This window comes from Oratosquilla oratoria, chromosome 30 (genome assembly GCF_046742065.1).
Source record: "Oratosquilla oratoria isolate Oo_2021 chromosome 30, ASM4674206v1, whole genome shotgun sequence".
Taxonomy (NCBI): domain Eukaryota; kingdom Metazoa; phylum Arthropoda; class Malacostraca; order Stomatopoda; family Squillidae; genus Oratosquilla; species Oratosquilla oratoria.
Genome location: NC_134806.1, coordinates 40,492,491 through 40,564,579, shown reverse-complemented (window position 1 = coordinate 40,564,579; position 72,089 = coordinate 40,492,491). Strand labels below are relative to the sequence as shown.

At 39.7% G+C, this 72,089-nt stretch overlaps 5 protein-coding genes across 9 annotated transcripts; all 5 read left to right on the top strand.

Moving 5' to 3' along the window:
- Positions 1–2,208: 2,208 nt before the first annotated feature.
- LOC143041345 ((3R)-3-hydroxyacyl-CoA dehydrogenase-like) lies at positions 2,209–19,171 on the top strand. The gene is made up of 6 exons (XM_076213167.1): positions 2,209–2,637; positions 9,880–9,996; positions 10,384–10,577; positions 12,395–12,576; positions 13,469–13,599; positions 18,561–19,171. The coding sequence occupies exons 1-6, from the start codon at positions 2,601–2,603 to the stop codon at positions 18,650–18,652; spliced, it is 753 nt and encodes a 250-aa protein (XP_076069282.1). The 5' UTR covers positions 2,209–2,600; the 3' UTR covers positions 18,653–19,171.
- Positions 19,172–27,755: 8,584 nt separating this feature from the next.
- LOC143041096 (uncharacterized) lies at positions 27,756–32,526 on the top strand. Of its 3 annotated transcripts, none has more exons than XM_076212799.1 (2): positions 27,756–27,819; positions 30,580–32,526. In XM_076212799.1, the coding sequence occupies exon 2, from the start codon at positions 30,950–30,952 to the stop codon at positions 32,396–32,398; it is 1,449 nt and encodes a 482-aa protein (XP_076068914.1). In that variant the 5' UTR covers positions 27,756–27,819; positions 30,580–30,949; the 3' UTR covers positions 32,399–32,526. The 3 variants fall into 3 exon arrangements, with proteins under 3 accessions (XP_076068914.1, XP_076068913.1, XP_076068915.1); XM_076212798.1 differs by having other exon boundaries at positions 27,781–27,838; XM_076212800.1 differs by having other exon boundaries at positions 27,795–27,860.
- Positions 32,527–39,638: 7,112 nt separating this feature from the next.
- LOC143041095 (uncharacterized) lies at positions 39,639–48,913 on the top strand. 3 transcript variants are annotated; one of them, XR_012967791.1, is made up of 2 exons: positions 39,639–39,958; positions 41,671–42,604. XR_012967791.1 is itself a non-coding variant. In XM_076212796.1 (2 exons), exon 2 carries the CDS (start codon positions 46,065–46,067, stop codon positions 47,262–47,264), a length of 1,200 nt encoding a protein of 399 aa, XP_076068911.1. In that variant the 5' UTR covers positions 39,639–39,958; positions 45,717–46,064; the 3' UTR covers positions 47,265–48,913. The 3 variants fall into 3 exon arrangements, 2 of the variants coding, with proteins under 2 accessions (XP_076068911.1, XP_076068912.1); XM_076212796.1 differs by lacking the exon at positions 41,671–42,604 and adding an exon at positions 45,717–48,913; XM_076212797.1 differs by lacking the exons at positions 39,639–39,958; positions 41,671–42,604 and adding exons at positions 43,490–44,213; positions 45,717–48,913.
- A 2,160-nt stretch (positions 48,914–51,073) lies between these two features.
- LOC143041284 (uncharacterized) lies at positions 51,074–51,496 on the top strand. The gene has a single exon (XM_076213112.1). It carries the CDS (start codon positions 51,074–51,076, stop codon positions 51,494–51,496), a length of 423 nt encoding a protein of 140 aa, XP_076069227.1.
- Positions 51,497–56,507: 5,011 nt separating this feature from the next.
- On the top strand, positions 56,508–66,350 carry LOC143041094 (uncharacterized). The gene is made up of 2 exons (XM_076212795.1): positions 56,508–56,600; positions 64,472–66,350. The coding sequence occupies exon 2, from the start codon at positions 64,739–64,741 to the stop codon at positions 66,119–66,121; it is 1,383 nt and encodes a 460-aa protein (XP_076068910.1). The 5' UTR covers positions 56,508–56,600; positions 64,472–64,738; the 3' UTR covers positions 66,122–66,350.
- Positions 66,351–72,089: the final 5,739 nt, after the last annotated feature.

Genomic DNA, 72,089 nt, shown 5'->3' with positions numbered 1-72,089 from the left:
TGTCATATCTGTAGCTCAAAAATTGACCGCTAGGGAGTGCTAAATGTCCCAACGACATAACCTTACATGTTCCAACTTGTTCCAACAAATATTTTAGACTTAGTAAAGATTATGATTGTTTCAACTTCTATAAACTTTAGAGGCGTATTTGATGCTCCAAAAAATGTTCCACCTATGGTGTTTGAGGGCTTTTTATAATATTGAGAGCGTTTTGAAACTTTAAAATGCCTCTCCTGAAAAATTCGATATTTTGAGTTATGACGACGTTTTCGCAAACAAGCGATATGACTTGACAAATGTAACCATTACTAACCCCATAACCATATGTAACCAACCATACGATTTGTCACACACATGGCACGTGATCCACAGACCTCCAACAAGATGTCGACAGCCAATGGCCCTTTCAACTCACAGTCAGCCTAAACAATACCGCCAATTCTTGTTGACCTGTATATTCCCCAATCACACAAACAACGTGAGTAAGCGTGACGCCACGATCGCGCAATCTTACCAATATGCCCAAGTTTCTCGCTAAACACGTCATTAACTATTATTATATATCTACCCAATTACGTGATCATAACTATAAACCATACAACACTTCAAGACACATTCACTAATACTGTTCAGATCCATTGTACTACAATTAACTCACAAATTTTATTGTAGAAAGAGATAGTGTAAACATCAATAGGCAGCCTTACGCAGAAATAAAGATAATACATTTTCTGCGTATAAATATCGGCGACTGCGTCGCCATATTAGGACTCTCCTCATAGGGGATTACATCCTAGATTAAGGACTTCTGACCCTGCCGAGGATTCTTACCGACAGGACTCCAATTCTCCGGGTCTGTACATTTTCTTCGTGTAAATACAACCACCACAACCTACCACTGGTTTACCTCGAGTCGCCCCAACCTTTATGTATCACCAACCGTATACACAATGAATGACACGAATCATCATGATATGTTTCACATATAATTTTATTTACGCAAGGGCGTGAGTCTTCGTTTGTCGAACCTAATTTAATTTATGACACCGGCCTGAATTATTCTTTTTTTTTATTTTCTTCTACCAACCTATGCCTCTTCAAACAGTTCTCGTGATGTTCATTCATCTTGTACTAGTAGATCTTCTCTGCCTATGCCGACCCTTACGATGAACTCTTTCTCTTCCGTATTCCAATATGGACAATCCCATAATGGCTAATTTCTCCTCGCATGTCTCCTCAGACAAGTTAAGGATCACTGTAGTTAGTATCTCAATTTTTCTTATGTGGCGAACATACAAACACCCTCGCATTTGTTTAGTTGTGGGCTCGAATTTCCCATTTCTCTCCGATTCCCACACCACCACCGCTATACACTCCAACCTAGGTCAGATCACGTATTCATTTACTTTTTTCATTGCATCCTTATTTGTATAACCAAATGCTACTCTTATGTCAATAATAGTGTATATGTTTCTCCCGTCATACTATTTATGTGTATTTACTTTTTCATGAGTTACAACGACCAGAGTTTTGCTGGTAGCAAAATTTGACGTTTGGGTGCTTTTGCACCCACAAAAAGTTTATAATTTGGTTCCATTGTGATGATGGTTAAACGTGCTGGACAGCAACAGCAGTAGGAACACACACACCACCACAATCACCACTACCACCATCTCCACCACCATCACTAACACCATCTTCACCACCACCAGCACCGCCTTCATCACCAACACCACCACTCCAACAACAACGTCAACAACAATAACGCCCAAATATCGCTTAGGGGAAAGACGATGACGTCACATGAAGTGGGAAGAGGAGGAGTAGGAGGAAAAGATCTGAAGTCGGGGATAGGAAGGGACCTGTTGGGAGAAAAATCCATTTCTGTTTTGCCCAGTAAACTTTGTTAAGTCTAATTGTTGGTTTAAACAAAAGAGATTTTTTTTTACGTCGGTCAAAGAAAAAGTTAAACAAATATATAAAGACATATATAAATAGATGAATAAATAAACAAATGAATAAATAGATAAATAAAAAAATAGATACACAAATAGATAAATCAAAGAACACGTAAACATTTGCTAGGTCCATATACAAACGTAATGTATGATAATTTTTTTCCGATGTACAACAGTTTTCCTGCTTGATACGATGACCCACCGACAGCGTGGCAACAACTGATCTTGTATGCAACTGATAGAAGGAAGGCCAGTCGTTGCTTGACAGGCCACTGCAAAGGACATTCTTTCCTAATTCTTATACTAATCACCCTAGTCTTTACGTAGAATATCACCCTAACTGATACAATCACATCCTAATAATTACGAACTTGACTTAAGGTGTTCAAAATCACCCTAAGCTATAGAAAAGGGAAGAGGAAGAAGCATCAGCAACAAAAGAAGAACTTCCTTAGAAGGAGAGGTAGAAGCAGAATAACTTCCGAAGAAGAAGAAGAAGAAGAAGAAGAAGAAGAAGAAGAAGAAGAAAAAGAAGAGTAAGAATAGGAAGAAGAAGAACTAAAAGGACTCTTTCCCCCGTCGTCGGTGGTCAATTGTCCTCTTAAGTATCACTCGAAGGGATTTGGAGAGAACAGAGTCGCCATGGAGGGCATTGAGGGCAAGCTGGCACTTGTCACAGGTAAGTGAACAAACACGATTTGAACGAGTAAGCAGACTCACAGAACCTCAGGCTAGGGGAGGAAGTGTCTACCAACACAGATAAGGAACACTGGGCTGATATCCGTGTCCGGTTGGTGTGAGGCTGTTTCTGTCAAGGGATTGTAGTAGTAGTAGTATCATTACTATTATTTTTATTATCAATATTATCATTATTACTAGTAGTAGTAGCAGTAGTAGTGGTAATAGGAGGAGCAGGAACAGGAGGAGAAGGAGGAGGAGAAAGAGAACGAAGATGAGAAGAGCAGTCGCTGCATGTCATTGCTCGTTGTATAAAAAGGTCGAAGAAATACAGGTGAAGCTGATAGAGAGATGAATCTATCTATATACTCAAAGGACTCTACCCCCTTGCATGGGATGTAGCTAGCCGAGGCATGCACCCACTCCCGCACTCATCCAACACACACACACTTGTTTTTATTTTTTATTTTTTTTTTAGTCCATGTGTATCAAGGGTCATGCCTGTTTCTCGGCACACAGCTCAGGCCAGACACAATGCAGTATGGCACTGCACCTCCACAGCAAGGCCACCAGTCAGCCTTTCTCTGGCTTATCACCGTTTATCAAGGACAAGGATAACAAAAAATCCTCTAGTTGTGAAAAATATGTTTGACAACTGTTTGCAAGAAGAGAATACGAGGAGTATGCTACGCCAGGAGGCGCTGAGTATCTGTGGCCGAAGCCGTCACTTTTGCCCTACGATGTACTTGAGGGATTGTGGGATGGAGGGCTGGTAACAAACAGTCACTACAACTGGGAATCGGAGAGGAGTGCGGGATTCGAATCCACATCACACTTCCGATGACGCTACCAGCGCACACAATAATTTAGCCTTGAGCTATGATGTTGGCAACTTGAAACGGTGTCGAGCTAAAGCGTGAAGCCAACCCGTGACTCATTGGGCCGCGCGGTAACCTAGTGGATTCCGTCTTGAACTTATGAGCAGATGGTCGTGAGTTCGAGTCCTGGGACCCGTTGCGGGCTCGCCACACTAGTTCCAGACAGCCCTGGCAAACTAAGGAGGTGACACAAAGTAAAAAAAAAAAAAAAAAGGGCTTGCTGATAAAAAAAAAAAAAAAAAAAAAAAAAAATGACGCAGCCCGAAGGGATTTCTCCCCGTCTTCTTCTTTTCTGCATGGGGGGAGGGAGAGGGGGGTCGCCGAATTTATGAAGCGGCCTTGCTGTGGATGTGCTGTGTCTTGCGACACTGCTTCTGACCCAGGGCAGTGGATAGGATGACCTATCATCCAGGAGGTGCCAAGATAAGAGGGAGGAGGGTGGAGGGGAGTGGAATATATAGGAAATGGAATGGGTGGGAGTGGTTTCTATGCCTATTTCTTTTTGGCTACCGCCCGTGTAGGGGGAAAAAATCCTTTGGTATATGTATGTATGCATGCTACTAACAGGGCTTTACCATACAAGGAATTTATCTCTTCCCACTTCCTGAGAGTGGGTTAATCATGGTGATGCTGGACTGCGACCCAACGTTGGCCTAAAAAGAGGGTGGCTTCTCGCAGCTGGCATGGTTTTGCCCTACCGTGGGTTTTTCACTTCCTACTGCGTGGGAATGTGGTGGTGATTTTTTTTTCATGAAATGGTGATTACATCTGGACAGTGATCTTAATCAGCGACAATTAACGAGAGGAGATAAGATAAGAGAGATGAAATCCACGATTACAAGGAAAAAGTAAGTGGTTGAGTGCTTGTGATAAGGATTAGTACACTTCCCGGATACAAGAACATAAGAAAATAAGCATGGAGGAGACTGCAAGAGACCATAGGGCCTACACTAGGTAGTTCCATGTCCGTTACCACCAATCATCCCCATCTTTTTAATCTTCTAAAACAATCAATTGTATCAGCGCTCACTACATTTTTATTAAACCTATTCCATTCGTTAACCACTCTGTTGGTAAACCAGTTCTTGCCTATTTCATTCTTAAGCTTAAGTTTGTCCAATCTAAACCCATTACTACGAGTCCTACTCTGCTGTCTTAGCATGATGACCTTGCCTGCGTCACCTTTGTTAAAGCCTTTGACCCATTTGAATACCTCTATTAGATCATCCCGCATTCTATATCTTTCCAGAGAGAGCTTAATGCTAGGGTAGGAAATGGTCCAATTGATGGAGTGGTTAGGAAATGTGGAGTTCCAGGAAAGAATCGTAGTGGAGAGTTGATGGTGGAAATGTGTCTAGAAAGAGAGTTGATGATAGCAAATACAGTGTTTCGGAAGAAAGTCAAGCATAAGTACATATGGGAGAGGGTGGTGGATGGAAGGGTGGTAGATAGAGCGTTGATGGATTATGTAGTGGTAAATAGGATTATGATAGGAAGAGTTAAGGATGTACATGTGCTAAGGGGAGAGGGTGGGGGAATATCAGATCATTTTTTGGTGGAAGGTAAGTTGAGAGTAGAGGATAGATGGAGAAAGAGGAAAGGGACAAAAGGTAGGGAGGTGCTTAGAGTGAACTCTTTAAATGAAAAGGAAAAGGAGAAGGAGTACAAGAAGAAGCTGAAGGAGGAGTGGGAGGGAGTGAAGGATAGAGTGGAGCTAGGTGTGGAGGAGGAATGGGGATGGTTCAAGGAGGGAGTCACAAAGTGTGCAAGGATGGTGTGTGGAACAAGAAGGACAGGAGGAAATAGAAGGAAGGGTAGTGAATGGTGGGATGAGGAAACAAAGAAGGTTGTAGAAGAGAAGAAGCGAGCTTTCACAGATTGGTTACAAAATAGGACGAGGGAGTCATATGAGAGGTACAAAGAAAAGAAAAGAGAAGTAAAGCAAAAGGTAAAGGAGGGCAAAGAGGAGAGCATATGTGAAGTGGGGTAAGAATATGACAGAAAAATTTGAAAATAATAAAAAGATGTTTTGGAAAGAAATTAAGAGAGGAAGAGGAGGCGAATCAAGTAGAGAAGAAAAGGTAAAAGGTGCAGATGGAGAGATGATAATGGAAGAGAAGGCAGTAAGGGGAAGATGGGCAGAATATTTTAGGGAGTTGCTTAATGTGAAGGAGGGTAAGGAGGGAAAGATAGTTGCAGTGGGAAATGCTAAGAAAATGACCGTGATGGGTGAGGAAAATGGAGTAGAAATAAGGAAAGATGAAGTGAAGGCAGTTGTTAAGATGATGAAAGCAGGTAAGGCACCTGGTCTGGATGGATGCCGTGCAGAATGTGTGGAAAAAGGAGGTACAGTGATGGTGGACTGGCTGGTGAGGTTATTTAATGTTTGCTGGAGAGAGGGTAGAGTGCCGGAGGACTGGAGGAGTGCCTGTATAGTTCCACTTTACAAGGGAAAAGGGGACAAGTGTGAATGTAGTAGTTTCAGAGGGATTAGCTTGTTGAGTGTAGTTGGGAAGGCTTATGGGAGGATCTTGATTGAGAGGATTAGGAGAGGAAGAGAGGGAGTAATTGGTGAGGAACAGTGTGGATTTAGGACGGGTAGAGGTTGTGTAGATCAGATCTTTGTGGTAAGACAAATATGTGAGAAAGCTATAGGAAAGGGGAAGGATGTTTTTTGGGCTTTTATGGATCTGGAAAAGGCTTACGATAGGGTAGATAGAAAGGCACTGTGGGAGGTTATGCAGATATATGGGATAGGAGGAAAGCTTCTAGGAGCTGTCAAGAGTTTTTATGAGAGTAATAGAGCTTGTGTCAGGATTAGAAATGGAGAGAGTGAATGGTTCGAGGTAAAGGTGGGACTTCGTCAAGGATGCGTTATGTCGCCCTGGCTGTTCAACTTATACATGGATGGGGTAGTGCGAGAGGTAAATGCAAAGGTAGTGGGTCAGGGATTGGAGATGGTTAAAGAAAATGGAGAAAAGTGGTAGGTGAGCCAGCTGTTGTTTGCGGACGACACTGCGCTTGTGGCAGGATCGGAGGAGGGATTGAGGAAGTTGGTGACAGAGTTTGGGAGAGTATGTGATAGAAGAAAGCTAAAGATAAATGTGGGTAAAAGTAAGGTGATGAGATGTACAAGGGGTGAAAGTGGCAGTAGACTGGAAATGAGCATTAAGGGAGAGCGACTGGAGGAAGTGGATAGTTTTAGATACTTGGGTGCAAATGTGGCAGGAAAAGGTGGAGGTAGAATGTAGATTGAGAGAAGTGAGTAAATGCCTTGGTGGATTGAAGAGTGTAATGATGAATAGACATTTGGGAATGGATGCTAAGAGGAGACTGTATGAAGGAGTGATTGTGCCAACAGAACTGTATGGTGCAGAAACATGGAACATAAGAGAGGAAGAGAGAAGGAGTTTGAATGTGTTTGAGATGAGGTGTCTGAGAAGTATGATGGGGGTTACTAGGCTAGATAGAGTGAGAAATGAGGAGGAGAGGAGGAGAACAGGGGTGGAAAGGGAGTTGGGAGATAGGGTTGATGAAAGAATATTAGGATGGTTTGGATACATGGAAAGGATGAGTGAAGAAAGACTAGTAAAAGAGGTATGGAAGGCAGATGTGGAGGAAGTGAACATGAGGGGACGTCCTAGGATGAGGTGGATGGATGGGGTGAAGGGGGCTTTGGGGAAGAGGAGAATGTCTGTTGAGGAAGGACGGGGGAGGACAGAAGACAGGGGTGAATGGAGAATGGTTGTATATGGATGATGATGTGATGCATGAGGTGGAATGGGCAGGGGGATGGGGGGTGAGGTAGCATGTGTGAGCAAAATTTGACGCAGCCCGAAGGGATTTCTCCCCATCTTCTCCTTTTATGCATGGGGGAACGGAGAGGGGGGGTCGCCGATTTAATGAAGCGGCCTTGCTGTGGATGTGCTGTGTCTTGCGACACTGCTTCTGACCCAGGGCAGTGGACAAGGTGCAGGGATGACCCGTCATTCAGGAGGTGCTAAGATAAGAGGGAGGGTGGAGGGGTGTGGAGTGTATTCAGGGATGGTATGGGTGGGAATGATTTTATGTCTTTCCTTTTTGGCTACCTCCCTTGTAAGGGTGAAAAAGCCTTGGTATATGTAGTTAAGATGCCTAAGCCTGTTTTCGTAAGGTAAATTTCTAAGCCCATGTATAATTTTGGTCTGTTTTTGGTGCCCAACCCCCATTCATCTGTACATCCTTCCCTGGCGTTGGCTAGAACGATTTGGCTTTATATTACAAGTGATTCGGCTTTACGTCACAAGTGATTCGTTTTTACGTCACAATTGATTCGGCTTTACGTCACAAGGGATTCGGTTTTACGTCACAAGGGATTCGGTTTTACGTCAAATGTGATTCGGTTTTACGTCACAAGTGATTCGGTTTTACGTCACAAGTGATTCGGTTTTACGTCACATGTGATTCGGTTTTACGCCACAAGTGTTTTGGTTTTGCGTCAAATCGTTTCGGTTTTACGTCACATGTGATTCGCTTTTGCGTCAAATGTGTTTCGGTTTTGCGTCACATGTGTTTCGGTTTTGCGTCACAATTGTTTCGGTTTTACGTCACATGTGATTCGGTTTTGCGCCACAATTGTTTCGGTTTTACGTCGCAAGTGATTCGGTTTTACGTCTCAAGGTTCTTTGCTAAATAACATTTATTCTCAGATGTCGGAGGACCGAACGTTTTCGACTGTCGAGTCATCTTCAGACTTGGGTGTGGGTAAGGGACGGGGAAGGGGGAGGTTAAAGGTGAAGCAGGCAAGCAAGTAACACCCTCAAGAATGTGTGTATGTGTGTGTATTTGTTTGTATGTATGTATGTATGTATGTATGTATGTATGTATGTATGTATGTATGTATGTGTGTGTGTGTGTGTGTGTGTGTGTGTGTGTGTGTGTCCCCAAAAGCTCCCGAGGTCCTCTTCAAGGTGGACAGAAATGTTGTCGGCCATCAAACGTTCTGAACGTTATTTCCTCCGACTATTCTCCATTTGCGAAGTGTGTGTACACCATCTGAAGGTATGGCCTCTTTCACACGGGTGTCAGATTTCTGTACACGCGTTTCACTGATAGACCAGCAGGCTCCTGTCGCTGCCGCCCTGCATTCCCGTCCGAATCTTCCTTCCAGCCATCTACCATCTCCTCCAGATGAAGAACACACGGAAGAAAGCTGTGTGCAAGCTCCCATCATCACTATTAAAGGCCCCGCCACTCTACGCGTCAAATCGTGGGGAGCTGACTCCGGCGGTCCCCGCAACACACTCAAATTGAGACGCGCGGGGTCGTGCCACTGTTCTCCTAGCAGTGGTGGATTTATGAAGCGCAACAGAAGACCCACCAAACCGCCTCACTCATCATATCACAGAAGTTGCAGCTCTATTGGTGTCGCGAGGACGTTATTCAACTGATAGAACTGTACAAGTGTAACATATGCCTGTGGCAATTGCAACATCACTTGTACAAAAACAGAAATGCCAGGGATGAACTGAGTAGCGTGCGTCATTCAGCCATGGCAATGAGTCGCCATTTCAACACAGGACGGTTAAAATGCGCGCACCTTTCACCCCCGCGCCAGTGTAGTGTGGCGTGGGATTAACTAGCAAAGACGCGCGGGTTCTTGATGGCTTGGGCGTTTGCGCCGCGTTCTACGCGCGTGCAACGCGTCGTGCGAAATGTCCTATTGAACTCCATTGAATGTTAAAAACGCCGTGCACCTGAATGCTCGTGTGGAAAAGCCCTATTTCTTTCTTAATTCTGAATTAGACAATTTCATTTTTAAGAAGGAGACAGGCAAGAACTGGTTTTAAGAGAAGGTTAGATAACTTGATGGATGGTGATGATAGGCGATAATGAACCTGGAACTACCTTATGTAAGCCTTATGGTCTCTTGCAGTCTCCTCCATTCTTATGCTCTTAATTTCAGTAAGGAAATAGGCAAGAACTGGTTTAGCGGCAGAGCAGTTAACGAATGGAATAGACTTAGTAACCATGTAGTAAGAGCCGAAACAATGGGTTGTTTTCAGATAAGGTTAGATAACTCTATGGATAGGGATGATAGGTGGTAATGGACATGGAACTGCCTAGTGTAGACCTCATGTTCTCTTGCACTCTCCTCCTTTCCTTTGTTCTTATGTTCTTATGGTCTTATCTTCTTATGTTCTCTCATATCTCTGTGTCGTTCACAGGTGGCGCCAGCGGAATAGGACAGGGATGATAGGTGGTAATGGACATGGAACTGCCAAGTGTAGACCTCATGTTCTCTTGCACTCTCATCCTTTCCTTTGTTCTTATGTTCTCATGGTCTTATCCTCTTATGTTTTCTCATCTCTCTGTGTCGTTTACAGGTGGCGCCAGCGGAATAGGCAGAGCCGTCTGCCTGCAGTTGGCGCGAGAAGGAGCTCGAGTTGCCGTTGCCGACATCAACGTGGCTGGCGCCGAGGAAACGATCGCCATGCTCAAGAGTAAGTGCTCTCTTCTGTAAGGGGGAGAATGTCGATCACGAACCAAGCACGCGGTCCAGGGTTATCACGGGGCCAGCACTTGGCTCAAGACTGTAGAGAATCACTCAAGGCTTCTAGTCAGTCAGTCAGTCAGTATAATACAATGAAATGCAATACTATACAACACAATACTATGCAGTACAATACAATACAATACAATACAATGCAATACAATACAATACAGTGCAATGCAATACAGTACAATACAATACAATACAATACGTTTGCACTCCATCGCCCTCTCTCTCTCTCTCTCTCTTTCTCTCTCTCTCCCTCCCTCTCTCTCTCTTTCTCTCTCTCTCTCTCTCTCTCTCTCTCATCCGAGGACGCCACTCCCTCTCCCCGCAGACCCGGGGAAGCACCTGGCGGTGCAGATGGACGTCACCATCAAGGACTCGGTCATGAGCGGCCTCGACTCCGCCAGGAAGGTCTTCGGTGGTCCTCCGACTCTTCTCGCCCACTGCGCCGGCATCATCCAGTTCTGCCCCACCATCGACGTCACCGAGGAGGACTTCGATAAGATGGTCAACGTCAACCTCAAGGTGAAGTGTGGAGGGTGAGGTGGGGATGGTGTGGGTTCGAGGGTGACACTTATCCTTCTTCTTCTGTTCCCGAGGAGGATTTCGGTAGGATCGTCATCGTCAACTTCTACTAAGATCATTCGATTTTCGATGTTTCGAGGCTACGATGGGTTTTGGCAGGTAAAAATTCCCCTAGATTTTAATTTCCCATGGTGGTGCACAAAGGTATACAATGTTGTCTGTTCATGATTTTGCCAAATATGTGTGCTTAAGAAAGATGAGGTTCATTTGTGATGATTGCTTGTTGTATTCGCCTCTCCCATCTGTGGCATCCCCACCGCCCCGTCTGTGCCGCCGCCAGCACCCATTTTCGACTTACGATGGGTCTCTCGGAACAGAACCTCATCCTTGTAGTGGGTTTGGTGGGTGGGAAGGGGTGGCGGGGGGGGGGTGATTTTCCTGTTTTTCTTTTCCTTCAAAGGGGTATTTGTTGTTGTTTGTTATTTGTTTGATGTTTGTTTGTTATTGTTTTTGTTGTAGGGTTGATCCTACTCTGAAGGGAAGGGTACTTGCTGTTGTTATTGGTTGTCGTTTTTGTGTGATTTATTTTCTTCTGTAGGAGAGTGCTTTCGTTTGTTGTTGTTGTTGTTGTTGTGAGGTTTATTCTACTTGTTGTTTGTTGTTGTAGGATTGATTCTCCTCTGTAGAGGAAAGCTGTTATTATTATTTTGAGTTTGTACCTATTCCTAAGGGGAGCGGGTGTTTGTTGGTCGTTGTTTGTTGTTTATTGTTTGTTTTTGCCATTGATGCTGTAGCGTTTATTTTCCTCTGTACGAGAAGGTCCACGTTGTTGTTGTTTCTTGTTATTATTGGTTGTTATGTGCTTTTTGTTGCTTTTGTTTATTTTTGTTTGTTGTTTGTTGTTGTAAGATTTATCCTCCTTTGTAAGGGAAGGTACTTGTTTTTGGTTATAATTGTTGGACGGTTGATCCTACTCGTTAGTGGATGAAGCAAGATAAAAGAGGAAGAAGCAGAATCAAATTCTATATTGTGGGTGGGGTGGGGAGGTTGTGGTAGAAAACCCTACGTCATCCAGAAAAAAAAAAGAAGAAAATCATTTTCTCTTTCGAATCGTTTCGTCATTTGAATGATTTTGTTTTAGCTCTATCCTAACCTAACCTAGCCCTACACTAGCCCTAACTTAGTCATAACTCAGACCTCACAGCTCAACCAACCAAACCTACCCTAATCCAGGTTCATTGAGTTTTGAAGAAAATGGCCAGGTCGCCTATTTGGCCCAAACTTGGCCTAGAGGAAGAGATTCGTGTACAGGGCACTGCGAAGTATATGACAGGACCCTGGACCCAAGGGATGTGTGTGTGTGGGGGGGGGGGCAAAGTTGAGGGCCTGCAAGGATTTTAGCCTATCCTCTCCTGGCACTTTTACCTTTGGCCTCAGAGGCGTCCAAGTGAAGTCCGCTGGAGGCATCGTGACCCTGGCCTTGTGGGTGAGATGGTGGTCCAATCGTAACAAGTGGCAAAAAAAAAAAAAAAAAAAAAAAGAGGACCTTGGGATTTAGACTGAACCTAAGCAAACCTAACTAACCTAACCCTACCTAACTAAACCTATCCTAACCTAAACTAGCCTGGCCCTAGTCTAACCCTAACCTAATCCTAGCTTACCCCTAACCTAACCCTAACTTATCCTCACCCAACCTAACCCAATCTAAGCCAACTCTAATCCTAACCAAAACCACGATAATGTTACCAAAATTGTATTAATTTCTTTGATTTTTTTCCCTCTCGCTTTCCTCATGTCTCCATCCATGTCCCCTACAGGGTACGTTCCTGGTGACCCAGGCAGTGGGTAAAGCCCTAAGAGAGGCTCAGATCAAAGAGGGGTCCCTGGTTTGCATTTCCAGTCTTGTGGTGTACGAAACCGGGAGCTACTATGGCCACTACGCCGCCGCGAAGGCCGGTGTCATCTCCCTGACGAAGTCATTTGCGATGGAATTGGCCGGGTAAGTGAGGATCTAGTTCTTTCTACTACAGAAGGGCACGAGGATCTAGGACAGTAGTTCTCAGCCTTGGGGGCCATTGGGGCCCTCAAGGGAGTCACAACAAAAATTTAAGGGGGCCATAGCTTGCGGTTACAAATTATACATATTCATATAAGGTAAGGAATGTGAAAAAATCTATCACTGTCCTTGCAGAAATCAACTTTATAATAAAGCAAAGGTTTTTTCTTCATAAAATGATTATTATTATTATTATCATTATTATTATCATTATTATTATCATTATCATCATCATCATCATCATCATCATCATCATCATCATCATTATCATCATCATCATCATTATCATCATCATCATCATTATCATCATCATCATCGTTATTATCATTTACATTTTTTGCGGGGTGGGATTTGGGAGAAAATGAAGGGGAGCCACACAAATGTTGAGAATTCATGAAGGGGAGAATGGAATGAAACAAGTTGAAAACCATTGACCTAGAACAAGGTGGGCATCCTCTGGAAAAGCCTGTGCCAGTTTCTTTGATGTGTAAAACCCTGCGTGCCAACAGTGTTTTTTAGTCCGCAAGCTAATGTAAACTCATATGCACTGTTACTGTGGAAATGCCAGTGAATGTTAAATCCTGGACGATTTGATTTTAGTTTGAACTCTTGTAGTCACATTTTGTTTATTTGAAGAAGCGGTGTTATTTTGTGATGCTGTAAGAAGCTATCAAAAACCAACTGGCGTGGTAGGGTCAACCCTGTTTTGGCACGCGTGCCATAGGTTGCCCACCTACCCCACTACAGAAGGACAAAAGGTGTCTCTCTACGTACTTGCGTTATTGTCATTGTAACTGTTATTGTTATTGTGCTTTATTGTTATTGTTATTTACAGGGACGGCGTTCGGGTCAACGCCATCCTTCCGGGCATCACAGACACTTCCCTCTTCTCGAAGGAGGCCTTGAAGGCGCTGATGGAGAAGTACGGGTCAATGATTGCTCTAGGGAGGATTGCACGCCCCGAGGGTAAGGAGGGGGAGGAGGAGGAAGAGCAGGACGACGAGGAGGACGAAGAGGAGGAGGAGCAGGAGGACGAGGAGGACGAAGAGGAGGAGCAGGAGGACGAGGAGAACGAAGAAGAGGAGGAGGAGGGAGAGGAAGAGGAAATTACTTTTTCTTTTCATCCACCATGAAGAAGTGGTTCTATTTTGTTTATTTGTTTATTTCTTTATTTACTTATTAATTAATTTATCAATTCATATATTCACTTCTTTATCTTACTCTATTATCTATTCATCAATTTAATCTATCATTTGTTTATTCATTAATTATCTCATTTATTTATGTAAATAAATATATCCCCTGTGGTGGGGGGAAAGAATACTGCCACCAAGTCTTCCCACTTGAATCGTAAGAGGCGACAAAAACGGGACGGGGATTAGGACTAGGCATCCTTCTCCCTGTAGCCCCACAGGGGACATTCCTAAAAAAAGTAAAGGCATAAGAGGGTCTAGGAGTTTTCCAACCAGTACCCTAAGGTTTGGGTCTTAATGTGCGTGGGGGAGGAGACACTGGGGAAGGAGATGTGGGTTTTTGTAAGTGCATATGGGCCTGGTAGTGAGAAGAATGTAGAGGAAAGGTAGGTATTTTGGTTAGATTTAAATGAGTGCATAGAGGGATTAGGGAGAAACGTCAATGTAGTTGTATTGGGAGACCTTAATTCTAGGGTAGGAAATGAACCAATAGACAGAGTGATGGGGAAGTGTGGAGTTCCAGGAAAAAATCGTAGTAGAGAGTTGTTGGTGGAGATGTGTCTCGAAAGAGTTGATGATAGCAAATACAGTGTTTAGGAAGAAAGTAAAGTATAAGTACACATGGGAGAGGGTGGTGGATGGAATGGTGGTAGATAAAGTGTTAATGGACTATATAATGGTAAATAGGAATATAGTAGGAAGAGTTAAGGATGTACATGTTCTATGGGGAGAGAGTGGGGGAATATCAGATCATTTTCTGGTGGACGGTAAGTTGAGAATGGAAGATAGATGGAGAAAGAAGAAAAGGACAAAAGGTAGAGAGGTGCTTAGAGTGAACTGCTTAAATGAGAAAGAAAAGAAGAAGGAGTACAAGAAGAAGCTGAGAGGTGAGTGGAAGGGAGTGAAGGATAGAGTAGAACTAGGAGTGGAGGAGGAATAGGGATGGTTCAAGGAGGGAGTCGTAAGGTGCGCAAAGATGGTGTGTGGGACAAGGAGGACGGGAGGAAATAGAAGGAAGGGTAGTGAGTGGTGGGATGAGGAAGCAAAGAAGGGTGTAGAAGAGAAGAAGCCAGCTTTCACAAATTGGTTACAAAATAGGACGAGAGAATCATATGAGAGGTACAAAGAAAAGAGAAAAGAAGTAAAGCATAAGATAAAAGAGGCAAAGAGGAGAGCAGATGTGAAATGGGGTAAGAATACGACAGAAAATTTTGTGAGTGGTGGAATGAGGAAGCAAAGAAGGGTGTAGAAGAGAAGCCAGCTTTCACTGATTGGTTACAAAATAGGACGAGAAAATCATATGAGAGGTACAAAGAAAAGAGAAAAGAAGTAAAGCATAAGATAAAGGAGGCAAAGAGGAGAGCAGATGTGAAATGGGGTAAGAGTATGACAGAATTTTTTGAAAATAATAAAAAGATGTTTTGGAAAGAAATTAAGAGAGGAAGAGGAGGCGAATCAAGTAGAGAAGAAAAGGTAAAAGGTGCAGATGGAGAGATGATAATGGAAGAGAAGACAGTAAGAGGAAGATGGGCAGAGTATTTTAGGGAGTTGTTAAATGTGAAGGAGGATAGGGAGGGAAAGGTAGTTGCAGTGGGAAGCGCTAAGAAAATGACCGTGATGAGTGAGGAAAATGGAGGAGAAATAAGGAAAGATGAGGTGAAGGCAGTTGTTAAGATGATGAGAGCAGGTAAGGCACCTGGGTTGGATGGATGTCATGCAGAATGTCTGAAAAAAGGAGGTATAGTGATGGTGGACTGGTTGGTGAGGTTATCAAAGTTTGTTTAAGAGAGGGTAGAGTGCCGGAGGACTGGAGGAGTGCCTATATAGTTCCACTCTACAAGGGAAAAGGGGACAAGTGTGAGTGTGGTAGTTTCAGAGGGATTAGCTTGTTAAGTGTAGTTGGGAAGGCTTATGGTAGGGTTTTGATTAAGAGGACTAGGAGAGGAAGAGAGGGAGTAATTGGTGAGGAACAGTGTGGGTTTATGACAGGTAGAATTGTGTATATCAGATTTTTGTGGTAAGACAGATATGTGAGAAAGGTATGGGAAAAGGTAAGGATGTTTTTTGGGTTTTTATGGATTTGGAAAAGGCTTATGGCAGGGTAGACAGGAAGGCACTGTGTGAGGTATTGCAGATATATGGGATAGGAGGAAAGCTTTTAGGAGCAGTCAAGAGTTTATTGAGAATAGTAGAGCGTATGTCAGGATTAGAAATGGAGAGAGTGAGTGTTTTGAGGTGAAGGTGGGACTTCGTCAGGGATGTGTTATGTCGCCCTGGGTGTTCAATTTGTACATGGATGGGGTGGTGCGAGAAGTAAATGCAAGGGAAGGTGTGCGAAAGAAGAAAGTTGAAGATAGGTGTGGGTAAAAGTAAGGTGATGAGATGGGGAGAGAGTGGCAGCAGACTGGAAGTGAGTATTAAGGGAGAGAGACTGGAGGAAGTGGATAGTTTTAGGTATTTGGGTGCGAATGTAGCAGGAAAGGGAGGAGTGGAGGTGGAGGTAGAATGTAGATTGAGAGAAGCCTTGGTGGATTAAAAAGTATAATGAGAAATAGACATTTGGGAATGGATACTAAGAGGAGATTGTATGGCGTAGTGATTGTACTGACAGCACTGTACGGGGCAGAAACATAGAACATAAGAGAGGAAGAGAGGAGTTTGAATGTGTTTGAGATGAGGCGCCTGAGAAGTATGATGGGGGTTACTAGGCTGGATAGAGTACTGATGTAGAAGTCGGTGAATCTGTTGCAAATAGCGATCACAACTTAGTTAGATTCAAACTCCTAAAGAATTTTACAATAGATACTTGTGTTTCTAAAATACCCGATTTCAGTAAATCTCAGTTCATAGGACTACGTCAAGAGCTTCAGCTTACAGATTGGGAGCCAAAATTAAACGAAAGACCTGTAGATCAGATGTGGGAAATATTTCAAAATACGCTCACTAAGATGATTCAAACTTACATTCCTTTTAAGGACAGACTTCCCCCAAATCAGGCTCGCCCAAAGTGGCTCGACAAAGAAACTGAAAAAAGTATTGCTAAAAAGAGACAGGCTTATAAGAAATATAAGTGCTCGGGTGCATCTAATGACTATGAAAGTTATGTATCAATACAGAGAGATTTAAAAAAGACAATAAGAAAAAGAAAACGACAATACGAAATGAACATCGCTGATAAATCCAAAGAGAATCCCAAAGAATTCTATAGTTACATTAGAGATAAAAAGGTTGTTAGGAATCACATTGGTCCACTATTATCTGCTGACGGTCAACTTGAATATTCAAATGAAGGAATGTGTAATATCTTAAACAATTATTTTAGCTCGGTATTCGTAAACGAAACACCTCAAAGTGAATTCCAAACTGAAACCTGTGAAAAGTCTGGGGTAAACTTACTCACTACGGTAAATATAACAAAAGAAAAAATTAAAAGGTGTATAGACAAACTCAAAGTTAATAAAACACCAGGGCCTGACGGTTGGCATCCACAAACAAAAACTAAATGCATATTATACCTATTTTATACTTGTAAAATATAAGCTTTTTATTATATATGATTTAAGGATTATTCATGATGTTTTATGCATTATATCATAGAGAAAATATGAAAGTGTGAATAGAATAGAATAAAATGAAAAAGTATTTACTCAAGAAAAATATAGAAAAATTTATCAAGAAAATGTTATTGCAAAAAAACAAAGACGACGTCGACCTGGATTAATCTCAAATCGCTTCAAATTTTCAGCAGTCTGATTGTGATTATCTGATTTATTTGGCGGGGGTTAATCCGATTCGATTATCCGATTCGAAAATGTGAATCCGATTAATCTGATAATCAGACTTCCGAATCGGATAATCAAACTTCCGAATCGGATAATCGGACTTCTGAATCGGATAATCGAACTTCCAAATCGGATAATCGGACTTCTAAATAGGATAATCGAACTTCCGAATCGGATAATCGGATTTCCGAATAGGACCGCCCACCTCTGATACCATGTAAGGAATGTTTACGAATTTACATTGGTGAATAGTCACGTGACATATACAAGCGTAATTACGAACACAGGAATGACATCCAACATCATAGAACGTACAACTTTTAGATAAATACGGACACCTCCTAGACTAGTATAACACGGAAATAATTAATAAGATGATAGAAAATCAGGGCAACAATAGAAGCAGCGACCATCATTTCTGAAGACACCAACGAACATAGGGAAGGATTCATCAACCTAGCCAAAACAACCGGGAAAGTTATAGTGGAAGAATAAAAATTAACAAAGAGAAGGAGACCGGCAAACGGGGGTTACGGTGTAGGCTTTCCGAGACAACCAGCGAGACAAAAATCCTCAGAGTAATTGAGTATATATGACGAGATGGAGGTCTTTCTGTCACTCTCTCTGAAGAAGGCGTGTAGCCAAAACGTAAGAGATTAAAGGACCTCTACCAACATTTTCATTCGTCCTTCGCCAAATACACTCAAGTGATCAACTTTACTTGCAACACAAACACATACATAGAGAGGAAAAAAGAGAGAGGCAAACAGAATAATTAATTCAAGCCAACATTTCCCATCGAAATTCCCACTTTCCGTTGAAATTGCCATTTTTGTCTTATTTCTTCCCGTTTTCCATGAAAAATCCCCTTTCCATCGAAATTCCCTTTTCAGTTGAAATTCCCATTTTCCGTCTCGTAGTTCTTATTCCCATTTTCTTTTTTCCGCCGCAGAGATAGCCAACTTGATTCTCTTCCTTCTGTCGGATCGAAGCAGCTACATCACAGGCGCTGAGATCAGGATTGGAGGAGGCGCCGCCATGTAAACAGACAACAAAAATACAGTGTAAACAAAAACAATAACAACAACAATAGCAACAACAACAACGACAACTACAAAACAAGAACAATAACAACAACAACAGCAGCAGCAACAACAGCAACGAAAACAACAAACCAATGCAAACAACGTAAAAAAGCAACAACAACAAAACAATGTAAAGTAACAAGAACAACAATACAAAGTAAAAAAATAATGTAAACTACGAACAACAATAACAACAACAAAACAATATAAAAACAAGAACAACAGAAAGAACAAAAATATTAAGACAAGAACAACGAAAATAAACAAAAAACAACAAACCAATTGTTATGGTTTCGATTTATTTGCAATAAAATACACGGGTATAGAAACATAAAAAGGAAAGAGAAATATGTGTACAAGTCTAATCTATTTGGGATCTTTTAACTCTTATTTACTAAATCTACTGCTTCATAATGATCAAAGCAATTATAATTCTCTCATAGATAAATAACTAAACCAACCACGGTTTCATAATAACCGAAGATAATTTCTCTCACAAATAAATAAATAGATAAATACATAGGTAAATAAAGATAATCCTACTGCAGTCTTGTTAAACACTTATTGGCAAATAAGCAATTGGATATATATGTAATTCACGAAGCTATTGGAATTGTGTGATAATGTATTTGGCAAAATGTTCATTTATCAAACTTAATCAAATAAATCTATTGTAAATTTAATTTGCGAGTCGATTACCTTAGGTGGCTAACCCCTTGTAAGGGGGGAATATTTTTGGTGTATGCATAAGTGAAATATGGGATCCACAGTTGGCAAAACGGATAAGTGAGACAGCTCCATTGACATTATGATGTTTAAATGGAATTTCTATAATTATTTTCAGTTCGGTATTATATTGCTAACGTAACTGAATACTAAACAGTCACAAATATTCTGATGTTCTTCAATACAAAATCACAACTCTTATCACAGAAATCAATAATGAAACAGCAAATAAAGTTGATCATTTTTCAAAACATACAACTACGGAACTCAAATATTATTGTTACCCATTAAATACTTTATCTTTCCTTGGTTGATGCGATAGAAAACGCTTACATTCGGATGTGGGAAGCATTGACTAAGATCAGAATATATTTACTGCATAATATAAACTACTCAATTAAGGAGAGAGAAGGGAAGACAAGTAGGAAGAGAGAGAGAGAGAGAGAGAGAGAGAGAGAGAGAGAGAGAGAGAGAGAGAGAGAGAGAGAGAGAGAGAGAGAGAGAGAGCGACAAACCTAGCACAGTAGGTAATTTCTATATATACATAGTATGCGTCACGTGCAGGTCACATTACCACGTACAGTGAAGCTGTACGGCAATAATAAGAACATAAGAAAGAAGGAGACTGCAAGAGACCATAAGGCTCACACTAGGCAGTTCCATTACATCCTGGAAGGGGAAATATATTGGTAATCAGGGTGAGGTGACTCTCGTGCCGTTCACACCCTCCGCTCAGCGCTCCCTACGAGAAAGTACGGTAATACAACATGGCACATACCAGAAACAGCAACAGCTCCAAGAAACTTGAAGATATGGTGGAGAGTCTCGTGAAAGCAAGAGAAGAGGACAAACAGTTCCTGTTGCAGGCGAGAAAAGAAGACCAGCAGTTCCTAAGCGAGCTAAAAGCGATAGTCAAACAACAAAGGCAGGAGATACAAGATCTCAAATCGACTGTAGTTAATCTCCAAGCTAGAGTGGAAGACCTAGAGCAGTACACGAGGAGAGAAGATATCATCATCAGTTGTTTAAAGATTGTGAAAACGTATTCGGAAGCCGTGAAAGGTGATTCCGACTATAGTGTGGATAACAGTGGACAGAACATTGTAGAAACTCAAGTGATCCATTCTCTAAGTAACAAGGGAATACAGATCAGAGACACAGAGATATCAGCTTGCCATACACTGGGAAAAAGAAAACAGGATAGTACCCAAAATGTAATCGTGAGATTTGCATCAAGAAAGTCGAAGGTGAACATGCTGAATAACGCCAAGAAATTGAAGGGGACGGGCATCTACGTGAATGAGCACCTGACGAAATGAACTGGAGAGATTGCCAAAACAGCACACGACATGAGGAAACAAGGGAAGATCATCTCAACATGGACAAGAGACTGCAAGGATGAAAAAGTACATCAAGTACATCTTGAACAATTAGTTGAATTTCAATAGTTCACATTCCTTAATCTTCTAACACAAACATAACCATGAACACTACAACTAACACAAAAACTAAAACAAACATAACAAAAAACTGTTCTTCATGCCATACCCTTGTCCCTACCAATCACCTCAAATGTACATTATTCAAACATTTACATCATTTCATGTGTGCAAATATACCAGTAAATACTGCCAAAAATAACCCCAATATTTTAAAAAACTGGTTCTGCAGACTGCTCAAAAACATTTCCTATTATGCCATCTCAAACACAGAAATTCATTTTTTGTTTTCCGCGCCAAATCTCGCATAAAAAACCCAGATGTATAAACCGCCATTAAGAAGTATAAAGAAATAGACAAAATATCAGAAAAGGAATTTTCGATATTTAATCACAATAATACCCAAATTGACCCCGAATTAAATTTCTACTCAAAACTAACAAAAGCCAGCGATTACTATAGTGATACACAATTTGACACAGTATTTCATGATATTGATGGTTTCACACTAATTCACATTAATGCAAGGAGCCTAAACGCTAATTATCAGAAAATTGACTGTTATCTCAAGTTACTCAATAAAAGCTTTGACGTTATAGTGATAAGCGAAACATGGATTGACCCAGGATGTCTAGTAAACTTCCTACAAGACTATACTCCCTACAGTGTTAATAGACAGATCCAAAAAGGCGGCAGAGTCTCTATCTTCATAAAAATCTATTTCATGCAAACTAATAAATCAATCCACTAATTCACATGAAAACCTATTTGACTGCGTAGCTGTTGAGATTTTCAGTATAAAAAAAAATACCGTCATAACAAGTATTTACAGAAAGCCAGGCACAAACATCAGAGTTCACAAATATGCTTTAAGAAATCATAACTCCATTTAGAAATAAAAACCTATATCTCTGTGGTGACTTCAACATAGATTTACTTAAGTATGAGACTCACGAACAAACAAGACACTTTACAGATATGATTTTCTCTTTAGGTATATATCCTTTGATAAATAAACCAACCCGAATAACAAATACAAGTGAAACAATGATAGATAACATTTTCACCAATATTGTAAACTCCGAGATTCATAGTGGTATCTTAATAAGTGACATAAGTGACCATCTACCGGTATTCACTATCAATCCAAAATAAATGCAATGCATAACAAAACCCAGAATTGCACTAAAACGTAAAATAGACGAAAAAAGTAGGAGACCAAATCCGCGCGACAGGCATGGAAGGGCAATTAAAGGCTCTGAAGCCAGACAGGGCATGCCTGAAATACCGACCTCCAGCCCCGTGGACATCCCCAACAACTACTTTCAACCACACACAACTACCACACGCAAAGAATCACTGCTCACCAGGGGAACTGAGAGACGCTGCACGAACAGCGATCCAGGCAACGGAGGCCCAGGATGGTTTTGTCTGCTACACTGACGGCACTGTCGACCCGGAGAACGGCATAACAGGTGCAGGAGTATACTCCGCAACATACACTGCCGCCTGGCGCATATCAGACCACTGTTCGACCCTACAGACTGAGCTGGTGGCAATGCAAAAAGCCCTGGAGTACTCAAGCCAACTACAAGGGCCGGTGGTCATACACACAGACTCTCTTGCGGTGACACAAGTACTCCAGAAGAAGGACATACCCACCAACATAAACATTATCACAACAATACTCTACCTCCTGCAGCTACACAACAGACAAAATCGCCCAGTCATCATCAACTGGATACCCAGCCACATAGGGGTACACGGAAACGAACGAGCAGATGAGCTGGCCAAGACAACACGCTACCATCCTCACATTGAAATCCAAGTCCAACCATCAACCACATTAATCAAAAGCTGGGCCAGAGACCACCTACAACGAACAAAGGTAGCCAACCACAGAAAATCGATAAACTCAGCATCAGCAAGTGCAAAGTGGTACGAGAGGGCCACCAAACTGTGCCCTCATCCCGCCACCAAGATCGCCGACAGAGGACTCTCCGTGATCATCCACAAGCTCAGGCTGGGGTACAAATGCTGCTGGGAAATCATTGAACGACAGGAAAGGGAATGCGACCACTGCGGGGTGAACACCTCAGAACCTCTCCTTCACTACCTACTAGAGTGCGCTCACACCATCGCCCTGAGAAGAGATAGACAGTTCAACCCCATGGCCCCCGAAGCTTGGAAGACTGGAGCCGACATAGTTTACAACATCACCGAAAACATAGAACGGCTTGCCCACATCCTGGTCGGATACCCTCCGCCTAGATAACTACAAAAACGCCGGAGTAGCTGAACATAGAGCGGCTCAACACATACGGGCCTCCGAATGGAGAAAGGCCCGTGTGTAGATTACAAAGGATTACAAAGGCGGAGCATGCCGACAGGAGACCTTTTGATCCATATCTAGGTCGGATGCGAAAAAAAAAATCATATTAATAATAAAACAATAAATAAAATCTATAATAATGTAAATAACAAATAAAATACATAAATAAATGCATAGGTATAGTTAAATAATAAACAAACAGGTAAATAGTAAATAATAATAAATTGACATATAACTAATAATAAATGAAAATCAGACAGTCAAATGATGACCATACAAAATCAAATAATATAAGATAAATTATAATCATTACAGCATCTTACTTAGGTATTTATCTAACTGATTCTTAAAGCTTCGAACTGAACTACATTGCACTACCTGTGCAGAAAGTTTATTCCATTCATTTACTACACGGTTGGCAAAGTTGTTTCTACCTACTTCCAAATTGAATCTATTTCCGGATAGTTTGAGACCATTGTTTCTTGTCTGATTCTCATTCAATGTGAAAATTTGGTCACTTTTGATGTTGTCAATTCCCTTTAAAATCTTAAAGACCTGTATCAAGTCACCTCTGAGTCTACGCTTTTTTAGGGAAAACAGATTCATGTGTTTTAGTCGATTTTCGTATGATTTATTTTTGATATTTGGAATCAGTTTTGTGGCTCGCCGTTGTACTTTTTCCAGTCTGTCAATGTCTTTAATGAGATTCGGTGACCATACAGAAACAGCATATTCCAAATGTGGACGAACTAACGATTTATATAGCTTGTTAATGAGTGATGGACTTTGAAATCAAAAGATCGCGCAATCAGTCCCAGAATCTTATTTGCTTTCTCAGAGGCTGAAATACACTGCTTGGATGATTTGAGGTCGTTACTGATAATTACGCCGAGATCTTTTTCACTATTCACTTTTGTTAACGAATTACCAAATAACTTGTAATCGTACTTACTGTTATTTTTACCTATGTGCATTACCTTGCATTTACTTGTGTTAAATTTCATTAGCCACTTTTCAGACCATTGCTGTAATTGATCTAAATCTTGTTGAATATCTAATTGGTTTGAGTGATCATTTGCCACTCCGCACAGTTTTGATCATCAGCAAATTTGGAAACAGTAGATTTTAGTCCATGGTCTATATACTATGAATAGAAGTGGCCCAAGAACGGAACCCTGAGGAACTCAACTTGCAACACTTTTCCATCCAGAAGTTTTTCCATTTAAAACAACTCTCTGTTTTTTACCATTCAACCAATTACTAGTCCAACCTAATAGGCTACCACTTATTCCATGCAAAGCTAATTTAGTAAGTAGTCTTTCGTGTGGGACGGTATCAAAAGCTTTTGCAAAGTCTAGATATATTAAATCTATATTGTTTCTTTTGTCATAATTCGAGATAACTGTGTTGTAGAATTCGAGTTAGTCACGCAAGAACGTTTTCTTCTGAAACCATGCTGGCTATCATTTATCAAACGGTTACTTTCTAAATGATGTTCGATAGCATCTCTGATGATAGTTTCCATTATTTTTCCTACGATTGAAGTCAAACTTATAGGCCTATAGTTATTTGGTTTCTTTTTGTCACCTTTTTTGAATATGGGAGTAACGTTAGCTAGCTTCCATTCTCTTGGGACATCTCCGGATATGATGGATTTCTTGAAAATATATTCTAATGGAACAACAATCTCATTTTTCATTTCCTTTAAGATTCTTGGATGCCAACCGTCAGGCCCTGGTGTTTTATTAACTTTGAGTTTGTCTATACACCTTTTAATTTTTTCTTTTGTTATATTTGCCGTAGTGAGTAAGTTTACCCCAGACTTTTCACAGGTTTCAGTTTGGAATTCACTTTGAGGTGTTTCGTTTACGAATACCGAGCTAAAATAATTGTTTAAGATATTACACATTCCTTCATTTGAATATTCAAGTTGATCGTCAGCAGATAATAGTGGACCAATGTGATTCCTAACAACCTTTTTATCTCTAATGTAACTATAGAATTCTTTGGGATTCTCTTTGGATTTATCAGCGATTTTCATTTCGTATTGTCGTTTTCTTTTTCTTATTGTCTTTTTTAAATCTCTCTGTATTGATACATAATTTTCATAGTCATTAGATGCACCCGAGCACTTATATTTCTTATAAGCCTGTCTCTTTTTAGCAATACTTTTTTCAGTTTCTTTGTCGAGCCACTTTGGGCGAGCCTGATTTGGGGGACGTCTGTCCTTAAAAGGAATGTAAGTTTGAATCATCTTAGTGAGCGTATTTTGAAATATTTCCCACATCTGATCTACAGGTCTTTCGTTTAATTTTGCCTCCCAATCTGTAAGCTGAAGCTCCTGACGTAGTCCTATGAACTGAGCTTTACTGAAATCGGGTATTTTAGAAACACAAGTATCTATTCTAAAATTGTTTAGGAGTTTGAATCTAAGTTGTGATCGCTATTTGCAACAGATTCACCGACTTCTACATCAGTTACCATGCTTTCACGGCTAGTGATAAAAAGATCGAGTAAGTTTCCATAAACATTATCTACAAAAAAAAAAAAAAAAGCCATATGTCTGTACTTGAAAAAAGCTGTAACAAGCGAAACGTCGTACCAATAAAGGTTTCGATCTCACACGGTGTTGATTCTCACAGTCTTGTCGGCTTTTGCCTTTGTGTTTCAACTAAGGTGAAGGAGGCTCTGTAGGTCGGAGGCAGAGGTGGAGTGTACACAGATATCGTCAGCGTAGCAGGTGAGTAAGGTGACAGTTGTGGCGGGAATGTTGGGGAGAAAGGATAGCAGGTACTGCACGTTCCCTGGAATAGTACACGTGAAGTCCTGTTTGAGAGATAGCCAAGGATCTACCTCAGGGGGTTGCCTTGGACGCCGAATTCTACGAACTGGTCGAGAATAATCTCCCTGTTGGCTACATCGAAAGCATTCTTGAAATCAAAAAGCGCTACCACACTAGTGGGGGAGAAGCGGGCATGTAGGTCCATCAGGCAGTGGTGTGTGCTCCTCTGTGGTAAGAAAACCATACAGTTGCGGTGATAGCTTCTCCTATAGGCGAAACATAAGTCAAGTGAGAAATATACGTTAGAAGACTTTACGGAAACAGGTGAGTGAGATAGGCCTTTATTTGTCTGTGGCAGGTTTGGGGATGGGCACAATGATACTAAATGTCCAGGCACGAGGTACATATCCCTTGCTAAAGCAGAGGTTGTAGCAATAACGTGCACAGATATTGCAGGGGGCAGGTGCTTTGGGCTGGATATTGGGCACTTCACTCTTTTGTATTATTCGTGTGTGTGTGTAAACTCTGTGCAACGACATTTTCCTCATTATAATTTCTGAATGGTAAGAAAATGGAAAAAGCCTGTGAGAAATAATTTTTCATTCATTTTTATGTATTTTTGTGAAGGGCACTTTTGGGGCACAGGGCAAAGGGGCAGGTGCTCGGGCACCCCATCCCCACCCCCCTCTGCACGGGCCTGGGTTGTAGAGTTGCAGCAAAGGATTGTCAGGGACATTAAGGAGCAAGCGGAGGACTTGACGGGTGATACCATTATCCCCAGGTGTTGTTGGTTTGCTTGTGACAAGAACACGACGCAGTTTGTCCTCAGTGATGGCCACGTTGTCATTTTCACCCGTCCGTTATAATGCAGCCATTAGACGCAGGGTGCAGATATTCATGTGGGTGGAGAGTGCCTCTTGAAGGGGGGAGGGTCCAACCTAGTCTAGCAACCAGGAACCAGTACGAGTCACCCAGATCCAGTGCCACTCATCGTTGAGACTACATAGGTTACTCCTGCCACTCAAAACTCCCAGACAATACTGCTTGAACCTGTTACCACTGGCTCGCTCCCCTCTGAAGACGAGTTCCAACTGTCAACAATTATTAACAATACACCTGTCATCGCCGACATAGCCCTCATCCAGCGAGCAATACAGAGCACGGTGGCTCTACCCATTTTCACAAGCCGCCTTAACAAAGGTAGCAAGGGCTGCGTCTACTAAGTCTTCGTCGACTGCGGGGCTCAGCACACATTCATACACCCTTCCGTATTACTTTAAAAGCTTATGTCATACTCCTCCAATTTTACATTTGCTCACATTTTTGCCTACTTAATCTTGTTTTGCTTCTCTTTTTTCTTCGTACGTCATGTTTCTCTCGTTCTATTTTGCAATAATTTATGCTAATTAATCAATTTGATGGAAATTCTGTTAAATTTAACACATTTAGGCTAAACTTCGTCATCTTGACAACAACTGACTTCTGCCCAACTTTTCATTATCCGTAGAAATAGAAAATAAACAATCCTCCGTCCTTTTGCAATGTTTGTTTACATATGACGTCATAGCCCAAATCGCACATTCAAGATTCTCCAAATGTTTTGAATTTGAAAAGCTTAAAAACGACTTCGTTTACAGTATTCTAGACTTTCCTAAGGACAGTTCAACAATGTGTCTAATATTCGTATAGCTTTAATTTCTTTTTATTCATCATTCAGCTGCTCAATATATGACGCAAAGGTGATTTGATATTTGGAGATTCGAAAAATAAAAAATTGCAGCCTAAGACTAAGTCTCTTAAACTCAAACGATCTCATTTGTGACGGGGCCTTAAAAATATAACTTCAGGTCTTTTGGAAGGTCTATTGTAATTTTCGTGGTTGTGTTTTGTACGCGTGTGCCTTCTACTTGAATTTGGGAGTGTTTAGTGTGGTTTATTTTTCAGTATATAATAATTTTGCAAGTAATTTAATCCAATACAAATAGAAATGAAATAATTAATTAACAAATCACAAATGTAAAAAATATAGACTAAGTCACATGTAATAGACTAAATAATAGTATCATAATATACAAGTGATAAATAAAAAAAGCCAGATGAGGGTAATCAAATAGTAGTAAGTTGGAGTAAATGGGTGGATATTTTCAAAGATGTTTGCCAGTCTTGCTCCAGTTCTTACCTTATGTATCACTGACTAGCTCTTAGTATTCTGGGTAGATTTCTAGAACCATGCAAAGGGATGTTTAACATAATGCGTTACTCAATAGGTCTTAATCTAACCTGGTAATTGTGATATTTTTTTCTCACCTGCTTGCTCAGCAATTTGTATACTTATTGTGTATATATTATGACAAATCCAACAAATTTTCTTAGTAAAGTTTCCTGAAGAAATTAATATAATAAAGTATTGGTGAAAAAATAACTCACAACCTTCATGCTGCATGCCAGTCCATCTCACCGACTCGCACAGCAATTTGTATATTTTTTGCATCTATGCAATGACAACAGCTTTCTTAGTAATGATTTTCCCTCAAATTAATATTAAGGGATGATAAAAAAAAATCCCACAACCTTCGTGCTACCTGCATGCCAAAGCGATGTCATGGCTGTCCTAAGTGCAAGATGGTCTGACCCTGCACACATTTCTAGGTTAAGTTAGGTTAGTTTAGAATAGGGAGAAAAACATATGTTTAATGGAAAAATAGTGGGTGATGCCCCAGCAAAAATGGCACTTCATTGGCATGTAGTTGGAAGGTTGCAATTTTTTTTTCATCATCCCTTAAAATCAATTTAATAAAAAAATGTTACTGAGAAAAGTTGTTTGAATTGTCATATATATGCAAAAATATACAAACTGCTCTGCAGGCAGATGAGGTGAAATTTCACAAATTCCTCTAACCTAACTTAACCTAACCATTCCATAGTAAATAGATATTTCAAATGAAAAAAAAATATAAAAGTGAAAAATGTGCTTGTGTGATACTGGAATAGAATCTCATTTTGAGTATTTTGAGCTTCATAAATAAGTACTACAAATTAATATTAACATAGTGATTTAGAAATTTTTTTTTGTCAGGTAAACATCTTTATATATATACCAACAAATGTATCCTATTTGCTTACATTCTAATTAGGAAATGGTACTCCATCTTGTGGGAATGTCATACTTTTAGCCTTTGCAGCACTATTGGTACAACTGCTCCACATGACAAATAACCTTATCTGGAACATGCTTTGTCTCAGTCTAGTTCTACATCTTGGTTTAAAAATCTTCCTGTTGTTGCAATGTGTTGGGTCCTTCTACAATTGAATTTAGATGTTGACTGAAGGCTCACACCATTGATTCAAGATCTTTTATACTTCTACCATGTCTCCTTGCCATCTGTAATATGTAATACGGTAGTTATTAGAACCATGCTCTTTGTCATATCGCTGAGCTTGTTAAATTCCAATAACAAACTCACTCGAACAAGAGTTGTGAGTTCCTCTGAATTTTATCACTTGGTATAACACAATGACCGATCAAAGCAATTAAGTTTTCTATCATAACCAAATATGGTAAACGATTGTAGTTTCCTAATCGGTCAGTATCAGTCAGGATTGCCACTGGATATTTTATATCCAAATCTAGAGATTTTCATAGCATCTAGAATTCTAGATATAGATTTTGGTAATTTGATTTTAGATGTAAATCTGATGGATTTTAAAATAAATTTAGATATTGCTAGTTATTTTTTCAAATGTTTTGCCAATGTTTATTATTATTGTATTAGATTAGTATCTACTGTGTTTTGAATGTATATATATCAGTTACAAATACCTCATACTAAAAATACTAGATTAATAACACATTTTCTAATGATTTTAGTAAACCATGAAGCAGACTTACTCTAAGCACCTCTCTGGTCCTTTTTCTCTCCATCTATCCTCCACTCTCAACTTACCTTTCACCAAAAATTGATTTGATATTCCCCCACTCTCTCCCATAAGAACATGCACATCCAAAACACTTCATGCTCTTCCCCTGGATACCATTACAATTTTTTCGTGGCACTCCACACTTCTCAATTACTCCATCTATTAGTTCATCTTCTACTCTAGTATTCAGATCCCCAATACCACTGACATTTCTCCCTAAACCCTCTATGCACTCATTTTTAATCCAATCTATGACCAAAAAAAAAAAGATAGTACCTCTACAATTTCTTAGAAAACTTTCATTTATCATGTTTGCCCATAAATTAAATAATAACAAAGGTGTACCACTTACCAGTATATGTTAAACAATGTTACTTCCATCACTTATTTGGGTTAGATGAGTTATATGAATAAGCCTTCCTAATAGGTCATTATGGTTGTGGTGGCATGAGTATGTAGCTATTGGATGATTTTTATCACATTTCTGATGAAAAAAGTAATATACAATATGTCATGGCACCATACATGTTAGTTTTTTCAACAATTTTATGTAAGATGGCATGTAGAAAGGGTCTGTTTAGGTTCAAAGGGACTTGAGTATGAATTGGTTTGTGTATGACACATTCATAATTCTATTATTACATGACTTCAAAGAGTTAGATGTTAATCTTACAATTAATTTTTTTCAGGAGGGTAACTATCCATATTTTTTGGATGAGCTATCTGTAGATTCAATATATTTGGCATACAGTGAAGAGGATCTGGTGTGACATGTGACACAGCTATCTCATGAGTCATCTTAAATATCACATAATAATCCACTCAGGAGAAAAGCATTTCCAATGTGACCTGGACAATAAAGCTTTCTCACAAAAGACTAATCTCAAATATCACATGACAACCCACATAGGAGAAAAGCCTTTCCAGTTTGACCTGTGCAATTCTGCTTTTTCATGAAAGAGTCTCAGATATCACATGATGACCCACATAGGAGAGAAGCCTTTATAGTGTGACCTGTGCAATTCTGCTTTCTCATGAAAGAGTCTCAGCTATCACATAATGACCCACATAGAAGAGAAGCCTTTCCAGTGTGAACTGTGCAATTCTGCTTTCTCACGTAAGGATAATCTCAGATGTCACATGATGACCCACACAGGAGAGAAGCCTTTCCAATGTGACCTTTGTGATTCTGCCTTTTCACATAAGAGTAACCTCAGAAATCATGTGAGGACCCACACAGGAGAGAAGCCTTTCCAATGTGACCTGTGTGATTCTGGTTTTTCACAAAAGAGTCACCTGAAACATCACATGGTGACCCACACAGGAAAGAAGCCTTTCCAGTGTGAACTGTGCAATTCTGCTTTCTCACGTAAGGATAATCTCAGATGTCACATAATGACCCACACAGGAGAGAAGCCTTTCCAGTGTGACCTTTGCGATTCTGCCTTTTCACATAAGAGTAACCTCATAAATCATGTGAGGACCCACACAGGAGAGAAGCCTTTCCAATGTGACCTGTGCGATTCTGGTTTTTCACAAAAGAGTCACCTGAAACATCACATGGTGACCCACACAGGAAAGAAGCCTTTCCAGTGTGACTTGTGTGATTCTGCTTTTTCACAAAAAGGTTTCCTCAAATATCACAGGATGACTCACACTGGAAAGAAGCCTTTTCAATGTGACCTGTGCAATAAAGGTTTCATACAAAAGATTAGATTCAAACATCACATGATGACCCACACAGGAGAGAAGCCTTTCCAGTGTAACCTGTGTGATGCAGCTTTCTCAACTAAAGGTAGTCTCAAATATCATGTGATGACCCATACAGGAGAAAAGCCTTTCCATTGTGACCTGTGCAACTCTGCTTTTATGCAAAAAAGTTACCTCAAACATCACATGAAGACACATACTGGAGAGAAGCCCTTTGAATGTGACCTGTGCGATGCAACTTTCTCAATGAAATATAGTCTCAAATATCATGTGATGACCCACACAGGAGAGAAACCTTTCCAATGTGACCTGTGCAATAAAGCTTTCATACAAAAGTGTAATCTCAAGCAGCACATGATAACCCACACAGGAGAGAAGACTTTCAAGTGTGACCTGTGCAATTCTGCCTTTTCACGAAAAAATAACCTCGAAAATCATCTGATGACCCACAGAGGAGAGAAACCTTTCCATTGCGATCTGTGCAATGCAGCTTTCTCAACTAAGAGTGAACTCAAGCGGCACATGATGAACCACACAGGAGAGAAGCCTTTCAAGTGTGAGATGTGTGATTCTGCTTTTTCACGAAAGTGTCTCTTCAAACATCACATGATGACTCACACAGGAGAGAAGCCTTTCAAGTGTGAGATGTGTGATTCTGCTTTCTCACTAAAGTTTGGCCTCAAACGTCACATGATGGCCCACACAGGAGAGAAGCCTTTCCAGTGTGACCTGTGCAATTCTGCTTATTCACAGAAAGGTTCCCTGAAGCGTCACATGATGACCCACACTGGAGATTGATTGGTTGAATATTATTTGGCGGCATGACTGCTCGGATCATGGACGTTGAATACATTTTACATTATATATAGAGGGAAATTAATAATATCAAAGTGAAGAGAAAAGCAACTGTTTTATAAAGATAAAATTTAAGTTTGCTTAGAAAAATAAATAGATAAAATAAAAATGGTTTCTTTTTTCAACTAAATATCCAACTTCTTTAATATATGTTAAAGTTATTGTAATCTTTTATTATGTAGATTTTCCCCAGAAAGTCTTTAATATAGTTAAAAACACTATCACAATCTATATCTGTGCCCAAAAATATAGCTAAACTGTATCTGTTATCACCATCTCTGCACTGTGATAAATGCTGGCTTCAAGTTCCCCTAGGATATGCACTCAACCAACAAATGTCTAATCGTCAGTGGGACCAACCAATCATCACAGTACTGCTCATTTCCATTGTTCAATAGGAATCCATGGGTTAATCTCATATGACCAATGAGGAGACAAAATATTAATGTCTCACATTTTGTAGTCACATTATTTTACTCCCAAGTGTGTATGCTTGAAGAGAGCTATCTCATTTTGCTGTGTCCCACCTCATTCCATTGCTATTGTCATGCATTCTTGATAGATCTGAAGATGTGAGGAAAAAAGTCCCAGTATGTTAGAGGGCATGGTCTTAGCATCAAAATTGCTGCTGCTGAACTGGCTAACTGGTTTGTCCTTTCATTTCCATAAGTTTTTACATGTGCAGAAACCCAACAGTATGAAATTGCCCTCTGTGAGGGGCACCATCCTAGCCTCCTGATAGGGGGGAGTGTGTGACGTTAAACCATATCAAAATCATAAATACACATGGGAGAGAGTGGTGGATGGAAGGGTAGTAGATAGGGAAATGGATTATATAGTGGTACCCAGGAGAAGGATAGGAAGAGTTTTGGATGTATACATGTTCTTAGGGGAGAGAGTGGCGGAATATCAGATATTTTTTCTGGTGGAAGGTAAGTTGAGAGTGGAGGACAGATGGAGAAAGAGGAAAGGGACAGAAGGTAGGGAGGTGGTTGGGAAGTGGAGTTCCAAGAAAAAATTGTAGAGAGTTGTTGGTGATGTGTTGAGAGAGTTGATGATAGCTGACACAGTGTTTAGAGGAAAAAAATCAAGCTTAAGTACACATGGGAGGGAAGTGTGATAGATAGGGCTTTAATGGACTATATAGTGGTAACCAGGAGAAGAGTAGGAATATTTTTAGATGTGCATGTCCTTAGGGGAGTGGGGGAATATCAGAAAATTTTTTGGGGGAAGGTAAGTTGAAAATGGAGAATAGATGAAAAGAGAGTAAAAGGACAGAGGGTAGGGAGGTGCATAGAGTAAACTGCTTAAATGGGAAGGAAATGGAGGGGTACAAGAAGAAGCTTAGAAAAGAGTGGGAGGAAGTGAAGGATAGAGTAGAACTAGGATTAGAGGAGGAATGGGGATGTTTGAAGGAAGGAGTCACTAAGTGTGGATGGTGTGTGAAACACAGAGGATGGGAGAAAATAGAAGGAAGGGTAGTGAGTGCTAGAATGATGAAGCAAAGAAGGTTGTAGAAGAGAAAACATGAGCACTCACAGATTGGTTGCAAAAAAGGATAAGAGAAACATGAGAAAAAAAAAGATGTAAGACTTAAGATAAAAGAGAGTAGATGTAAAATGGGGGAAGAATATGACAGAAAATTTTGAAGGCAATAAAAAGATGTTTTGGAAGGAAATGAAGAGAGGAAGTGGAGGCGAATCAATTAGAGAAGAAAAGACGAAAGGTTCAGATGGAACGATGATAATGGAAGAGGTGGCGGTAAGAAGATGGGCAGAGTCTTTTAAGGAGTTGCTAAATGTAAAGGAAGACAGGAAGGAAATGGTGGCTGCAATGGGAAACTAAAAAAGAATGACATTTATTGAAATGATGAGAGCAGGCAAGGCACCCATTTTGGATGAGTGTCATTCGGAGTAGAAAAAAATATAGAGAGAGGGAAGTACTGTACAGTGATGGTGAACTGACTGGTGAGGTTGTTTGATGTTTGTCTTAAAAAGGGTAGATTGCTGGAGGAGTGCCTGTATAGTTCCACTTTACAAGGGAAAAGGGGTCAAATGCGAGTATAGCAGTTTGAGAGAGATCAATTAGTTGAGTGTCGTTGGGAAGGCTTATGGAAGAGTTTTAATGGAGAGGATTAGGGAAAAACAGGGAGCTAATTGGTGAGGAACAGTATGGGTTTAGGAAAGGGAAGGATTACGTGGATCAGATTTTTGTGGTTAGACAAATGTGTGAGAAAGCTTTAGGAAAAGGCACTGTGGGAGGATTTGCAGATATATGGGATGGGAGGAAAGCTGTTAAAGTCAGTCAAGAATTGTTACAATAGTAGTAGAGCCTGTATTAGAATTAGAAATGGAGAGAGCGAGTGTTTTGAGGTGAAGGAACCTGGCCAGGGAGGTGTCATGTCACCATAGCTGTTGAATGTGTACATTGATGGGGGTGGTGCAGGAGGTAAATGTAAATGTAATGGGCAGCGGATTGGAAATTATTAAAGAAAATCTGAGATAAGCCAGTTGTTTGTTGACGACACTGTGCTTGTAGCAGGATCAGAGGAAGAATTAAGTGAAGGTATGCGAAAGGAGGAAGTTGAAGGTAAATGTGGGTAAAAGCAGGGTGATGAGATATAAAAGGGGAGAAGATGGCAACAAACTGGAAGTGAGTATTAAGGGAGAGAGGCTGGAAGAAGTGGACAGCTTTAGATACTTGGGTGCGAACATGGCGGGAAAGGGAGGAGTGGAAGTAGACTGTAGATTGAAAGAAGTAGGGGTGAGTGGAGTATGGGTGATGCTGTGATGCATGGGAGTGGGTGGGAGATGGGGGTTATAGGGAGTGGTTATTTGTGAATTATATTTTGATTCAGCCTGAAAGGATTTCTCCCCATCTTCTATTTTTCTGTATGAAGGGATGAAGAGGGGGAGGGGGTTGCTGATTAAGTGAAGCAGCCTTGCTGTGGATGTGCTGTGTCCTGCTGCATTGTTTTATGGTAATTACGGTTTAACAATTCATTAGGAAGTCTGAGAACTTACTTGGTAGCATTCTCAGACGCAAAAAAGTCCCTTTGCCGACAGGTTTTAAGAGTGGTCTGTCAGGAACCAGAACTCTGGGTGATCTGTTTGGTTGACCCGATGATAGTGGCCGTCTTCAGCGGGACTCTTACGTGTTCGAAAATAACTCGAAGCCACGGGTTAACTTTAACTTTAAGTAATTCCTCAAAGTTTCCCGATTTATCAAACCAAAATTACTTCATAGATTTAACAAATAAAAGGGAGGGCAGTTTAATCGTACCTTATTTAAAGTTACGATAGACGTGTTTTGAAGTTTCAGGGTTGGCTCCTGAATCGAAAGAAAATAACACCGAGGGAAAGTTCCCGAACCAAGGTAAGCATTAATATTCCCAATAATAATTACCACAGTTTATGACCCAAGGCAATGGGCGAAATGCAGGGATGACCCGTCATCCAGGAAGAGCCAAGAAAAGAGAGAAAGAGGGGTGGTGAATAGGAGTAATGTGGGTGAGGATGAAATGACTGGGAGTGGAATTATGCCATTTGACTTTGGCTACCTACCTTGTAAGGGGGGGGGGAAGCCCTTGCTATATGTATGTATTTATGTAAGTATGTATATATGTATGTATGTATGCAATTCTATTTTATTGTGACTTCTTTATGTACAGTAATGTGAATTTCCACACTCCATCAGTGAACATTCAGTTATTTCTTTCCCATGCTTATAACTGAATGAGACTTCACCAACCATCAAATCTGTGAACGAGACTTCACTCCTTAAACAGCTTTCAAATATTTTCTACTTCAAACTTAATATGAATTTTTTTTTAATTCATGTACGTGACTTGATATCTTAAACTGTTTTCTACTTCAGTTGGATACACAATTACTTGACGTATCTTGCCTCATTAGTTCATTTATCTGATTTCTATGTTGGTTTCCCTCACATAATATCACAGTGGTTTCCTACCACACAGTTATGATTTTCACATTCCAATGACGTTTTGTCCACTGAATATATTGGGGTTTTGCCATGTGTTTATAAGGGTGGCATTGGGGTGTCGTTTGACTTCAATCAGTAGACAATGGTCAAAATCGATTATACATACATATACCAAGGTTTTTTCCCCTTTACAAGGGAGGTAGCCAAAAAGGAAAAGGCATAAAATCATTCCCACCCATTCCATCCCCGAATACACTCCACACCCTTCCACCCTCCCTCTTATCTTAGCACCTCCTGGATGACGGGTCATCCCTGCACCTTGTCCATTGCCCTGAGTCAAAAAGTGTCGCAAGATTATATGTCCAATATTGTGTGGATCAGCAAAAAATGTAACCACAGTAGACAGAGGTAACGGCGCACAACATAAAACCTCCAAACAACGCAGAAGCACAGAGCCAGTCCATCATTCACTCAATGCCCTCATCACTCACCGAAACCATACAGTTGATGATGAATAGGAAGGAAATTAGCGCCTCTTGCATAAGACGGGTTCTATATACCGACAACTCTTATGATATTCGTTGTTTTTACCTAGTTAATATTTGGCATAAATGAATCATTAGTGTCATACTTGATCACATCTGTAATTTTAAAACATTTGGTCGTATCAATACCGAAATAATCAAAATATGATACACTACCGACAACTCGCTCGATACGATCTTCGAGACGTTATGAACTGCCTCGTAGCTTGAGCTTTCGATCATGTCAGCATATCCAGGGCATATTGTAAATCTAATTATTATCTTGATTTTGACATTGCCACATGTTTTCAAATTTGCAGATATGATAAAGTATGGGACAATATTTATAAAAAAAAAAAAAAAAAAAAAAAAAAAATGGGAGTTAACCATAGTAACAGAACTGCCTTGTAGCTTATATATATATATATATATATATATATATATATATATATATATATATATATATATGTATGTATATATATATATATATTATATATATATATATATATATATATATATATATATATATATATATATATATATATATATATATCAATACCCTGACCTCCAACCTCCGCTCTCTCATTAGAAATATCGAGAGTACTTCTTACAGGTTGAACAAGGATACTACTGCTGTAGACTTCAAAAAAGCCTGTATTCAGAATGGCCTCCTTCCAATATATATATACATACATATATATATATATATATATATATATATATATATATATATATATATATATATATATGAGTGGAAGAGTGGTGAGTTAAACACAGAGAACAGTTGGAGATTTATTCACTGATGTTTCGTCCTTACCAGGGCATTCTCAAAGTATATACAATCTCACAAAATAAAAAGCTTATGTACTTCATCCTTGCCATGTTCCTCTCCCTCCATCTGCCTTCATACCCTCATCTATTCTCAATACTTCTTAGGTGACTCCGACCATGCCGCTTCTCCCTCCGTTCTCAATCGTCCTCTTGACCTCCCTGATGATTAAAGTGTAGAAGCAGCAACCACTTTAATCATCAGGGAGGTCAAGAGGTAGGAGAAGCGGCATGGTCGGAGTCACCTTTAGGAGCTGTACTTTGGATGTAAAGTGGGTGATCAGGACAAATGCTGGGCACCTCACATATATGTTGTGTCAGGTGTACAAGTTCCTTTTCTGCCTGGGTGAAAAACAAAGAGCCTGGCCTCATGTTTGGCGTACCAATGGTCTGGAGGGAGCCAAAGGACCATTCAACAGATAATTCCGACAGTCGTTCCCGGACTCGAACCGAGGGCTTGCATGATACAAAACAGACACTCTATTATCTAGGCTACTGAGGCCTCAGTAGCTCAGTCGGTAGAGCGTCGGACTTGTATCATGCAAGCCCTCGGTTCGAGTCCGGGGACAACTGTTGGAATTATTTGATTGACATCGTCGTCATTGGCGATTCTATTCAACCATTCAACAGATTGCTACTTCTGCTTAACGGATATTAAAGGTGGGTATCCATTGTGTATTCTCTACTTTTTTCTAATAAATTTTCAAGAGATGTATCAATAAAAAAGATCGAAATACATATGTTGTACTTCCACTATTTTTACACGTGATCATAACCAATAATACCCGTTTTTAGTCTGATTTGATTTTATTTCCCTATAGGTCGCAACAGAAAAGGCAAGAAATCTACTATGTACCCAGATCTTCAGTCTGCTATTCGCCCAGTTCGACATTTAAGTGATATTCCTGTACCACAGCCGCCCTCGACTGAACTACCAAGCGATGACGCGAGCAACTCAGACGGTTCAGAATCTCATGATACAACGTATGTTACACAGCTTGAATCTGACAAGAAACCACACCACATTACCCAACCGTAACTCGATGATCTAGTTCGTAATCTAACACTTACTAAGCAACAGAGTAAACTCCTGGCCTCACGTCTGCAACAATGGAACCTGTTGGATGAAGATGCTCGAATTACAGTATTTAGGAGCAGTTCTGCAGATCTACAGCAGTTCTTCACTTTAGAAAACAGCTTGATTTATTGTAATGATATCAGAGGCCTATTTAATACCCTTGAGCTGACCTATGAACCAAATAAGTGGAGGCTATTCATAGATGGATCCCTTTACAGCATAAAAGCGGTTCTGTTGCACATTGGGAACATGTGACGTGATATAATTTTTTGTCATCAAATTCGAATTCATTACACTGAATTTCATAATGATTTTTTTTTCTTGAACCTGAAACTTGTTGTACGACCCGTTTCACGGAGGATGAGCTAAATTCATTTCAAAACATATTTCTAATAACTTCGAATTTTCTGTCATACTCCCCCAATATCTGTTCGCATTTTTGCTTCACCTTATGTTTTGATTTTCTTTTTTCTTTGTACCTCATGCTTCTATCGTCCTACTTTGCAACCATTTATGCCAAATGCATAATTTTATGGAAAATTATGTTAAATTTAATGTAATTATGCTGAACTTGGTAATTTTCCCACTTATCTTCATTATCTCTAACAGTACATACATATACCAAAGGCTTTTCCCCCTTAAAAGGGAGGTAGAAAAAATAAATAAATAAAATAAAAGGCATAGAAACCACTCCTGCCCATTCCGTCCCCTGCATACTCCACTCTCCTCTACCCACTTCCCTCCCTCTTATCTTGACACCTGGATGACGGGTCATCCCTATATCTTGTCCAATGCCTTGGGTCAGAAGCAGTGCCGCAAGACAGCACATCCACAGCAAGGCCACTTCATTAAATGGGCAACCCCCTCCCCCCCTCTTCATCCCTTCATGCAGAAAAAAAAGAAGACGAGGAGAAATTCTTTCGGGTTAGAGGTACTGTTGTTCCAACCAGTACCTTTAATTAAGTAGAAATAGAAAACAAAAGGAAAAGAAAACCTATTCCGACCTTTTCCACCGTTTGTTTACATATGACGTCATAGCCCGAATAGAGATTAGACATTTCAGGTCTAGAAATTCGATTCTATTTTTCGTGGTTTTGCCGCAAACGCGTGTGCCTTGTACTTGAATTCGTGAGTATTTAGTTTCGTTGAGTTTATTTTTCAATGTACGGTAATTTTACAAGTAATTTAACACAATGAATTACTCAACAAAATTACAAATGTAAAGAATAAACACTAAGAGTGTAATCATATCTTAATATACTAGGGATAACTGAAAAAAAAAAACCGATGAGGCCAATCAAATGGTAGTAAATTGGGGTAAACGGGTGTTTTTTTCTAATATTTTTGCCATTCTTGCAGCTCCAGTTACTTGTATCATCGGGTAACTCATATCATTCTGGGTAAAATTCCAGAATCATGCAAACACGGATAAGCACATGAAACTTGTTGCTCAAGCCCCTAACTTAACCTAACCATTCCATAGAAACTATAGATATTTCAAATGCAAAAAAGGAAGTGAAAAAAAGCATGTTTGTGTGATACTGGAATAGAATCTCATTCTGAGTATTTTGAACCTTGTATATAAGTACTGGAAATTGATAATAACATCTGTTTTGATTGAAAAAAAAAAAGACTGGCAATCATCTTACTATTTACCAACATGTGTGGTGTCTTCCTCAGAACTAAAGTCAAGAATTTAAGAAGCTCACAATTCTATTTCAGTATTATGGAAACATATTTAATTTTCTTTTTTGCATATGCAATTGTATATTTTTAATGGAATGATTAGATTAGGTTATATTAGGTTTAGAGCTATTGGACAATGTCATTTTCATGTTAAATATCCATGCTTGTATAATTTTGGAATTTTATTACTAAGTTCACTGCCTAATCTCTGAATTCCCTGTGCACTGATAAATATTCTTGTGAGGGAAAACTTTCTTTTATATTTTTTGCTTTTGTAATGAGTTCTCTTACCCAGGAATAGTTTAAGGAAGATCTTTTGTAGTTGTTTCCCTTTTCCAGACTTTACATTTTTTGGTTTTGAACTTCATTTCCCATTCTTGGCACCATGCAAAATTAGTTTCTTGATCTTTTTGCACTAGTCTACAGTCCTCATCTTCCCCTATTTTCATGATTTTTGCATCATCTGCAAACATATTGGAATAGCTTGTTGTACATTCCGCCATGTCATTTACATTGTTATGAGACAGGGAGCCTCTGGGTCAGCTCACCTCTAGTAGTCAACCTTAGACTGAGTTATACAGTCTGTAGCTTGACAGTTTACTGTACTAGAGGTAGAGTAACAAAGATCAGAAAATTCCAGAAGGAATACTCAAAGGAAAATATATTGACAAAGAAAACAGTGACAGGTACATATATACATTAGAGAATGGGATATCTGGGTCAAATAGACAAAAAGATTTAATAGTAAGGTATAATAATAAGAACAAGACCCTAATAGACAAAAACGGGTTAATGTGGATTGGTTAATTAAAATAAGACTTCTCAGGGGTCTAACCCAGGGGTTCTTAAGCTGGGGTCAATGGAGCGTAAGTTTTAGGGGTCTCTGAGGTGTAAATTAATGTTTACATTGGCTATACAGCCCTCACTCATCTGACCATTACTTTTTGCATAATTTTTTTTTTTTTAATTGTTTACTTTAAACTTTACTAATACTTTGTGTACCTTATGTAAGTACAAAGGGTGACTGAAAAGTTGAGTCTAACCATGAAGGAGACCAAATAATTTTATGGAAACTGGTTGGCATGATTAGCAACTCAATTGAACCCTGCATGACAAATTTCATCGCCTAAACTTTTTTTATCTTTCATTTATAGACAAAAGAACTGAGGTCACCCACGATTTATGAAGACTGATTGGAAGCTCATTCATTATTTCTGCCTGAGCTGAGGCCTCTTCATTGACCTCACCACCCATTATTGATTAGTTGATTCCTTCCCTGTGTCTTTACATTTATAAACCTGTAAAACAGTGTCATTCCATCTTTACATTTATTTACTTCATCTCTTTCAAAATTGCTTTCTGCCCCCCTGCAAATTCCTGTATGGTCATTTCTAGCTTGTTTAAGCTTCTTTTGTTTTACTGCTTCTCCTCACCTCCATTTTCCCTAAGCCACTTCCCTGGCCTTGTTTTGCAATCTCACACATTTTGTTAAACTCGTCCTGCTCCTGCTTCTTCTTTCCACATGTTTGTTCACTCCCAGATTGTAAATGTCAAGAAAGATGTCCTATTTCCTCCTTATTTGTGTGGTGTTCATAAATTCCTCCCAGTTTGCTTCTTCAAAGAATTTTTTAACCCTAAGTAATCTGCTTTCCTAAAATTGAGTCTTCATTGCATGTGTAATTCATTCTTTGGCTCTGTTTCATCCTCCAGCTGAAATTAAATAATTACATAGTTTGTCCTATGGAGTAAAGGTAGTTTAAGGAGCTGATGATGTCTGGCTCTTTGGTTAGTAGCAGATATTTTAGGAATGTCATCTCTTACCTGAGTCACTTCCAGTACCCACTGAGTCATAGTCTTCATTGGTATACTTAATCTCTTCAATATGAGTCAAATATTCACATGCACATCAAGTTTCCTGATGTATGGTGATGCACCACCATATCTACATTACAAAATATAAAGTTACTGCTGTTATACTTATTTTGTTTCACCCTGAATAAATATAACATCATAAAAAACATAATAAAGCCTGTTCACAGAATACTGGGGTCACATAGCTACAGCTACAAAATAAATATAATTGTGGCTCATGACACATACATAGGCATCATCATACTCAAGAGGTTAACAGGGTATTTCCCCAGGAATCTGCTTTACCATTTCCCATTCCTCCCAGTTGACCTCCCTGCAGTTACAATCTCCATAAGGACTAATTTGCTACGTTGTTCAATAGTTTTCTTAAGGTTCAAGTTGTCTTGTAATGTTTCTCGATATTTGGCTTCATTCCGAGTCTTGTGGTAGGGGTGGTACATATGCCACCGTGAAGTCTTTTTTTTCTGCCCTTTAGTTCTAGTTTTCAGGTGTATTGCATTAGCTTTGCCTTCACTCAGATTTGCTTCTTCCACTTTTATGTCACTTCTCATCACAATGGCTCTTCTCCAGGTTATGTGTGAATTATATTTTGACATAGCCCAAAGGGATTTCTTCCCATCTCTTTTTCTGCATGAGGGGATGGAGAGGGGGTCGCTGATTAAGTGAAGTAGCCTTGCTGTGGATGTACAGTACTGTGTCTTGCTGCATTGTGTTTGACCCAGGGCAGTTGGCAGATGGAGGAGCTGAGATGGGAAGGGTGGAAATGATGGTGGATGGGAGTGAAATGGGTGGGAATAGGTACGTACCTCTGACTTAGCTACCTCCAATATGAGGGGGAAAAAGCTCTTGGTATATAGATAAAGTTGTGAATAAAAATCTTCATTGTGATAAATATCCATTAATAAGGTTTGAAGAATTATTATCTGTATTAGGTAAAGGAAACTTGTTCTCAAAAATAGATTTGCAGAATGCATATCTACAAGTACCTGTAGAAGAACAAAGCCAAAATTACTTAGTAATTAATACTCATGAAGGATTATTTATATAGAAATTCATACCATTTGGCTTATCTTCATCTCCTGGTATTTTTTAGAGGTGCAAATTTTTGCAAATTGAATGGTGTTGCTGCATATTTAGATATTATCATTTGTGGTACTACTCAAGTAGAACATGATACAAGATTGAGAAGAGCTTTAGAACTTTTGGCAGAACATAATGTCCAAATAGATAAAGGTAAAACTGTTTTGAATATTAAATCTATTAGTATCTAGGTTACCACATATCTGGAGTTAAACCTTTTGCAAAGAGAATGAAAGCAATTCTAGAATGGCTATGTCCAAGTTCTATAGAAAAATAATACCTTTTTTAGGGACAATAACCAATTATTTAAAGTTCATAAAGAATTTTTCATCAAAGCTAAAGCTATCTCCCTTGTATGATTTGTAAACATCTAGATACTGAAGGACATTGATAAGATGACATTATCTAGTTGAATGGCTGGACAGGTTTATGAATGAGGGTCTGAACTCAGGGTGGTAAAGAGTGACCTGTGCAATAGGGTGGGTGGGTAATCTGCTACTAACTATCCACCTATCCACCAGATTTCTGCTGATGAATGAATCTGTGACCCAATCTTTCTTGGTGAGTATGGATGACCTTTCTGCATTCTCAGATGACCCAAGTGACCCAGTGGGAACGTGTGTCAAGGATCATCACTACCACCATCTGGGGTCAACCAGTCATGCAGAGATGGAAATGCTTGTTATTCTTAGCCGTAGGATGATTGTCTTCTGTGGTGTATAAACTGTTCTGGACCACCTGCAAGGTTGAAGGAGTTTTTACTAAATATGCATACATATCCCAAGGGCTTTTTTCCCCTTACAAGTGAGGTAGCCAAAGTCAAAAGGCACAATTGCACTCCCATCCATTTCATCCCCATCCATTGCAACCACTATTCCCTCCCTGTCCTCCTCAATATTTAGTAATTCCCTAAAATACTCTGCCCATCTTCCTGTTACTGCTGCTTCTTTTGTTATCATCTCTCCATCTGCACCTTTTACCTTTTCCTCTATACTTGATTCACCTTCCCTTTCTCTTTTAATTTCCTTCCAAAACTTCTTTTTATTGGTTTAGAATTTTTCTTTCATACTCTTCCCATATTTCACACCTCTCCTATTTGCCTCCTTTATCTTATGTCTTACTTCTCTATTTTCTTTGTACCTCTCATATGTTTCATTCTATTTTGCAACCAATCTGTGAATGCTTGTGTTTTCTCATCTACAACCTTCTTTGCTTCATCATCCCACCACTCACTACCCTTCCCTCTATTCCTTCTCACCTTCCTTGCTCCATACACCATCTTTGCACACCTTATTACTCCCTCCCTGAAACAACCCCATTCCTCCTTCACTTCTACCTCTACTCTATCCTTCACCTCCTCCCACTCTTCTCTCAGCTTCTTTTATTACTTTTCCCTCTCATTTAAGCAGTTTACTCTAGTAACCTCTTCTGTCCTTTTCTTCTTTCTCCATGTATCCTTCACTCTTAACTTACCTTTCACCAAAAATTTATTTGATATTCCCCCACTCTCTCCCATAAGAACATGCGCATCCAAAACTTTTCATACTCTTCTCCTGGATACCACTATATAATCCATTAAAGCCCTATCTATTACCCTCTCCCATGTGAACTTATGCTTGACTGTCTTCCTAAACACTGTGTTAGGTATCATCAACTCTAAACATATATCCACCATCAGATCTCCAATACAAATTTTTCCTGGCACTACACACTTATCAATTACTCCATCTATTAGTTCATCTACTCTAGCATTGAGATCTCCCAATACCACTGACATTTCTCCCTAAACCCTCCATGCACTCATTTTAATCTATCCAATCTATAACAAAATATGTAGTACCTCTACAGTTTCTTAGAAAACTTTAATTTATTAAGTTTGCTTATAAATTGCATAATAACAAAGGTATACCACTTACCAGTATATCTTAAATAATGTTACTTGCATCACTTATTTGAGTCGGATGAGTGAGATGAATTGGATAAACCTTCCTAGAATAGGTCATTCTGGTTGTGGTGGCATAAGTATGTAGCTATTGGATGATTTTCAACACATTTCCTATGAAAAAGTAATATGCAATATGTCAGCGCCATATATGTTAGTTTTTTCACCAATTCTGTATAAAATGTCATATAGAAAGGGTCTGTTTAGGTTCAAAGGGACTTGAATATGAATTGGTTTGTGTATGAAACATAATTCTATTATTACATGACCTCAAAGAGATGTTAATCTTATGATTAATTTTTTCAGGAGGGTAACTATCAATATTTCTTTTGAAAAGCTATCTGTAGATTCAATATATTTGTCATACAATGAAGAGGATTTGGTGTGACATATGTAGCACAGCTATCTCATGAGTCATCTTAGATATTACAAAATAATCCACTCAAGATAAAAGCCTGGACAATAAAGCTTTGTCACAAAAGGCTTATCTCAAATATCACATGACAACCCACGCTAAGAGAAGTCTTTCCAGTTTGACCTGTGCAATTCTGGTTTTTCATGAATGAGTTGCCTAAGATACCCCACACAGGAGAGAAGCCTTTCCAGTGTGACCTGTGCAATTCTGTTTTTTCATGAAAGAGTCTCAGATATCACATGATGACCCACACAGGAGAGAAGCCTTTTCAGTGCGAACTGTGCAATTCTACTTTTTCACGAAAGAGTCGCCTCAGATATCACATAATGACCCACACAGGAGAGAAGCCTTTCCAGTGTGACCTTTGTGATTCTGCTTTTTCACAAAAGAGTACCCTTAGATATCATGTGAGGACCCACACTGGAGAGAAGCCTTTCCAGTGTGACCTGTGCGATTCTGCTTTTTCGCAAAAAAATCACCTCAAACATCACATGGTGATCCATACAGGAAAGAAGCCTTTCCAGTGTGACTTGTGTGATTCTGCTTTTTCACAAAAAAGTTTCCTCAAATATCACAAGATGACCCACACTGGAGAGAAGCCTTTTCAGTGTGACCTGTGCAATAAAGCTTTCATACAAAAGATTAGCCTTAAACATCACATGATGACCCACACAGGAGAGAAGCCTTTCCAGTGTAACCTGTGTGATGTAGCTTTCTCAATTAGAGGTCACCTTAAGGGTCACATGATGACTCACACAGGAGAGAAGCCTTTCCAGTGTGACTTGTGCAATTCTGCTTTTACACAAAAAAGTAACCTAAAAAATCACATGAAGACACATACTGGAGAGAAGCCCTTCGAATGTGACCTGTGCGATGCAACTTTCTCAATTAAAGAGAGTCTCAGATATCATATGATGACCCACACAGGAGAGAAGCCTTTCCAGTGTGACCTGTGCAATAAAGCTTTCATACAAAAGTGTAATCTCAAGCAGCACATGATGACCCACACAGGAGAGAAGCCTTTCAAGTGTGACCTGTGCAATTCTCCTTTTTCAAGAAAGAGTAACCTCAAAGATCATCTGATGACCCACAGAGGAGAGAAGCTTTTCCATTGTGATCTGTGCAATGCAACTTTCTCAACTAAGGGTAAACTCAAGTGGCACATGATGAACCACTCAGGAGAGAAGCCTTTCAAGTGTGAGATGTGTGATTCTGCTTTTTCACAAAGGTTTTTCCTCAAACGTCACATGATGACTCACACTGGAGAGAAGCCTTTCCAATGTGATGTGTGTAATAAAGCTTTCTCACTGAAGCTTGGCCTCAAACGTCACATAATGACCCACACAGGAGAGAAGCCTTTCCAGTGTGACCTGTGCAATTCTGCTTTTTCACAGAAAGGTTCCCTGAAGCGTCACATGATGACCCACACTGGAGATTGATTGGTTGAATATTATCTGGCGTTATGACTACTCAGATCATGGACCTTGAATATAATACATTTTATATATAGAGGGAAATGAATAATATTAAAGAGAAGATGATAACAGCTGTTTTGTAAAGATATTTTTTTTTTGTCTTAGAATAATAAATAGATGAACATTTTTTCTTTTTTCAACTAGATATCCAACTTCTTTGATATATGTTAATTAAAGTTATTATAATCCTTTATAATGTAGATTTTCCTCAAAAGTTCTTCTGTAATATAGTTAAAAACTCTATCACAGTCTATATCTGTGCCCAAAAATCTAGCCAAACTGTATCTCTTATCACCATCTGTGCACTGTGATAAATGCTGGTCTCGGTTCCCTTAGGGTGTGCACTCAACCAACAAATGTCTAATCATCAGTGTGACCAATCAATCACCACAGTACTGCTTATTTCCATCGTTTAATAGGAATCCATGGGTTAGTCTCATGACCAATGAGGAGACAAAATATTAATATCTTACATTTTGTAGTCACATTATTTTACCCCCAAATGTTGAGAGCTATCTCATTTTGCTGTGTCCCACCGCATTCCATTGTTGTTGCCATACATTCTTGATAGATCTGAAGATGCTAAGAAAAAAAAGTCCCAGTATGTTAGGGAGCATGGTCTAAGCATCAAAATTGCTGCTGCTGATTTGGTTAACTGGCTTGTCCTTTCATTTCCATAGATTTTCACAAGTAAAGGAACCCAACAATATAAAATTGTAATTCTTCTTTACTGATGTATAAACACCCACTGCAAATTCTTTTGTACTAGTGAGTGGTCATCATTATAGATTTCTAGCGACTGTAAGACACTTTTTGAATCACAGAATACAGTATTGCTAGAATTCTGGTGAGTAGAATTATGTTCTAGGGCAGTGAGAATACTGTATAGCTCAGCAGTATAATTTGAAGATAAATTGGGAAATGCTCATCAACAATTGAGATTATCACTAAAAACTCCATGTCCAATGCCAGCATGAAATTTAGACCCATCAGTAAAAAATGTTGATTTCATATGCTGGATTGAGTGTTCTAAAAACAAGCTTTGTATTTCATCAGATTTGTCTCTTGAAACTTCACAAGTATCTAGAAAATTTTATAACCAGAAGTTTCCATGCTGGGGTAGTACCTGAATTAGTTAAAGTACATACTGGATTTCTTAAAATATTCATGGATTACAATAGCTTCTTAATTCTGAAGCTAAAGAGATGGGAAAATCTTGAGGGACATTCATAAAAATTATTTGATGATTTTTTATTTGGAAGTTTATGTATTCTGAACCTGTATGGGAGAAATGGTGTCTGGTGATATAGGTGGAGAGGCATCTCTCCAGTATCAATCGACAAACAGGATATTGGCGAAGGTTGAAAAGCGCCTGTAGCAAGGTGAATGCCAGAGTGATAAACTGGGTCCAGAATATTTAGATTATTAGAAGATGCAGAGGAATATATTTCACAACCATAGAGCAACTTTGAAATTAACAGTGATTTATGTGTCTTCAAGTCAGAATATCTATCTGCTCCTCAATGTGTATTTGACAATACTTTCAGAATGTGTAAAGCCTCAAGACATTTGGTGTTGATATGATTGCAGGGAGATCCATGTAAGTTTTCTATTAAATATTAAACCTAAAATGTATGCTTCTTTTACTTACATACCAACAGCTTTTTCCTCCCCTCTCATCCCAGCTCATGGGTGATGGGCCATTTCTATATCCCACCCTCTGCCCTGGGTCAGAAGCAACGTAGCAAGACAGTATATCCACAGCAAGGCTGCTTCACTCAATTGGTGACCCTATCTCTCATGCAGAAAAAGCGAAGACTGGGAGAAATCTCTTCGGGCTTCTTCTACACAAGGTATTGTATAGCCATATAGGTAAAGGTCTGGCTCTGAATACACACCTCTAATATGACAAAAGTGAATGCCTAGTCTTACATATACCTAGGGCTCTTCCCCCTTACAAGGGAGGTAGCCAAAGTTAAAGGCATAAATCCACTTCCATTTCATCCCCATATACTCCACTCCTATTCACCACCCCTCCCTCCCTCCCTCCCTCTTTTCTTGGCTCCCCACTCCCTGTCCCCTCATGCAGAAATAGAGAAGCTTGTGAGAAATCCCTCTGCACTGTGAATGACTAGTCTTACTAGAGGATATTTTAAAATTTTGCTTTTCTGTCCAGTTTTTTATATTATTGATTACTAGTTGTAGTTTCCTTTCTACAGCAGACATTCTGGTAGCCATAAAGATACTGAGAGATTGTCCACAAACAATATACTTAATACATCAGGGATAACATCTGGAACCCCATTGCTAATGCAAAAAGAGTTACAATAAACACACTGCCTTGTGGAATACCATCTTGTTGGTAGTTCTTGATATGCATGAGACTCTTTATTTAGGCTATGATGTTATCTATACCAAGGTAATCTCCTCAAAGTCTCCAGACTGGTCATTTTGTGAAAAAAAAAAAAGAATCAACAAAAAGCTTTCTTCAGTAGTTCTTATTCCTACTGAATACACTGATTAACAAAAAAAAGTCTACTGAGATCGAACATCCAGAAATGGGTTAAAACAGTCATTATCAAGGTGGCTGCCAACTGGGGTTTGAAATGATTAAAACGGCTATAACTTCATCAGTAATTGTGATAGTAACAGTTGGTTCTAGTCCATAATTTTGAGGGGTGAGTAATCCACTGGTGTCAGTAAAGTTCAGATCTGATCAGTACTTGACCCAAAATCCAAGATGGCAAAAAAAATGAGGACATAAAATTAATGAATTGGTTCTATATAATCAAACCTCTGTTAGGTAATCACCCAACATTTCTCAAATTCTAAAAGTGTTTTTTCAGGAGAAAATTGAAGGTAAATGTGGGTAAAAGTAAGGTGATGAGATCTACAATGGTAAAGGGTGACGGTGAGCTGAAAGCAAGTCTAAAAGGAGGAATAGAGGTGGAGGTAAAATACATATTAAGAGAAGCTCATAAATACCTTAGGGGATTAAAAAGTGTCATGAGAAATAGGCATCTGGGAATGGATGCAAAGAGGAGATTGTAGGAAGGGGTGATTGTGCTGACGGCATTGCATGGAGTAGAGATTTGGAATTTAAGAAAGGAAAAGGGGAAAAGCTAATGTGTTTGAAATGGAATGTCTGAGAATTACAGTAGGGGTTACTAGGTTGGATGGAGAAAAGTGAAAGTGGAGAAGGAGATGGCAGATAGAGCTAGTGAAAGATTATTGGGATGGTTTGGAGACATGGAAAGAATGAGTGATAAAAATTAGTAAAAGGTGTGGAAGGCAAGGCAGAGATGGAGGGAGTGAACTTGTGGGGATGGCTGAGGATGAGATGGATGGATGGGGTGAAGGGGAAGCTGAGCAAGAGGGGAATGTCTGTTGAGCAAGGAAGGGAGAAGGAAAGAGATAGGGATGAGTGGAGAATGTGTATGGATGATACTGTTATGCAAGGAAGGGAGGTATTGAGGATGGGGGGTATAGGGTGCTGATATGTGAATGATATTTTGGTGCAGCCTAAAGGGGATTCTCTCTGTCTTTTTCTGCATGAGGGGACAGAGAGTGGGGTCGCCGATTAAATGAAGCGGCCTTGCGGATGTACTGTGTCTTGCTGCATTGTATTTGACACCGTCTGGCACGTCAAACTTCTGCTGAAGCTTAAACCTGTCGAATTCTTCCCCAGCGCTGTATTCCTTCGTTCCTTCCTCTCCGGCCGCTCAATAATAGTGCTCTGGAAGGGAGTCCTGAGCGGGCGAACGACCGTCGACATGGGAGTCCCCCAAGGCTCAGTGGTGGCACCCACTCTCTTCGCCCTAATCCTAGCCGACATCGGGAAAGGACTGAGGAAGGACACCACCATTACCACCTATGCCGACGATATAGCCGTATGGCGCCGATCTAGGCATAGACGTCCGAAGAAGGACTCTGCCCAACACAAGGGAGAACTCCGCCTCTTCCAAAGTCAAGTAGACAGTGTTGTCCACCACATCGAAAGCCTCGGCTTTCTCTTCTCACCAAACAAAACAGTGTACATACCTGTGTACCTTCCTGGCTATAACAGAGGCCACTACCTAACCTGGAACGTCCTCAGCATCTGCGGCACAGAAGTGTCCCCCTCACCTTCAGTCAGGTACCTGGGCGTCGTTTTCAAAAAGATGGTCGCTGGACCAATCAGGTCCAACAAGCTATAAACAATGCCAGGCGTGCCCTTAACCTCAATCGGGCCGTCCGACAGGAACCATGGGCCCAGCGCAGAGAAACACTTATCCACCTCACCCAGAGTTTAATCCGCTCCCGCCCTCTGTTTGGCGCACAATCTCTGCACGACCTGCCATTGTCGGCCATCCGCCGCATGGCTACAGTCGAGTGCCAAGCGTTTAGACTAGGATTCGAACTTCCGCAGTTTGTCTCTCTGGAGTAAGTATACTGCGAAGTCGGAATCCTCCCACTTTAGCATCGCCTGAAGAGAGACACCCGCAGGTACCTCTTCAGTTCAACGAGGGTACCTAACTCCACGGATACTGAATTAGGCGGAGACTGGAACCCAGCCCCACCTAATGTGCCAAGACATGGTCTGGTCTCCTCTGTCTCCGATCTTTGGCTGAGAGCGGGAATAGAGCCAGCCGACCGCCTCCGTGTCCCCCAAGCCCAAGTTGACCATACCCACCCTGGATCATGAAGCCACCGGAGTTACGAACCAACGTCCCTGGAGTACCCAAAGAGTACCCCCCACACTTACACAAAATCTCCACCTGTACCTGTGAACTACTGGCTAAGGAGTATGCAGACGACTTCAAGATCTTCTCAGACGGATCGGTGCTCAGCGACAGTAGAACAGGAGCAGGACTGTTCCTCGAGCCCACGCGAGAGCACTTTGAAGTGAAGCCTCCACCCACAACCATCCTAACTGCCGAACTCGTCGCCATCAGGGAGGCTTTGACTAAAGTTAAAGCTCTCCCTGTCCCCCAACGCAAGTAGTCGTCCTGTCGGACTCCCAGTCCAGCCTAGATGTAATACAAAGTGATTATTGCAAGACCGGAAATCCTTAAGGAAATCCTAATTCTTGCAGAGGAAATCACACGACGCGGCCTCCGTCATCGTTTCCAGTGGGTACCCTCCCATTTAGGCATCCATGGAAACGAGATGGCCAACCGAGCCGCCAAACGAGAGGTCCTAACCTCTGAAGAGGATTGCATCTTAGGTTCTCAACAAGTGACAAAAAAAAAAAAAAAAAAAAAAAAAAAAAAAAAAAAAAAAAAAAAAAAAAAAAAAAAGCCACATGGGATCTCTGGTCAGATGAATACGCCGAGACTGCCGCTACCCGTGGTTGGTCCATCAAGATCTGCAGTACGGGAACCTTATGGACCCACCCTTCTCCGCTTCCAACCCACATTCTTCACCTCATCTCAAGAATACGTGTCAACCACTGACAAACCCGCTTTTTGAAGACCGTCTGTGCCTGCGGGACGGAGCTGGTCTCTTTCCTTCACTGCATATTCTTATGCCCCATCCTTCGTAACCATTTACAGCCGCTGCGGATCCTCCTAGGAGAGAACCATCAAGAATGTCAAAATCATATTCAACCACCAACCACAACATCATCATGGCGGTCCACCTAATCTCCACCTCACCAGTTGGACATTTGTTATAACGCCACTGGCGGCCCCTAACGCCCGCCCTCTTCCCGGAGACGGACTAGTGGCACACACTAGTACCCCCAAACTATCTAGCAACCCCTGCTAATTACAACACACCAAACACCAAAAAACTGGGAAACTAAAAGACAGTCCTTAAATCGGACCCCTCCCCCGTACTCATTAAAAAAAAAAAAAAAAAAAAAAAAAATCGGGGTTAGTCCTGATGCTGTGCCCGGGTCAGACCAAAAGTGTCCAACGTCTACAAGTCCTGATGCTGCTGCCGGGCCAAACACTAAGTCCCTTGCCTCTGTAAGACCTGTCCTGCCGCCGGGCCAGACGCTAAGTCCTGTGCTACTACCGGGTAAAACTCCTTTCACGTTATCTGGTGCACAAAATCCTGTAGCTTCTGCCGTGCCGCGTCCTTTCTACAGTATTGTAAAAGCTCACGAAATCCTGTTGCTGTTGTTGGGCCGTGTTCTAAAATCTTCAAGACATCAACTTGCGCCGACTGTGGATCCCGGAGTTCTCGAGAAGTATCTGCGCAACGACGCCCGAGGGGGAGACTCCATGTCAGCTGAAACCTTTCAGACGCACGCCCACCCGCCCAGTACTACTGCCGCAGGTCGCCCGCCTCACCCAGTGTCAGCAGACTTGCAATCTACGGTAAGGACCCCATGGACCCCACACCCTCAACGCCCACCTTGGATTGGCTGCGAGTACCTCCGCCCATGTCGCCTTGTTCGCCGGTAACACGGGCGCTGCAATTCTAACGGGACGGCCGTCACCTTAACTGCTCGTACATAGAAAAGTGCAATTTTACGGGACAAGATAGCTGCTATTGCCATCAACTCATGTTAACGTACACGGGTGTTCATCCTACCCAGCTTGCTTGCTCCTGTATAGCACTAAATATCAGACTGACAAATACGATAAAATATAACACTGATAATTTATGCCAGTATTAACTAAATGAAAATCATCAGAGTTGACGGTAATTGTCGGTAATTAATACGGCCCGTCTCGTGCAAGAGGAGTTATATTCCTTCCAAAAAATATTTTTATTACTTAAAAAAAAATCTGTCATATTCTTCCCCCATTTTACACCTGCTCTCATTTTTCCTACTTTATCTTATGTTTTGCTTCTGTGGTTGGGAAAAGTGATTTACCGACTTGTTTTCGATAGAAATCCCGTTTCTGTGGTTCCTTCTGCGTCAGTCCTTAATCCTCCTTGGACACACACAGCACGGTCTCTATGCTAATTTTCCTACCGTCTAACTTCTAATACGACCCCCTCTGCACGTCTCCCACCTTCGTCATGCTCTCTCACACACATTCACACACCCGTGGTCCTTGCTATACACTGTCACCCACATCGACGCGCGGGCATTTCCCCTTTCTGGGGTCACCAACTCCGCGCGCCTTTTGACCCCCCACCCCCAGGGGTGCCAACCGCGCGTCCCCGTCCGTGCCACATTCACTACATTCACACCACAAGCCCCCTTGATCTCGAGATCAACCTATTCTTCGTCTCCTTCTTCATAGTCCTGTAGCCATCTTGGAAGACGCATGTCACGGCGGGGTCTCCACGACACCGCCCCGTCATTCACCACCACGTCGTGACTTTCTTCCTCGTCTTCTCCGTTATTCACCACACGACGAAGATCCAAGATATGCAGCGGCACTCCCTCGACAGAGACGTTGTTCCGTGAATTTACCTCCGTTACGATTCCATCCGTGCCATATTCACACCATAACTTTTCTTTTTTTCTTTGTGTCTCAAGTTTATTTCGTCCTACTTTTTAAGCATTTGTGCTAAATGCAGCTGAAACTAAACCAGGTTTACAATGTCATTCATAATTCTGCTCCCTCATATGTGAGCTGTAATTTTACATTATCGGCTGAGAATCGAACCCGGAACAGTCAAGAGTCTCTTATTGTACCTCATGCAGGTCCCTTCACCAAAAACAGTTTTCACTTCACAGGTGCTCAACTATGGAACTCACTACCTGTGTCCATTAAGAAGACAAATAGCAAGGTTACCTTCCAGAAAAAAGTCAAGGGTTACTATATGTCTCAGCTATGGACAGAGAACAGCCTTGATTTTGTGTACTACTAGCTTAGTGAGGAATACCTGATTCCATGAGTAATACCATCCATATCTGCGTTCACTCATAACTGTTTCTGACCTCCCCTCCCCCCCTTTTTTCAGAAGTTTAGTTCAGCATAACAATGATTGATGTTTACAAATTGGTTTCCACCTTTGTTTTGCCAGTCATAATATGGCATATGTCTCAGGTAGGTTCCGAGAACAGTTATGATCTGACCTCTTTCCTCATTCTCCTTGTTGTTTTACTCATTCGAGTACTGGTTCCCTGTACCGTACCTCTGGTGCTTCAGGTTATAATGTACTACTCATAGTAATTGCCCACTCCGTCCTGAGATTCAGGTAAAATGTTAGATTTAATTAATAGGTAACCCTAGCTGCAGTGTAGGATTCACTATAACTACATGTTGTTACAGATGTAGAATATTGTAGTATATCATTAATGGTCCTACTCTGATATAGTACTCACTCATACATGTTGATACAGATGTAGAAAAATGCAGTATATTATTAATGGTACTACTCCGATATAGTACTCACTCATACTGTTTTGTTACAGTTTAACATTATTTTGTTGTTCCTTTGCTTAATGCAATGTTCCTTTTGGATGGTGCTCAAATATTTGGACTCAATGTTCCTATGTGTACAAACATTTCAGTAATATTAGCAAAACTATAACAATGTTTATGTGTCATATGTGTACTGACTGGTATTACTCATGAGTGTCTCTGGTCCCCTCAACCCCCTATGTATGTTTGTCCGTGTGACTTAATGTAGAAAAATTACCTGATGAGGACCACAATGGAAATAAGCGTTCATGCTTTTTGTGTTATCCTCGGCAATTTACATTTATTATTTCGAACTATGTGTTCTTGTCATTATTTGCACTTCATGTACATTGATTTATTGCCAAATAAAGTCTATCTATCTCTATCTATCTATCTAAAATTATGTTGAATTTAACATAACCATGCTAACTGGTGAAAATGTAGTAACACATTCGTAAATCACAACTGACGCCACAGTCGGACGAAAGAAAGAGTTGCGTAAGCGAAACTATATACTTCGATTGCTAACTGCGATCCTCTTCAGTAGTACAAAGTGGAAGGAAGATGCTATCTTAAATAGTAACCTCTTACAAATGAAAGGGAACATGGGGTAGTGACGTTTATAATTTTCCATGTTCCCTTTATTTTGTAAGAGGTTGCTATTTAGTATTTAAGATAGCATCCTCCTTCCACTTTGTACTACTGAAGAGGATTACAGTTAGCAATCGAAATGTATAGTTTCGCTTACGTAACTCTTTCTTTCGTCCGAATGTGGTGTTAGTTGTGATAACTATGCTATACTTAGTAATCTTGACGACTTGCTCACGTCCTACGTCTCTCCATTTTCTCTAACCACAGAAAAAAGAAAACCTACTCCACCGTTTTCTATTGTTTGTTTATATATGACGTCATAGCCCGACACGTCAAGAGATGTCACATTCAGGGTTTAAGAAATTCGTATCTAGATTTCGTGTTTGTATTGTGTGAACGCGTGCGCTTGACATTCGTGAGTGTTTAGTTTAGTTTGTTTTTCAGTATACAATAATTTTATAAGTAATTTATTCCATTGCCAATACAAATTAAGTAATCAACAAATAAGATTATAGACTAAATAAAATTACATGTAATGATTATAATACTAGGGGTGACTAAAAAAAGCCCGATCTGAGCAATCATATAGTAATAAGTTAGGATAAATGGGTGGGTATTTTTAAAGATGTTTACCAGTCATACAGCTGCAGTTCTTGCCTGTATCATCTGATAGCTCTTGTCATTCTGGGTAAAATTCCAGACTCATGCAAGCATTAACTGTATTAAACATGAAACATGTTGCTCAGTAGCTCCTAACCTAATTTAACCTAACCATTCCATAGAAAATATAGATATTTTGGTAAATTTTTAGTTGTGCTCACCTATGCGATATAGCAATAGCAAATTAATAATTTATTTTGTAAATTATAATACAACAATTTAATATGCAATTTTCTTGGCAGAAATCAATAACAAAAAAGTTGCTAAAACCAATTTACTAATGAACAAAGTCGTGGCGGTTGAATGGTATGCCATGTTTGGTTTGATAGGTGTCGAGGTCGAACAAATGAAAGGATGATGAATTCATCTATTCTAACCTAACCTAACCTGTCCTACCTAACCAAACCTAACCTACATAACCTAACCTATATGTAGCAATTTGGTACCTTAAATTCTATAGATCATCTGGGTTGTTGTTGTTGTCATGAATGCTGATGGCCTGATTATTATTGTACCTCTGACAGTTAACAGACGATGGCAGAACCCCATGTTCTCTCATAAAGTGCAAGTAAACCCTAATGTCTTTGTGATGATGATATGGATTAACGTCACAAACTCCTCTCTATCGGAAGGCTAGGACGGTGCCCCTCACAGAGGACTTTGTAACAGTTCTTATTAATGTCACCTAGAGTCGGAGAACACCCAGTCCACAATGTGAAAGCCATTGTCTAACTGACAGTGACTGGACTAGACAGACAACAGCATGGAGTCCGTACCATATCCTAGTGGCTTCGTCTGTTAGTAGATATGCTTGTAGCAAGGTTCTTTTGATTTATTTCCACCAAGAAAATAGCATACTACGTTCATGTATTTTACATACATATACCAAAAGCTTTTTCCCCCTACATGGGGGGCAGCCAAAAAGAAAAAGGCATAGAAACCACTCCTACCCATTCCATTTCCTATATATTCCACTCCCCTCCACCCTCCTCCCTCCCTCTTATCTTGGTGTCCTCCACTCTTGGGACACCTGTTAACATTGTTGGGATGCCTGTTCCACACATCAAATAACCTGATGTGGAACATGCTTTGTCTCAGTCTAGTTCTCCATCTTGGTTTAAAGATCTTCCTTCTGTTGTCCCTTGTTGAGTCCTTCTTCAATTTAGATGACTGAAAGATTACACCATTGATTCAAGATTTTGTGTATACCATGTCTCCTTGCCATCTGAGATATGCCATCATTGTGAGGTCTAGTCACTTTAATCTCTCTTCATAACATAGATTTTGTAGTCTTGGTACCATCTTAGAAACTATGATATTTCCTACTGTTCTAATATCCTTTTTCTTATATTGCAATTGTTTTGCTACATGGCATGTTTGCTTCAAGCCAGTTTGCTGCATGGCTCAGTTTGGCTATATGTGGATTTATGTGGCTTCTTTTCTTTACATAAACTTTGATTTAGGCTAGTTGGAAGAATCTTTGGTATTTTTTTTACCACAATCACCATGGGTGCAGGGTGACTAGGGTCAGTCATTTGTGTATAATCAATTGGACAGTTATTTGTTAGTGACATAATGTTTATATTGACAGTATAACCATGTGTATTATAAAATATGTGGCAAGAGGACTTATGCTGTATCATGTCACATGCGGTGGGGTAGGATGGTAATTTCCAGTGATATTAAATTACTTCAAAATGAAATTCCATATCAGATGAGGATCAATCCAAAGTACATACATTGTGCCAGTGTGTTTGGGAGGGCAATCAATCTCCTCTCCCCAAACTCGGTGAATCAAATAGGGGGAAGGGATGGGACTTCAAAATATTTGTGAATCACTTTTCCATTGTTTAATCATTCCAATTTAGAATTACCCAATATTAGGCTATAGTTAGTTATGGTTTGGTCTTAGCTGTTTTGTCAGTCGCCTAAATTCCAGTCACTCAAGAGTCATTCCCCACTTGACCTGTGAAGAAATGATAAGTGGAGTCCCACAAGGTTAAGTATTAGCTCTGATAATGTTTGCCATATATATAAATGACATGGATGAAGGTGTGGAATGTTATAGAACTTTGCAGATGACGCAAAACTACAAAAGAGAGTAAGTACAGAAGATTGTAAATCACTACAAAAAGACCTGGACAAAGTCTGGGAATGGAGTCAAAAGTGTGAAGTGAATTTCAGCATCAAGAAATGTAGTATAATGGAATTTGGAAAAAGCAAAAATAGAAGATTGGGACAAAATAAAATTGGTACAAAGGAAGTTAAAAAAGTAAACTCAGAAAGGGCCCAAGGAGTAACTATCAGCAAAGACATGGCACCAGACAAACATATCACCAGAATAGTCAGAGAAACATTCAATGTACTGAGATCAATGAAAGTGGCCTTTGAGTACATGGATGAAGAAATAGTAAAGAAAATAATAGTTACATTGATAAGACCAAGATTGAAGTATGCTGCAATACTATGGACACCCAGTACTAAAAAGAACATAAAGAAATTAGAAATAATTCAAAGAGCAACGACAAAGATGGCAACAATGCTCTCCAAATTGACATACAAACAAAGATTGGCCAAACTTGAACTACCAGCCGTGGAACAAAGAAGAGAAAGAGGAGATTTACTAACCATCTACAGAATTATGAAAGGGATGGAAGTTCTTGGTAGAGATGATTTACTAATGTGGTATGAAAGAAAAACAAGAGGACATGAAAAAAATTAAAAAGGATAGTTACAGAAGAGATCTGAAAAAGAATAGCTTCCCACACTGAGCGGTACATATCTGGAACAAATTGAATGGGGAAACAGTGAGTGCAGAAACTATACAAGAATTTAAGATCAAACTGGGTACTGAAAGATACAAAAGCAGCTCACTATGAGCATAGGTCTTTTCCTGTAAAATACAACTAGGTAAATTAATACCTCAATTCTACAAAAGGGATCCTTAATGAGAAAACAGCAAATTGAATACAGTTATTTAAAATTATTATTCACATTCAGTTACATGGCACATGATGGAAAACATTGATAAAATAGAAAACAAGAAGTCTCTTTCCTTTCATCTTAAATTTTCCTTAGTATCTCAATAAAATATCTTGGTAGTATACAGGAAAGGAACAATGCTCATTGGTTCCAGTCTCCTGTTCTCAATTTTTGTAACATACCCAGACTCAAATTCATGTATGGTCCCAACTTAATCTATATCTTTGATTTCCAATGATCATATTTAGATTTGAACTCATGTATTGTTTGAGCTTTCATCTGATGATAGTTTCCATAATTTTTCCTACGATTGAAGTCAAGCTTATAGGCCTGTAGTTATTTTGGATTCTTTTTGTAACCCTTTTTGAATATGGGAGTAATGTTAGCTAGCTTTGGGTTGAATTTCACTTGTCTGGGAACCTAAATGTTTTAGTTATGTTTAGCTGATAAGACATAAGATGAGTTTAAATGTGTTTGAGATGAAATGCCTGAGAAGTATGGTAGGGGTTACTAGGCTTGATAATGTGAGAAATGAGAAGATAAGGAGAGTGGGGGTGGAAAAGGAGTTGGGAGATAGGGTTGATGAAAGATTATTGGGATGGTTTGGACACAGAAAAAATGAATGAAGAAAGATTAATAAAAGAAGTGTGGAAGGCAGAGGTGGAAGGAGTGAACATGAAGGGGCAACCAATGATGAGATAGATGGATGGAGTATTAGGGGCATTGGGAAAGAGTGGAATGTCTGTTCAGGAAGGAAGGGAGAAGACAGAAGATATGGGTGAGTAAAGAATGGTTATGTATGGATGATGCTATGATGCATGGAAGGGATTGGGTGGGGGATAGGGGTATGAGGGAATATGTGTGAATGATATTTTGACACAGGTTGAAGGGATTTCTCCCCATCTTCTCTTTTTCTGCATGAGGGGACAGAGAGGAGGATCACTAATTAAATGAAGCAGCCTTGCTGTGGATGTGCTATGTCTTACTGCATTGCTTGTGACCCAGTGCAGTGGGTGAGATGCAGGGATGGCCTGTCATCCAGGAGGAGCCAAGAAAAGAGGGAGGGAGGGTTGGTGAATGGGAGTGGAGTATGTGGGGATGAAATGTGTGGGAGTGGATTTATGCCTTTGACTTTGGCTACCTCCCTTGTAAGGGGGAAAAAGCCCTTGGTACATGTATGTATGTGTGTTTAGCTGTGCGCGTGTTCTTTTTAATTAGTCAAATCATATCATTATGCATAGATCTAAGGTATGTTTCCCCATTTTTTATTATGACGTAAATCCCTTTTTAATTCTGATCTCATTTTTCAGCCTATTCATTATCCATTTGGGAGTATTAGTATATGTCCTTATTAGTTTGAGGGGAAATTTACACTGAGCACACATAATAATAACAGGTTACTGTACACTTCATCTAGACCACTGACCCTGCTATTGATCTCAGGGTTTAGCTGGTATGTGACCTCACCTGGGGATATCATACCTTCCTCCATGACTTGACCTTGGATCAGACCCCTGATTGTGCTAATGACCTCCATGCTGACTGCTCACCTGACCCCACTATACGTTTCATCTGGACAGCAGACCCCTGTTATTGTCCTCTGGGCTGGCATCATATGTGACCAGTTGTCCTAAGTATTTCTTCAGCTTTCGAGAATTGGCTCTTGTGAAGTCAGGTTTAAGTCAGGTAGCCTTCTACATATCCAGTATTGTTGCTGATCTCTGCCTGGGCAGTGCCAAAATCCAGGATTTGCTTGCTGAGGCTTTTGACTTTTGGGCAGATGTTCCATATACAACTGTGTGGCAACTCACTGGGGTTGAGTCTTGTCCTTTATGCACCTCTTTAGGAAGCTGTGAGCAGTTGGTCTACAATAAACCTTCAGTTTCCTCTTTTCTGCCTTCTCTAGAGAAGTCTTTTATCCCCACTAAAAATTCATATTCACCCTTATTCACCCTGTCATTGTGGAAGAATCTTTTCCTTTTATGAGGAGGCAAGATACATTCTGCAAAGGCTGTGGAGGCTGTAGAAGTCATGGGTGTGGAAGTGATAAGCTTTAACAGCTGATCAATGGAAGTATCACTCACCAACTCTGCGTCATCAGGCAATGCGTGTGAGTTATTGCTTGCCTCATGATAAACTCATAAGCTTTGCCTTGGCCATAGCAGCAAGCAATTGGTTCTTCTTATTTGGCTTCATCATATAAGAAATAAGTTACATAATGATGCACAAAAAAAAAAAAAAAAAAAAATTGGTCTCGACAGCAACACTTCCTTAAACAACATACAGTGAATTGTTACTTCATGTTTTCTTGTCTTCACAGCTCACTGTTGGTATATGTTGACAGACATTGAAATTGTATATAGATAAGAAAAACATCAAAAGTAAATGTTGAATAGAAAATTAGTCTAATGCCATATCCCTTAAATAGGGACACAACCATGCAAAATACTTTTCTGAAAGATTAATTAGAAATAGTAAATGATGGTGTATAACACTCTTAGTTCAGCAGTGTGTTGAGCATGCTTGAAATTATTTTTCCACATGTGTTTGACAAATTGTAAAAAAATAATCTTAAGCCAACTGATAGAAGATGAAAAAAAAAAATATATATATATATATGTATATATATATATATATATATATATATATATATATATATATATATATATATATATTTATATATATATATATATATATATATATATATTAATTGAGAAGGGGCATTACAAATGAAATCTTCTGTCTTGTAGTTTTTTACTCTTCATGTTGATAGTGTTTTTCATCCCTGGAGTTTCATCTCTGACATTAGCTAAAATCCCTCTCTTTATCATGGACATCTGACAATACAGTTGTACAGCTCATTCCAAAAGATCAGGCAAGTAAATGCCTTTGGGGATTAAAAAGGGTAATGAAAAATAGGCAAAACCTCGCAGAGTGTCTTCCTGTCTACCTTGTCTTAAGCCTTTTCCAAATCCATGAAGGTCCAAAAAATATCCTTACCCTTTGCTAAAACTTTTTCACATATCTGTCTTATCACAAATACCTGATCCACACAACCTGTACCTTTCATAAACCCACTGTTTCTCACCAGTTACTACCTCTATTCCTTTTCTAATCATCTCAATCAAAACCCTCCCATAATCCTTACCTGTTTTACATAATTTTGATAACTGCTTTCACCTCATCTTTTCTTATTTCTCTCCTATTTTCCTCATCCATCACTGTAATCTTTAGAGCACCTCCCACTGTTCCCTCCCTATCCTCCTTCATATTTAGCAACTCCCTAAAATACTCTACCCATGTTCCTCTTACTGCTGCCTCTCCTGTTATCATCTCTTCATCTGCACCTTTTACCTGTTCTCTACTTGATTTGCCTCCCCTTTCTCTTTTAATTTCCTTCCATTTTTTTTCATACTCTTCCCCCATTTTACATCTACTCTCCTTTTTGCCTCCTTTATCTTATGTTTTACTTTTCTCCTTTTTTTTATACCTCTCTTATGTTTCTCATGTCCTATTTTGCAACCAGTCCTTGAATACACTTTTCTTCTCTTCTACAACCTTCTTTGCTTCATCATCCTACCACTCACTATCCTTCCTTCTATTCCCTCCCATCCTCCTTGTTCCACACACCATCTTTGCACACCTTATTACTCCCTCCTTGAAACAACCCCATTCCTCCTCCACTCCTACCTCTACTCTATCCTTCACCTCCTCCCACTCTTCTCTCAGCTTCTTCTCGTACTCCTTTTCCTACTCATTTAAGCAGTTTACTCTAAACACTTCCCTACCTTCTGTCCTTTTTCTCTTTCTCCATATATCCTCCACTCTCAACTTACCCTCCACCAAAAAATGATCTGATATTCCCCCACTCTTTCCCCAAAGAACATGTACATCCAAGACTCCTCCTACACTTCTCTTGGATATCACTATATGAGTATAGTCCATAAGCCCTATCAACCACCCTTCCATCTACCACCCTCTCTCATGTATACTTATGCTTAACTATTTTCCTAAACACTATGTTAACTGTCATCAACTCTCTAAACACATTTCCACCATCAACTCTCCATTACAATTTTTTCCTGGAACTCCACACTTCCCAGCCACTCCATCTATTGGTTTATCTTCTAGTCTAGCATTGAGATCTCCCAATACCACTGATATTTCTCTCTCAACCCTCTATGCATTTATTTTAATCTATCCCGTCTGTGACAAGAAAAAGTATGGATAGGACCTCTATAGTTTCTTAGATAAGGTCAATTTATTATGTTTCCTTATAAATTAAACAATAACAAACATACACCACTTACCAGTGTATCTTAAACAATGTTACGTGGATCACTTATTTGAGTCAGACGAGTGAGATGAACTGGATTAACCTTCCTAGAGGAGGTCTTTCTTATCATGGTGGCATATGTAGCTATTGGATGATTTTTAACACATTTCCATGAAAAAAGTAGTATGAAATATGTCATAGCACCATATATGGTAGTGTTTTTACATGTTTTATTGAAGGGGGCATGTACAAAGGGTCTGTTTGGGTACAAAGGGACTTGAGTATGAACTGGTTTGTGTATGAAACATTTACAATCCTGTTACAACCTCAAAGAGTTAGATGTTAATCTTATAATTAATTTTTTTCAGGATGAGGGTAACTATCAGTATTTCTCTGGAAGAACTATCCATAAATTCAATATATTTGTCATACAATGAAGAGGATCTGGTGTGACATGTGTGGCACAGCTATCTCATGAGTCATCTTAAATATTACATAATAAGCTACTCAGGAGAAAACCCTTTCCAATGTGACCTGGACAATATAGCTTTCTTACAAAAGACTAATCTCAAATATCACATGACCCACACAAGAGAGAAGTCTTTCCAGCTTGACCTGTGGAATTCTGCTTTTTCATGAATGAGTTATCTCAGGTGTCCCACACAGGAAAGAAGCCTTTCCAGTGTGACCTGTGCAATTCTGCTTTTTCACAAAAAAGTCGTCTCAAATATCACATGATGACCCACACAGAAGAGAAACCTTTCCAGTGTGACCTTTGTGATTCTGCTTTTTCACGAAAGAATCGCCTCAGATATCATGTGATGACCCACACAGGAGAGAAGCCTTTCCAATGTGACCTGTGCAATTCTGCTTTTTCACAAAAGAGTATCCTCAAACATCACATGGTGACCCACACAGGAAAGAAGCCTTTCAAGTGTGAGATGTGTGATTCTGCTTTTTCACGAAAGTGTCTCTTCAAACATCACATGATGACTCACACTGGAGAGAAGCCTTTTCAATGTGACCTGTGCAATAAAGCTTTCTCACAAAAGATTAGCCTCAAACATCACATGATGACCCACACAGGAGAGAAGCCTTTCCAGTGTAACCTGTGTGATGCAGCTTTCTCAGTTAAAGGTCACCTTAAGGGTCACATGATGACCCATACAGGAGAGAAGCCCTTCCATTGTGACCAGTGCGATTCTGCTTATTCACGAAAGAGTGACCTTAAATATCATGTGATGACCCACACTGGAGAGAAGCCTTTCCAATGTGAACTGTGTGATGCAGCTTTCTCAATTAAAGGTAGTCTCAAATATCATGTGATGACTCACACAGGAAAGAAGCCTTTCCAGTGTGACCTGTGCAGTAAAGCTTTCTTACAAAAGTGTAATCTCAATCAACACAGGATGACCCACACAGGAGAGAAGCCTTTCAAGTGTGAACTGTGTAATTCGTCTTTTTCACGAAAGAGGGTCCTCAAAAATCATGTGATGACCCACACAGGAGAGAAGCCTTTCCAGTGTGACCTGTGCAATACATCTTTCTCAGCTAAGAATGACCACAAATGGCACATGATGAACCACACAGGAGAAAAGCCTTTCAAGTGTGAGATGTGTGATTCTGCTTTTTCACGAAAGCATCACCTCAAACGACACATGATGACTCACACAGGCGAGAAGCCTTTCCAGTGTGACTTGTGTAATAAAGCTTTCTCACAAAAGCGTGACCTCAAACGTCACATAATGACCCACACAGGAGAGAAGCCTTTCCAGTGTGACCTGTGTAATAAATCTTTCTCAATTAAATGTCAACTCAAGTGTCACATGATGAGCCACACAGGAGAAAAACCTTTCCAGTGTGGTCTGTGTGATGTGGCTTTCTCAATTAAATGTCAACTCAAGAGTCACATGATGACCCACACAGGAGAGAAGCCTTTCCGCTGTGACCTGTGCACTTCTACTTTTTCACAGAAAGGTTCCCTGAAGCGTCACATGATGACCCACACTGGAGATTGATTTGTTGAATATTATTTGGCATCATGGCTATTAGGATCATGGACATTGAATACATTTTACATTAAATGTTGAGGGAAATAGTATTATAGAGAAAAGAAAAACAAATGTTTTATGAAGATAAAATTTATGTTTGTTCAGGAAAATAGATAAAATAGAAATGATTTATTTTTCCAATTAGATATCCAACTTCTTTAATATATATTAATTAAAGTTATTACAATCCTTTATAATTTAGATTTTCCTCAGAAGTTCTTTAGTATGGCTAAAAACAGTATCACAATCTATATCTGTGCCCAAAAATCTAGCCAAACTGTATTTATTATCACCATCTCTTCACTGTTGTACCGGGTGGCTACAAGAAATGAAAGTCAAATGGTGGGAAATACACTGTAATCTCTGATACCACTGACAACTAATGCGTGTGAATACAAAGAGAGCTGGCTCCAAACTGACGCCAAGCTGCCAATTTGGGGCGAACAGACATGCATTGCATTTGCGATATCCAATATAATTACAATATACACAATGATTACACATAATTACAATAAATAATAAAACAACAAACAACAAAACATATGACAATTTTATAAAGAGGGACATATAATTCCCCAAATAAGCAACACACCAGTACAATGTACAATAATAATGGTATGATATACAATCATACCACGCTAACACACTGTGATAAATGCTGGTCTCAGAACTCTCAGGGTGGGCACTCAACCAGAAAATGTCTAATCATCAGTGGGACCAAGTAATCATCACAGTACTGCTCATTTTCATCATTCAATGGGAATCCATGGGTTAATCTTGTATGACCAATGCAGAGACATTTTAATATCTCACATTTTCTAGTCATATTGTTCTGGGTGGCAATGAAATCACAAGTCTATAGCACAGTATATTTAAAGATAGCAAAAGGCACAATCATAGGATATGCGTGTGGCTGTCGTCAACACCACAAGGAGACTAAGTGACGCCAACATTCGCGCCAAAATGATCCAAAACCAAGCACTCACAGCACTTGCTAAAAATAATACAGTATTATAATATATAAACAAAACACACAGAATAATACAATACAATTATTATTATAATTTACATTGCTAACACATCGCTCGGCCCGCGGCACTCGGTGCCCACACCGAGCAACCAAGAAAAAAAACTGACTGAGGCAAAAAGAATTCAAATACAAGGACAAGCCACACACAAACCACATGCACAAGTGGCAGACAGTGTGGGACACATGGATCTTAAAAAGCACACCCAAAACATTACACAAACATATACATAGATGAATACACAAAACAACATATACAAAAAAAAAAAAGGAACATAGAACTGGGTAGAAGCACAAGAAATATATACAGTAATTATACATACACAATAATACACAAAATAACTGGCGCCAGTTAAAAAAACAAATAGAGCAATTGCCGGACGTCCGGGACATGAAACATTGAACAATAGAACATATATATAAAATACACAATAGACATAGGACAAGTGGGAAAAACAAAACACAATCGGCAGAAAAATAACAGTTTGTAAATATAAACAAAGATTACATCCCCCACCGCAGGTACGCCAAACCCAATTGAGTCTGCGTCCAAGAAATTACATAACTTACAATAGTAAGGGCTAGGGGGTACAAAAATGTCACAATACAAATACATACAAGAGGCTCACTTGACCATCAAGGCCTAGCACTTCGTGAACGTAGATCCCACCGCTGCCACCATATATGTTCTGGGTGGCAATGAAATCACAAGTCTATAGCACAGTATATTTAAAGATAGCAAAAGGCACGATCACAGGATATGCGTGTGGCTGTCGTCAACACCACAAGGAGACTAAGTGACGCCAACATTCGCGCCAAAATGATCCAAAACCAAGCGCTCACAGCACTTGCTAAAATACAGTATTATAATATATAAACAAAACACACAGAATAATACAATACAATTATTATAATAATTTACATTGCTAACACAATATTATTTTATTCTCAAGGGTGTATGCATGTAGAGATTTATCTCATTTTGCTGTGTCCCACCTCATTCCATTGCTGTTGCCATATATTCTTGATAGATCTGAAGATGCTAGGAAAAAAAAAATCCCAGTATGTTGGGGGCATGGTCTTAGCATCAAACTTGCTGCTGCTGATTTGACTAACTGGTCTGCCCTTTCATTTCCATAGATTTTCACATGTGAAGGAACCCAACAATATAAAATTGTAATTCCTTTTCACTAATGTATAAATACCCACTGCAAGTTTTTTATATCAATGGGTGGTGGTCATTGTAAATTTCTAGTGACTGTAAGACACTTTTTGAATCACAGAATACAGTGTAGTTAGAATTATGGAGGGTAGCAATATGTAAAGTGATTAAAATACATTTAAATAGAGTTGAAATACCATATAACTCAGCAGTATACTTTGAAGCTAAAATGGGAAGTGGTCCTCAACAATTAAGATTATCACTAAAAGCTCCATGTTCAATGCCAGCATCAAATTTAGACCCATCAGTAAAAACAAATCTTGTGTTCATGTGCTGGACTGAGTATTCTAATAACAAGTTTTGTATATCTTCATCAGATTTGTCTCTCTTAAAACCTCACAAATATCTACAAAATTTCATATCTGGAAATTTCCATGCTTGGGTACAGTACCTGAATGAGTAAAAGTGTATACTGGATTTCTTAAAATATTCATGGATTCCAGTAGCTTCTTAATTCTGAAGCTAAAGAGATGGGGATATCTAAAGAGATGGGGATATCTTGAGGGACATTCATAAAAACTGTTGAATCAATTTCTATTGGCCACAGCATAAGCCCTCAAGTTTGGAAGTGTATGTATTCTGAAGCAGTATGGGAGTAATGGTGTCTGGCGATAGAGGTTGAGAGGCATCTCTCCAGCATCAATCAGGAAACTGGATATTGGAGAGGATCAAAAAGCTCTTGTAGCAAGGCAAATGCCAGAGTGATGAACTGTGCCCAGAATCTTGAGAGTGTTAGAGGATGCAAAGGAATATAACAATTATAGAGCAACTATGAAATTAACATAGATTTATGTGTCTTCAAATTAGAATAGCTATCTGCTCCCCAATGGATATGTGACAATACTTTTAGAATGTGCAAAGCCTTAAGGTATTTGGCCTTAATATACTTGAGGTTAGAGACCCATGTAAGTCTTCTATCAAATATTAAACCTTAAAAATGTGTTTCTACACAAGGTATTGTATGGCCATATAGGTAAAGATCTGGATCTGAATGCACACCTCTAATATGACAAAAGTACATAACTAGTCTTACTAGAGGATATTCTAAAACCTTGCTTTTCTGTCCATTTTTTATATTATTGATAACTAGTTGTAGTTTTCTCTCAGTGGCAGACATTCTGGTAGCCATAAAAGTTACTGAGAGATCATCCAGAAACAATGTACTTAATATATCATCAGGGATAACATTTGTAACCCCATTTATTGCAAATGGAAAAAAACTTACACTAAACACACTGTCTTGTGGAATGCCCTCTTCTTGTTGGTAGTTCTTAATATGCATGAAACTGTTTACTTGGGTTGGTGCATCAGCAGAGTATGGCTTCCTGCTCCTCTCCTTCATTTGATGTAGAAGTGGGAAGCCCACCAGGTAAAACCAGGTAAGATCTAAGAATGTAGTATTTAGGTTCATAGTGAAGGACATCATAAGGACCAGAATGTAGATTCTCCAAACTCTTCCAAACTTTGTCTACTTGCATCCACACTTTAGAACATGAGTGGAGATCATGGCTGAGCTAATGAATGACATTCACTTGATGCAAGGTCATGGAAATTAATTTAATTTATTTCTTTGATAAGGTGGAGGATGGTCATATTATCCAATTTGATGGTGTGTTCCTTAGTAATGGCAATTGAAGGACATGTGGGCACCAATAACCAGAGTAAATGGGGAAAGATTAGTCACATTAGGTGTTAAGCAATGGTCAAGTAGGACTATGGGTAGAGAACAGAGCCAGTTTTCCTGTCTAGCACAGATAGCAGATTTTAGAGAATGGTGATATTGTTTGATCATTGTGTTAGCTTGGGGGTAATAACTGGTAGTTTGCATATGGTGGAAACCAATGATGCACGAAAGTTCCATGAAAAGTTCACTCTCAAACTGGGAATCCCTGTCTATGATGATGTGAAGTGGGACTCTGAAAAAACATGGCCATCCGTTCATGAAAGAAGTCACTTCAGAAGTTGCATTGGTGTCAATTAGAGGGAAAGTTTTAGTCCATTGGATTACTTGGTCAATGCAAGTCAAGAAGTATTTGTATGGAAGAGGCAAGGGTAGCAGGTGGTAGTGGTCCAATAATATCAATGTGCACAGATCGGAAATGGTCGGTAGGAGCAGATATAGGTGAAATAGGTGATGTGGTGTGGCATGTAGTCTTAACCTGTTGACATCTAGGACATTTTCTGACAAAGCTATTGACATCTCTGTTTACTCCAGGCCAGAAATAGCATTCTTTCAATAATTTAGATGTGGACTGAACATCAGGTTGGAAAATGTTATGCAAAGAACAAACTACTATTCTATAAGGAAAATCGAACCAAAGGTTATGGAATCTTAGTTGAGGTATTACACCAAAGGGTCAAATTGAAGGGCAAAGTGAACTTGGATAGTCTAGTCTTCAAAGTTTCCAACTCTTTGTAACTTTCCTGTCCTTGATCGATACCACTCCAGGCATTCTCTAGAATGTGTTCATATCTTGAGGTGAATGATGAGGAACAGATAACTACTTTGTACCTTCATGGCAAAATGGAAGAGTTTCTTATGTATGAAAATACTCTTCTATACACTAACTACTGTCTGAAGAAGAAAATGAAGGAAAACTATGGGGACTCCAATTATATTGCTGAAGGAGAGAGCCTAAATGACATAGTTACATTCAGGGGAGAAAATACCACACATACTTCTGTCACTCTACAAAAAAACACAGTGAGGAGATGAAGAGGCATAAAAGAAAGCCATAATTGAGATGGCAGCAAGGTTGATCGAGAGTGATTCAAGACTGGTGTACCATCCATTACTGATCATTACCCAAAATCAGAAGAACTTTAACTTTGCACTGTTATTCCTTCCAGATACACTTCAAAATATGATGAATTGTCTGTTGGAAAAAACATGCAATGTAAAGTGGCTAATATTGGACAAGCCATTATACAAACAGTCAGACCTCAGGCTGTTGTTGCACCACTCCAGATTAGTCTCACTGTGCAGGAATGTGGTTCTTTGGAACTAAATGAAGTGGAGACGCCCAAGGTGAATTGCTACACTGAATAATCCCAGCATTAAGTAAAAATTGAAACTCATCTTTAGCAGCCTTGAGCTTCTCACCTGTCAATGGTCTTGCCTTAAATTAAATTGGGGCAGTCACATATATCTATACAATGGCATATAATTCCTTCCAGGTGCTTATTATTGGTCAATTGCAATGGGATGGTAAGTATAGGGAATTCTGAAAGAAGAGCAATAGCTTGAATAATTTTCCCCATAATGCACCACATGTGAAAAGATAGGGACATGAGAAATCTTAAGGGGAATGGTGAACCTGGTGGATGTATAAAGTAGTAACCAGTTCTTACAATAAAAAACTAAGGATTTAGCAATGAGAAACTCTGTTCCAAGGATGGGGTGTATGATATCAGCAACTACAAAGGACCATGGGAAAGAACATTTAATACGTTGAATACCAAGTTCCATGTCTACTTCACTATACATACATATGTGTGTCCTTGAAGCATTTGTAAGAGGAATTACTGTTGGCCTAAGATAAGGAGATAATTCGGAGTTATAGGGTAAGAGTGACATTTAGGAACTGGTATATATGAGGAATTCATGGCTCTTTGATCCTATTGAGGTACTTGTTACAAATGGCAGTCTGGTGGTTCCAAGGGGTACTTCTGCAAACTGCCCATCA

Bases quoted from the DNA above. Each gene is read 5' to 3' on its own strand.
- LOC143041345 (XM_076213167.1), top strand. From the start codon at position 2,601: ATGGAGGGCATTGAGGGCAAGCTGGCACTTGTCACAG. The intron at 9,997-10,383 runs GTAAGTGCTCTC...CTCTCCCCGCAG, and splicing joins AACGATCGCCATGCTCAAGA to ACCCGGGGAAGCACCTGGCG. The intron at 10,578-12,394 runs GTGAAGTGTGGA...TGTCCCCTACAG, and splicing joins TGGTCAACGTCAACCTCAAG to GGTACGTTCCTGGTGACCCA.
- LOC143041096 (XM_076212799.1), top strand. From the start codon at position 30,950: ATGACCCACATAGAAGAGAAGCCTTTCCAGTGTGAACTGTGCAATTCT.
- LOC143041095 (XM_076212796.1), top strand. From the start codon at position 46,065: ATGATGACCCACACAGGAGAGAAGCCTTTTCAGTGCGAACTGTGCAAT.
- LOC143041284 (XM_076213112.1), top strand. From the start codon at position 51,074: ATGGGAGTCCCCCAAGGCTCAGTGGTGGCACCCACTCTCTTCGCCCTA.
- LOC143041094 (XM_076212795.1), top strand. From the start codon at position 64,739: ATGAATGAGTTATCTCAGGTGTCCCACACAGGAAAGAAGCCTTTCCAG.